We start from the raw sequence: 72,089 nt of genomic DNA, 5'->3' as shown, positions 1-72,089 counted from the left end.
GAATTACTCAACACACCTTTTTCTCCCATAAATTGCTAATTTCTCAAAACAAAAATTGTTGCTAGGAAAGCATTCCTTTCAAAAAATTCCTGAGCTTGAAAATGTTTGGAAAAGTTTCAAAATTATCAAAATAAACTGTTCAAAATGCAAAATCCAGTCTTTTTCACTAGTGTGCAAGATACAAGATAGTTATAGTGGCAGTTTTAATAGATTGTTGAAGTATGCCAAAGAAATGCTTTAACTGACCTGAACCAAATTCTCCCCCAACTGAACAGCAGGGCTTCCAGACAGAATTGCTTCACTGTATTTCCCAGTTACCCATTTAGAAAGATGCCCCTGATACCCTGAGATAAGCAGCTCCTTCTGGCCTTCTTAAAAGGACTGAGAACTGGACCTATGAATTGTCCATAGCAAGAGATTGAATATTTCTCTCCTGCTTTGTGTAGGCCAGGATTGGCCCAAGGTTTTCTTGATCTGGACCATCTGCTATCCTTTTGTCATTTTTTTTCCTCACAGGGAAATATAACCACAGCAAGAAGATTAATGCATAGGAAAAAAATCCATTTGTGTCATTGGAGCATGCATTTGTTTTCCTGGGTTTTGAATTATTTAATATCTTTATACTTTCTTCTCTGATTTTTATTTCCAATTCATCATCCCAGTCCTAATAATTTAATGCTCTTACTCATTCTTCAACCTTTCTGTAACTCCAACCACTTTGTTTCTTCCACTCACCTCTTTCTTTCTCCATTCTCACTCCCCGCTTATTTTCTCTCCCTTAATTTCTTTTATCTCCTTCTGTTTCTCCCTCTCACTATTCTCTCTTTCTTGACTCCCCACCTGTCTCTTCTCTTTGTATTTCTTTTCCTGTCCTCCAGTTCTAACTTTACTCCTTCCCTTATGGTCCAGCTCACATGGGTTTCCCTTCTCCCTGCATCCTCCCATATTCTTCTCTCTTGGTAAGATATATAGCTGAATGGCAGTCATCCCTTTTGTTGCCATTTTCTTTTTTCTGACCCCCTGCCCCGATTATCAGTGTATCACAAAAGAAGCAAAATTAAACTGTCCAAGTGACAAATATCTATATGTTTCACACGCTTTTCATACTGTTTTTTCTGTTTCCTACTTTTCTAAATATTTGAGACTGTCTGATAGCTGGCAACTTAACCCAGAGCTTGCAGAAGACTTGCAAATACCTATTGAATGTGGCCAGTGCAGTGAGGTCGACCTGTACTAGCAGATAATGTGAAACAGACACTATGTGTGCTACTGCATTTCAGAGGTCTGATGCCTGAAGGAAAAATATTTGTATCAATCTTATTAACTTTCTTTTTACCGATAATTCTGAAAGACATTCAGCTGACATGGTTTTTTCTACAGTCAAAAGCACCATGGATATTACACACAGTAGTTTTCTGATCCTTGCCTAAATGAGAGCAGGTCGCTTAGGTTCCTTGGCAAACAATTAAAAGTAAAAGCAGAAATGGCAAAAGCAAACTACAGTAACAAGACTGAATTGGCCTAAGGGAATTATATCTACAGCTCACATTAGAGGAAAGAGGGACAAGTGTTTCTTCTTAAAGCAAGACAAAAGCCACCAACCCATGAACTGCACTGCCAACAAGGGTAGTGACACGCACTCAGCCTCTCAGGATTGCAAAGTGTGGCAAGCCACTTGAAAGTCACTCTTGTGGTTACCATGTCATCAACTCCTCAATATGCTTTTGCACTGCTACAGCTCCCAGTAATGATTTTTCTCTTTCAATAAAATATAATTAATTCCTGAAAAGTTACATTTAAAAAACCTAAGAGAGAGGGCCTCTTGCTTAAGCTGTGAAAGCTTCGTTCTTCAGATCTTGATGTTATTCTCTGAGTTTCTCCAGGGAAAAAGAAGAAAAACAAAGTTTTTATTCATTAATTTAGATGTAGATCAATTAACAGAATATTTTAGTTGCTTAGTCCTGTGTAAAAGCATATTTACTGCTGGTGTTTTAAATCCCATTTCAGAGTGACTTTGGAAAGACTGTGTCAAACACTTAAGCCTCTACTGTACCTGCTACATGTAAACCTGTTCCTTCCAGTTTTCCCTGACAGTGACATCTCAAGAACCCACGTACATTATGCTTTTTCTGTTCATGTGTTTGCAGAGTTATAAAATGACAGGTAACTTAATCAATGTTTTACATATACAGATCTATTACTTCATCATCTTACAATGACACATCGCACCTCAGATACCATCTAGCCCAAAAGCTCGCCGAAATCCATGTGACTTCTTCTGACTCTGCTTGACTTTGAAACAGGCCGTATGTTGCTGTGACTCTCTGACAGGACAGTAGAGTAGAAAACCTCCTAATGCTCAGCATGGTCCAGTCCCCCTTTTATTGGCAGATATTGGTTACATGGACATTTAATCATATATTTATAGGTAGTCCCTGTTCAAAGGTTTAAGACTAGAAAAACAGGAGGAGGAGGAAATTCAGCAGTGAGCTGAGGGAAGCCCAGAACCAAGGAATGAGTGAGGCTGGATGGCCCTAACATGCTTAATTGTCCAAAAGGCTGAACTGTCAAATGGGTTTGTGAGAAGGGACTAGACAATAGAAGGCAGTGTAGCTGATGGGCTCAGAAAAGTGATTTTAAAAGCAGGAACCATACAAACAGCACACAGCTGAGTCAGTAGGACATGAGCGGAACAGGGGGAACAACAGCTTGAAACCAGGGAAGGGGGGCAAGCAGGCAACAGGTAAAAAAAGAGGAAGTTTGAGAAAATGGCAGGAGTTTCTAAAGTAGACAAATTTCCCATCATTCTCAGAGAGTGAAGAGGATGGAGATGAGTTTTCAATCAGCCAGAAATGATGAAGTAACAATAGAGCAAGCACACCCCTGCAAAAGTCTAGACAAAAAGTTCGAATGACTATTTAGTTGTCACATTGAAGCTGAGGGTTTTCTAGTGATGGATGTTTTCAGTAATAGGCCTCTTTGGGTTCAAGAATGATTACTGCAGGAAACCTACTTGATGAAAAGTGAGTGCACTTGATATTCTGTCATCTTCTTTCAAATGCTGTGTTTGTCAATTCTCTGATGCTTTGAAAACCTCAGCTTGGAAGATTGACAATAAAATAACAGGAAGCATAGGTGAGATCACTCCAACAGAGTGGTTGGCCTATGGATACAAACCAGTCTCAAGCTTTTCTGGGGTGTTCTTCATCACAGTAGGCAAACTCTAGCTGCATGAAGATATGTTGTGGCAAACGAACCTGTGAAGTAAAAGAGTTGGTAGAGAAAAAATGAATTCCACCTCTGAAAAACATTCCCAGTCATCTCTCTCTCTGGTTTTCATGTAAAAAATGATGTTTTGGAAACCAGATGACACTAGAGCTGGGGAAAACATCAGACAACAAAATTAAACATATATATCTATGAGAGATTCACAGTGAGAGATGGAGCAGTCAAGTTTTCAACACTGATGCAAATTATTATACATTTTCTGGACATGCCTGTTGTTCGAACATTGTCCGAAAGCTAATTTTAAAATGCAAACTTTGCTTCCTTTCGCCTCATGAAAAAATATAGCTTTAAAAAAATGGAATTTGTCAATTAACAACAGTGAACCTATTATATGCCAGATGTGTGACTTCTGTGTATTTCTTAATGTTAGGAAGTCCAAACACAGAACACCAACAAAAACGAGAATCGCAGTCTCAGCCCATACAGAAAAACAGAGTGTGTTCTCAAAAGCCTGTTTCAGAAAATAATATTCACACAGAAATTGTACAAGCACCAGCTGAAAGTTTTAATTTCCCACTGTTTTTCATTTTTTATTTCAGCTCCACTTTCCAGGTTTTCTTAAGTGTTCTCATCTTCTACTTTTGGGCTGGTGAGAAATTTTAGATACTTCTGCGTACACCCAGAGATACTGAAAATCCTCTTTGGGGTATGACAGTATTCAGCTTGTGGGTGGTGTTTAGGGCCTTGTTTTGCAAAGACAGCTTTGAATTTTGGTGCTCTGCATGTAGACAAAGCCCTCACTCCCTCTTGCCTGATGCCGTATGTCCTGTGGCTGCCTCACCTACACCCTCTCCCTCCTTGCTGCACCCCTCTCCCCCCTTCCTATCCCCCAAAGGGAAAGCAGCTGCCTGGGAGGCAGCAACACACTCTGGCCTCTGAAAAGAGGGACATGGAGACATAGGGAAGCACAGTGGAGAGAATAGAAGAGATAGAAAATTATCGGAGGAAGAACAGAGCAGGGAAGAGTGGAGTCCCCATCTCCTGGGCACTGGGGAGAGGAGTGAGCCCACTGACACACGCCATGGGGAGCCACAGTAACCTCCTTGGCAAGCTCCTTCACAGAAGGATCAGAGCAGAGGGGAAAGGCAGAAAAGAGGTTTGAAAATCTCAAAAAGATGCCACAGACTCAGAGAAGCATCTGCCAGAAACGCAAGCACTCAGGTAAGAGAAGGCATCCATCGTGCCTGGAGATGCATGTTCTTCCACACCTGTCCATCCTCTTGCTCCTTAGCGGAGGACTGCAACTCGTATGTTTTCACAACATATGCCACAATGTATGTCAGTATGTCACTAATGCCATATGAATCATTCCTATGTCACAGTGCAAACAGCGTGGGGAGGATTTTTCAGATCTTTGTTGTAAATGACTAGAAACAGCTTAAAAGCATACATAAGAGGTGTTAGTAGATAGGATCCTGCAATCTGGAGGTTTCATACTTTTTTTTCAGATGTAGCAGTCATCTCTAGAGAGTATCCCATAATTATAAATTCTGTAACATAGGGAAGCTCTCCATTCTGTTCAGAAATCCTGTGAATTGCTGCTTTGACCTTGCCTAGAGCTGAAATCCAGAGGAGTAGGCAGTACTCTTTTGGAGATCCTCCATTACTGATGGTTGAGAGGCAGAAAACAGTCACATGAACCTTTCACCCTAGGGAATGTTCCTCATTCAATCCTACATGCCCCATGCTGTCCTTGCTGGTTTGTTTGTTGTTCTTTAAAATTATTTCTTTCCTGACATACTTTTGTGGAAGAATCATAGGATTCCAATGCACTGGTAAATTGAAGCAACTTTTAAGGCATTTTTAAGCAGAATAATGCTGGTGAGGAAGGTACATTTGAAAAAGACCTCGACTGACTGCAGAGCCCACCACAGCTCACAAGCCTAAACACTGTGGAGAGTCTGTTCTGAAGAGCTTACCTAGTGGACATAGCGGGTACATCTTCAGCTTTGAGGGGGCTCAGATCCCACTTCAGCATCAAAAAAGAAGAAAATTCTTAAGATGCACAAGACTCTGGATTCTGACTTCTCTGGCCATTTTGGCCACATGTGCCAGGATGCACAGAGCTTGATGCTGAACACATGAAATCTGTCTGTAAGTGTGGTATGCTTGAAAAGCTCCCCAAAACCCAGCTCATCTGACACATTCACAGCAGTGTGGCAGGTCCAGGCTCAGTCATTTCTATAGTTGGTACACCCAGTCCTTGTGAGAGTGGAACCACAGAGCAGCCCTGGTGCCAACACTGCTGAGCCCTATAGAAATAGGTACGGGAGTGGAAACAAAGCCTGCTTCTGCAGATGTCCTTTTCCTTCTTCAGACATTCCTGAGCAGATTTTAGCTACTTAAGAACACATTGTAACTGAAGTAGCTGAAATGAAAAATAATGAACCTTATCCTTAAGTGATCTTATAGTTCATATGACAAGAATGAGAAAAATAACATCGATCATGATTACACTAACTAGAAGACTAAGTCTGGTTCAGGTAGCTCATTTTTTGTTAAATAATAGTTAAATAGGGTTATTCTGTATTTCTAAATAGACAGGGGGTTAGCGTAAGTTGATAGGCCAATTATATTTCCATTAGTGTCATTTGTGGTGTTCATGACTCTTTTTCAATAGATAGCACTTGTAATTTGTTTACTGTTTTCTTTTTTGTGTCCAGCCTGCTGGGTCATCCAGATCAATTTCATAGCCTGAATCTTTTCCATAGGCTGCACATTGACAGCCTGTGGAAATATTTCCATATACATAATATGGGGACTTCATGTACAGTCATTGTAAAGCACAGTTATAGGACAAGACTTATCTTTTGTACTTTAACAAGGTAGGGAACCATGCCCAAGTTATGTTTAAGCAGTAAAGCAGTTTTTCACTTGCTATAAAGGAAAGGCAGATGCAAGCAAGGATTTTCTGCAACAAAGAGGTGTACAAATTTTCATTTTTAGCCCGTACTGCTCCTTTAGAATTCTGGGGTTTGACGTTGTGCTGACTTTGCCTCCAGAAGAGATTACAGCTGCAGCTCTAAGTTTGCTCTCCAACCCTTCAAGAACTGCTCCAGCATGGGTCATTTTCATGGGGTACAGCCCTTCAGGGACAGACTGCTCCTGTGTGGGCTCTCCATGGGCTGCAGCTCCCCTCAGGGCATGTCCACCTGTTGTAGCGTGGCTGCAGGTTGTATAGCTGCTCCAGTGTTGTCCTCCATGGGCTGCAGGGGGACAACCAGCTCCACCACGGTCTTCTCCACAGGCTTCAGGGGAATCTCTTGTTCTGGTGCCTGGAGCACCTCCTCCCCTTCTTCTTCACCAGTCTTGGTGTCTGCAGGGCTGTTTCTCTCATATCTTTCTCACTCCTCTCTCTCACAATAGATGCGCCGTGTTTTTTACCCTTTCTTAAATACGTTAGCACTGAGGTGCCACCAGCACTGCTGATGGGCTCATCTGTGCCCTGTGGTGGGTCTGTTTTGGAACTGGCTGGAACCAGCTGTGTCTGATGGAGGCAGCCCTTGTCTCTTCTCACAGAGGCCAATGCTGCAGCCCCCTACTACCAAAACCTTGCCACATAAACCCAATACACCACTTCACCATAACAGAATCAGTCCTGTGGGCTTGTGTGCAGGAGTGGTCCAGCAACGGCAGATCCATAACTTCTGCCACTGATCGCAGAAGAGCTCTAATGGTGTCACCTACATTGGTTTACGGTGGAGATCTAGCACAGAGCCATCACCCGCCTAGCAGAGCCACCTAGACCTCACGGCCAGTGCTTAGACTCAATGTAAAGGAGAGAGCTTAATAAGATCTTGCAAAACTGATGTATGCTTTTACTTTTGAACATTATCAAGCTGACTATTTATAAACTAAGCAAACAAACCGCCCAAAGCTATTGTCTCCTGCCCCCTCCTTTTACAAACACCTTTGTGAAAAGTCTGTCCTTGTTGCCCCTTTTCAGATCCACAGGTACTACCAGCAGCAGCACCAGACACATAAATTTTCAGTCCTGGTCTATCTAGACTTGTGATAAAGAGGCTGGTGCTAACACTGGTTAAAACACCCCCCCCCCCAATATTGCCGATGCTAGAGCAATACATGGATCTCTTCAGAAGATACGTGTATATAAAACTCAAGTACCAACCCACTGAGAAGCAGTTGTTTGTCTGTGGTGGAAACAAAGCCCCACAGCCCCATCTGTGATAACAAATGAGAACTTTGGCTCTTATCCATGGCCAGGGATGGAGCCAACCAACATAGACCTAGCCATGGACCATTAAACATGGGGCACAGCGGTGAAAGGGATTATCTTATTGCAGTGTACTGTTTTATCAGCAGTTGAGGACTACGCTGTACAAATAGAATACAAGTGTAACACATTTATACTCTTGCTTAAGAAAAGAGGCCTGGTTATATTTGTATTGTGCTTTATATTGTATCATTAATGGCTGCTTAATTTGTACTGCCTTAAATTTATCTCTGATAGTGCTACTATGATTACTATTCTATGCATTTGTCTCAGTTGTTGCCTTGATGTCTACACATGCTCTTTCTGTTTATTCTGTAAAAATTGCATCAAAAGCTCACTGATGCTTGGTCTATTTGTTTGTACAATAAAGAGTAAAATGGAGATTAGTGCCTGCTCATCGTCCCTGTGAAAGTAATACACTTAGAATTATACTTACTGTGTTTTAGAATATGCTTTGCAAGAAACAGTGCCATCAAACAAGACAGCCATCATCAACATAGTCTTTTTTTGTCACAATCGGAAAAAAGACATCTAGCAGCAGTTTATTCTGGGGCATATAAGAGGCTCTTCCAAGAATCTTAAATGAGATAATTTTTAGAGAAAGGACAGTAATAATTCACAACGCCAATGGGTCATTTGTACCAAGACCTCAGGATTCAGCCTTGTCTCTCAGAAATGTCTATATCAGCAAAGATAATTTGTGAATGGAAGATGTTTTGTCTTTTGAAAACTGGTTTCCACAATGTTCCCTCTCAAAATAAACCAGGGGAAGAATTACCATTCTCCTCTGCTTTGGCCAGCACTACCAGGTCTGACTCAACTGGAACTTTCTTTGGTAGATTCAAGCTTGTCAGATAAGATCTTTTTCTTGACTGCTAGTGCTGCAAAGACAAATAGTTCTCAGGAATCAGGCTACTTCTGTCTTTGATAACTAATGAGTAATTACCTGACTGGATTTGCACAGAAGTAACTATAACAGCTGTATCTGAGAAAGCATAACACATGAAAGGAATCCAGTTCACTCTCTCCCACCACCTCATATAGTTTTAGTGGGAGTCAAATACACTGAAAAATATTTTTTGCCACATAAGTAAGCGCGTGTAAGTGACCATATATCTAGTGCAGAAGCCATTTTTGCCTGATATCTGTGTTGTAGAATTTTGGGATATGGTTGCATAGACCAAAGGCCTTATCTCAGAGAAGAAATAAATCTAGATGCGGCTGAAAGCACCTTCTTATTGCTCTTTCAGGGATTGTTTAAAGAGTAAGAAGGGGGCGAGGATAACTTCTAATGCAGGAACAAGTTCTGTACAATTTTAGCATCCTACTGTATCCTCAAAGAACTGTCCTCAAAGGACAAGGTCTCTGTAGATCAGAATAGCAATGATTAGATAAAGAATTACATTTTTCTAGTTATTGCAGTATACTCAGACGTGGAGAAGAAAGTCCTTCCAGTTGGCACTAATATTTTGAAGGAACTTTAAGCACTAAGCTTCAAGGAATGGAAAGTTATCATTATTTAAAGTCTTGCATTTCTCTGGAAATAAAAAGAATATAGAGAAAACACTATGGTGGATTAGACCAACACTTTAATCTTTTCCTTTTGGCCATTATTTGGCAAATTCTTCATTGAAAACAGTCAAGTTAAAGTCTGCAGGACAGAAATGTACCTTTTGGAACTAGCTGAAAGTGTCTTTGGAGAATATGCTCCCTTTCATGTCCAAGTGAAAATGCTTTTATGTGCAATGTTCCAGAAAAGGCAGCCTTTTCAAAGCTGGGCATTGCTGGTAAAAGCAACACCACCACCCCCACCTCCCTACCACCCACAAGGGCTTTAGTTAATTCCAACGATATGCGTACACAACAGCCTTTACAGAATGACATTAGGAAATATGAAGAAAAGCTGATGTAACAAAGCCAAATCTATCTGAGCCTGTGTCAACAGCACACTGCTTCTGGCTTTGAGCCCTTTGGGTTTTTCGAGAGTGTTCTGTGGATAGTTCCAGTTCAGGTTTCTGAAGGATGGGTGCTCACATCCACTTGCCTTTGTGTATGCCTTTCCTGAATGTTCCCATTAACACAGTCACAAATCTGAGAGATGAAGGACAGCCCAAAGAAGGTAGCAAGTGCTCTGCTGTTCTCATATTATTTAATAAAACTTGTCTCAATTGGAGTGAAAGTAATGGAGAGACCCTCCTTATGTGAGTTTCGAGAAGACTATACCCATCCCGTCTCTTTTAAAGAGCCTTTTAAATTCTGTTTGCAACTCACTGTGGACAGGTTACTGTTCTGCGAAGTGTATTACTTTGCCATGTTTATTAGTAAGTATTTAAGCTCTTGAGTAGTGGTTCTAGTATCTCTGGAAGGCAAGGGAGGCTCTTCGTGCTTCCCTCTTCCCTGTAAATAAAGAGTTTGCCAGACATTGCAACAATTGATACTTCAGAAACAGGCCGTTTCCTTGAGCTACATCTCATAAGCATGTCTTGTCATTGCTTTCTTCACAATACATCATTTCCCTCTCCTTTCCAAGGGTGTCATTTTCTAGGGCTGCTACTCATGGTATATGTCACCCTTAACATGTTTTTTCTTAACCCTCTTTACCACAGTAAGCTGATTTCCCCTGTTCCCCCTTACCTCTACAAGACAACTGAGGAAAATTATACCAGCATGTGAAAAGCCTTATTGTGTTCAGCAAGCCCCAAGGTAGAGGACATGCTGAGAGCTGGGCCGGTGGTGATTACAGTAAAATAGACTCTGCTATTGTTATTGGTTTTGCTATTCTGGGCCATGCATGAGTTTTAGAAACCTTTAGCCCCATATTACTTGCAGCTATGTAGAATGGGGATACTGTAGCAGGGTGCGCAACTACTCTCCCCACACTACCATGTGTTGCAAGTTTTTGCAGTTATCTAGGCCTTTATTTATTACATAATTCACTCTACTACTTTCACTAAGGTTACTGCAGACAGGCATTAACACCCTTCACCACAATCTACAAAGGTAATGAGAAATCTGGGGCATCAGCAAGCAGCATTTTAGGAAAAGATGATTTTCAGGGATAGCTGTGTGGCACTCTGAAAAGTGGAGCTGTTCAAAGTGCCCACAGTGGCCCCTTAAAAGCAAACCACCTTGGCCAAAGCATATCATATTTTTATATTACCTGAAAATGGGGGATAGTTAATAAAAGTATTTAACCTGAAATTTTGAGCAACAAAACCCCCAAGTTGGCCACATATATACAAATAAGAAGTCTAGATACTTCTATCCCTACGTGTTTTTTGGGGAAGAGCTTTTACTGATTGTGTTCTGCCACCTAGTGGTCCGAGAAAGGAAAAATTCCAGCACCCCTGTGGTGATGTGTGGAAACCAAAAGAGGTGATCAAAAGTAAAAGCAGCACATACAGAGAGCAAGATGTGACCGGTGCTACTGTAAAGCCATGGAAGGGTCAGAAGAAGAAAGGATGGAAGGAGGGAAGCAGGAGGCTTGGGAATAAAACAGTTACCCGGTAAATTAAGCCTGACCTGAAATCTCAGTCTGGGCTTTGCCGCGTTTTTATTATGGCAGTCAAGATAGGAAAAGGAAAGAACTGATAGCTCTGAGGGAGTTCTGCAAGTTTTCCTAGGTGGTTTCAGGTCAAGCCAGATACTGCAATCACTTATGCAAGGTAAATGTATAGTATAGAGAGTACCTCAGTTGACTTCTGCTGAGCTGTTTGCAAGAATAGCGTGTAACTCCAAGGACAAATTCCTTTTTTGAAATGCCTGGGCATGATTATTCAAAAAAACTGTGGGCGGTTGGATATCTTTTACATGGTATTTGTGAGCTGAAAATAGAGAAAGCCTTTTTTCAGTGGCTTCTTGAGGAAGTACCTGTAACACAGAAATGATTCAAAATAAACAGATAAGAGACTTTGGAGTCTTTCCCTGTGTAATAATTGGTGTAATATGGCCAAACAGCCAACTATAGTCAAATGAGAGTTTTGTAGGACAAGTTCAGTCAGCACTTAAGGATACTTGGAATATTTGGGGTCATAGAGATAATAAAGAAGCTGTGGAAGGTAGCTGGGATGGTGCTATGTAACAGGAGTTGTTTGGTACGGGCTCCAATTTTTTTTTTTGTGTCCCCACTGTTACTTGAGCTCAAATGCTACAGCAGTGCAATTGTATTTCTTTAGAGAGGGGAAATAACATTGGTATGAACTACCCACAGTCTTCTTCTTTCATTTGAACCAGAGCTGTTAGTTTAGGAAAAGTGCCAGATATTGGTGGAGTTATATCTGTTTTGATCCATCTTTAAGAGCCTCTGACAGAAACTAGGCATGTAATGCATAGTTTCTCAATACTTTTCAGTGCAGAATCAGGCTGGAGACAGCTCCCGGATATATAATCCCACAACTGCAAAAGCTCTGCTCTCCCATTTCTGCTGTCTAACAATTTTTGCTGTACTGCAACTGCTAACAACACCCCCCCAAGCTACTGCTTCATTTTACAGATCAGGAACAGAGACATCACAGAGCTGAGAAACTTTCCCAAGTACACATGGGGGGCCTGTGGCAAAACTCACAACTGGACACAAATCCAGGTTTATTATCCTACGCATGGGGCCATTGTCCCCAACATTGGAACTCCAAATGTTGCAAAGCAATTGCTGCTCTGGTAGGAACATTTCCCTAGCATGTGGAAAACAAGTAAGCAACAAGACCCAAGTATAATATTTCTTACATATATTTAATCCTGGTAACATGCAACATTTTGCATGTAAAAACTCAAGATTTTCTCACTTCATCTAGACAAACATGGTTGTGAACTACCATCTATACTTGCCACCAGCAAAAACATGCATTCTCATGTAGTGTGCTCCCACGTTCCTGACATTTCTAGTCACCTGACACCAAAGGCACCAGTCAATATAGCAAAAAGAAAATGTCTATTTTTCGCTATGGCAACCATGGCAACCCATGCATTCAGCTCTATGCCTTTTGAGGTAGTGCACTGATTGCTATAATGAATCCCTATGCTGCAGAATGCCATAGCAACAAGAAAATGCTTTGATTTTTTTTTTTTTTTTGCCTCTGTAAAACCATCATGAAGTAGTTCACAGAGCTTCCCTTGCCCTGCACCAGTGCCCTAGACACAGATTTGTCTTCTACCACTGCTGGTGGGGCTGAAGTTCGGAGCCACCATCCCAGCTATATGCCACTACTGAGCAACATGCTAAAGTGACTTTAAAGCTACCTGTATCTAGTTGAAATTTGGAGGTCTGTCAGTGATCCACAGACTCACAAAATTTGGGAACCATAGATGTATGGTGCTGCATAGTGGGAAGCAGTCTGACCACTGTGTAGCAAAACCTGTTCCAGTCTGCAGAAGGAAAGAATTGGTATTCATATTCTGTATCTTTAGCATCTTGCCTCTCTCTACTCATGTCTTTCGTGAGAAAGAGGTGACACCTGGTTTGGAGAACACTTACTTGGCTCCATAACTTGCTGAATATGAGCTGCCTCTTTGACATAGTCAATTATGTTCACAAAGGTATATAGGTTGCAAGTGCTGCTGTGGTATGTAGAATTGAAAAAAGTTTGTTTCTGAAAGTGTGCTTGTTTTTTCCAACTGCCTCTCAGCCAATTTAAATAGAAATATTCCTGTTACTTACCATATTTTACATTTTCATTTGCCTTGCCTTGCCTCGCCTCATTTACATAGTTTAGTGCTTTTCTAGATTGGGGCCAGAGAGAACTTGTCTTACATTAAGGACAGTTTTCTTTGATTTTATATGCTCTGAGCATGATAAAGGCTACACAGTATGTTTCCTGGAACTGTTGTACACTGAACTGTGTAAAACATTTCCCGGAATTATTACCAGTGATTTCTAGTGACTAACTAACACCCTGTGACTGCTACAGTACAAAGCTCCACAAGGCTATTAGATATGTGCTGACATCCAGAGAGTAGCTTCTGAGGGTGACAGATTGAGTCACGCCACCTATGCTTCATTAACTTGTAATCTGCATTAGTTACAACCTATTGTACACTGCCATGCCAGTAACAGCAAAGCAGCTTAAGCTCTCCCTTTTTTGCAAGACCTTTGAAACAGGGATACCTCCACATAGGTTTCATCCGTTATTTAATCCATTACTTCCAAAATACTTATGTAGATCTTTGAATCTATACAAGTATAGAGTGTGTATTGGGTTTGCATGGCAAGGGTTTGGTAGCAGTGGGGGCTACAGGGGCGGCTTCTGGAAGAAGATGCTGGAAGCTTCCGCTATGTCCCATGGAGCCAATGCCAGCCGGCTGCAAGACGGACCTGCCACTGGCCAAGGCTGAGCCCATCAGTGATAGTGGTAGTGCCTCTGGGAGAACAGATTTAAGATGGGGGGAAAAAAGGCACAATGGCAACTGCAGCCGAAGACAGGAGTGAGAATATGTGAAAGCAACAACCCTGCAGACACCAAGGTCAGTGAAGAAGGAGGGGGAGGAGATGCTCCAGGCACCGGAGCAGAGATTCCCCTGCAGCCCGTGGTGAAGACCATGGTGAGGCAGGCTGTCCCCCTGCAGTCCATGGAGGTCCACGGTGGAGCAGATATCCACCTGCAGCCCGTGGAGGACCCCACGCCGGAGCAGGTGGGTTCCCGAAGGAGGCTGTGACCCCGTGGGAACCCCGAGCTGGAGCAGGCTCCTGGCAGGACCTGGGACCCCATGGAGAGAGGACCCCACGCTGGAGCAGGTTTTCTGGCAGGACTTGTGACCCCGTGGGGGACCCACACTGGAGCACTGTGCCTGAAGAACTGCACCCTGTGGAAAGGACATGTGGAAAGAACATACACTGGAGCAGTTCATGAAGAACTGCAGCCTGTGGGAAGGACTTACATTGGAGAAGTTCATGGAGGACTGTCTCCCGTGGGAGGGACCCCGTGCTGGAGCAGGGGAAGAGTGATGAGTCCTCCTCCTGAGGAGGAAGGAGCAGCAGAGACAATGTGTGACGAACTGACCCCAACCCCCATTCCCTGTCCCCCTGTGCTGCTGTGGCAGGGAGGAGGTAAAGTTAAACCTGGGAAGAAGGGAGGGGTGGGGGGAAGGTGTTTTAAGATTTGGGTTTTATTTCTCATTATCCTACTCTGGTTGATTGGCGATAAATTAAATTAATTTCCCCTACGTCAAATCTGTTTTGCCCGTGATGGTAATTGCTGAGTGATCTCCCTGTCCTTATCTCAACCCATGAGGCTTTTGTTATATTTTCTCTCCCCGTCCAGCTGAGGGGAGTCATAGAGTGGCTTTGGTGGGCACCTGGTGTCCAGCTGGGGTCAATGCACTGCAAGTGCTAACAAGCATTTGAATAAATCAAAAGTTTCTTCTCAGGTCTGTGTTGCAGGTTCATTGTCACTGGCAATCATGTTGTTGGAAATGTGTTCCTGGGCACTGATAGTTCAGGGTCCAAGCTTCCAGCTTAACCCCGAGAAGGTGAAATGCACGGTTCCCTTTTTGTGTCGAGAGACACAAGGACCTCTACACATGTGAAGTCCTAGCACCATCACAAGGACAGAGGGAAAATAGCCACTTGAAAGCACGATGGTACTTTTTAGCAATCCCCTTCTGCTTTTGCTGCTTGCTTTTTTTGCATTTAGAATGCAACCTTCCCTATATATCACCTTTTGATTAAGTCATCAGCAAACGAGGTGGGCAATCTCTTTGACCAGGTATAGGTAGAGCAATGTCACATATCCTCTGCTAAAATTGCCTTCCATGTAATCCTGCTATAGAGAAGTCCCAAAAAAGAAAAGAAACACACCACATCTCTTCTGTGGGAGGAAGGCTGCTGTCTCAAGCTATATGAGAGGCTTTTTTAGAAGTTCATGCATGGTTGTCCTTACTAGCCGGAGTAGCCCTTTTAACCAGCTTACAATTGCAGCAATGGGAAAAGCAGCCATTTCAAAAGACCAATATTAAATAGAGCATGCTAGGGAGCAGCAAGGAGGGAGAGTGCCAGTGATGACTTATAAGCAGGGGGTGTGGGAGGTGTTCTGCTTGACAGTGAGAGTTAATGTTTCTGATTAATTTCCCTTGAAAGAATATATTTCTCTATTTCAGACTCTAAACTTACTTGAAAGCTAAACCCTGCTATAACCAGGATGCTGGCTAAAAATTGTGGACCAAACCCATGCAGTTTTTTTAGGACAGGTTTGCATAAAATATTTGAGCCTATATCTGCCATAATTAGGATTAACAACATTCTTTAAAAGCACCAAAAACTGAGGTTGACATGCAGTCTCCTAAGCCTAGGTGGATGAGGCCAAAGAGAAGCACCTAACAATATGAAACCCATTATAAAAATCACAAATAGTAGTAATACTAGTATTTATATTTTTTCAGAAGATTAAGTTAATAAACTGAGTTTTACAGGAAACTAGCATCTTTTACAATAAGTCCAAATAAATGCCCCCTGAAAATAGCTGTACTGGCAGCTGTTTTAAGTTCATGAATCTGGATTTCCCAGAACAGATTCTGCAATAATTAATGGAAGACTGAAAAGTTAGTTATTGTTTTATCAGAATAGACTGGTTAATTTCTATCTGCACAAGTTTTATTTGGGAGGTATGTCAGGACTTTTGTTCCTGTACTTCAGTTCTTAGCTTTTTTTCCAAGTCTTTGGCATTAACAATGTCATAGGATAGGAATATATATATTGCAATCTTTTGCAGAACAATCTGCAAACAACTTTTTAGTTTTGGAGTCATGAAAGGTCTGAAGCTTAAAAACATAACAGACTTTCGTCTTCAAGAGGATCTTCTAGAGGTGTTCAAGATCTATTAATGTTGCTTTCACAGGGAGTAGTTAAGATTGTGACCTGATTTTACCCACATTTGGTTTGCAGCATGGCTCTGTTGTTTCTGGTAGGAATACTGCTCTGAGCTCCTGGTTGGTGACTCCAGGCTCAATTTTCACAATTATTAATAACAAAGATTGAGAAGAATTGATACAGGAAACTTTCTTTGGATTTTGGACACTTCCATTTATATGAGTTATCTCCAAACAGGAGCCAACCTCCTGGATCAAGATGTGGCCTGGATACCTCTGGGGGCAGAAAGACAGGGACTAGGGCACACAGTGGCTAGTCCCTGATTTGGGTGCTTCAGTGACCAAGCTGGTGAGGTGCACCCATGTTAGCAGCTCAGTTACCAGAAGAAATGTGCAGAGATTTCTGAGAACAGAGTCATTTATCTTCGTGCAGTAAAACCACTTCTTTGGTATCAAAAAGAGCAGAAATAGTATTAGGAATGGATGGCAATTCTAACTATTATTTCTAGTTCACAGCTTTCTGTAAATGACACTCAAAATCCTCTGAATCTGATTTTGTTCTTGCCTACAGCAGTTTAATTCTACAGATTCATCAGTTTCAGGGTAGAAATGAAATCATGAGTATCAGGCTCAGAAATGTTCTCCTCTTCTGATCTGTAATGGGAGAAGACATCTGCAGCAAGAGGTGTCTTGCATTTATCCTAGTTTAATTTATGAGTAATTCCAAGCAAGTCAGAGGAACTGGGCTGGTAAGAGATGGACAATAAAGGGCGGGGGTGGGGGTGTTCACAATTGTTGTGGAAAAGGAAATTTCTACCAAAGAACACAGCTCTTATTTATGATCTATCCCCACCCCCCAAATAAGACTTAATCCAAGTGCAATGAAAAGCAGGTTGATGCAGTATTTGGCAACATCCTTTCCAGGAACTCAGGCTGTAGTTTCCTCCAGGGAAGATCTCCTGCGAATGGTTTACACTGGAGAAGGAGATAAAAGCAGAAATCAGATATACTCCTTTTCTCTTATGGGAATCTCTCTCTCTCTCCCCTCCCCTCCCTGTATATGTAGTACATGTATATATACACACACATATGCACATACACATGCACATGCGCACACACACACATACTTTCTCCAAAGCAACTTTAAATGTGTTCAAATTTTCATGAGAAATGAAACAGAGAGAAGACTTTCCAAACACCAGCCATGTGCCATGACCAGATGTTCTCCCTTTTTATCAGGGTGATGCCTGGTTTTCTGTATAAAGTCCTTGTGCCCCAAGTATATCTTCTTAGATAACTGAAATGATTGAGGATTTCACTTCACTATTCAATGTTTTTGCATCTTCAAAGCATTTGCTCAACATTGATTCTGGTGAAAACAGAGCAAGTTCTTGTCTTTGTAGCAACCTGGTAGAGTTAAAATTAGTGTGATGAGGAAAAGTTGGAGTGATGAAGAAATATAAGTGAAGGAATGTACCCAATATCACAGATGGTTTTTACTGTGCAAAAAAGTTTTTGACACTGGTTCAATGTTATGATAAACTCATTTGGAACATCAGGTTGCAAGAACAGAAATTCCTTGCAGTGGTATGCAAGCACTGATGTTCAGGCAGAAGCTGGTGATCTTGATATCAACAATAATTTTCTTAAATTACCTTTCTGTGAAATCTAAAAATGTTACCATAAAAATAAGGCCACCTTACATATTGTACATGCCCATATTCACAGCTACATTTTATGTCAAGACACGGAAGGAAGAAATGTGTGTCAAAAGAATAATAGAGAGAGAAAAAAATCACCTGAAGTTAGAACTGGAATTTTGATTCCTAACATGAGGAGTTAACCACCACAAGAAATCTCAAGTTGCCACAAGTCTTGACACTAAGAAGATGTAACAAGATACCTCTCTACTACACACACAAACCCCCTCTTTTAGTTAAGCAAGGGGGTGTGAAGGCAGATCCAGTGAAATAAAAAAAATTCTGAAAAATTTCACCATTTGGAGATTTTTGTTGGGACAATTCTTGCAGGTTAGATTACAGCAACTTCACGGTTACATTTACATTGTATGTTTTTGTTGTAGACAAATGCTCAATCTCAGAGCATTGTCTTTGCTAAAAGAAACGTGAAAAGAAGGATGAAATTCTTCTATTTTCAATAGCATGGAAAAAAGCTGAATTAGAGTACTTATTTCTAAAGCAATTAGTTGTGCAAATGTAAAAAAAAGCAACACATTAGGACAAATTTAAAAGGTTCTTGCCATAATCTAAATACATAGAACTTTGGTTCTTTGTGAAGCAGTGTTAAGTAAGTCTGAATATACTCCTTATTTAATATCATTATTTCTTTCCTCTCTATCTTGGATAGAGAATTATCAAATACAATTTACCTCAGAATATTTTTCTACCTCGAATGTGTGTAAAGTTTTCTATGTAAACAGGCACAATTACTATTATCGTCAGCCAGATTAATAAACAGCAGAAGGAAAAGATCTTGGTTTTTTTCAGCTAGTTATCCTCAGATACTATGTTAACATTATGTTAGTTCAAATATTTGATTTATTTTTTGTTAATATTTGAGATGAGCCTGAGCTAGACCGCTGAATCTTTTAGCCTTCTGGGAAGCTCAGGTTTGGACAAAGATTTTTTGAGTTCTCTGTTGGTTCTGTTTGTGTTTGGCGTGTAACAGAGAAATGCCCAAGAGAAGGAAAGCAATTCAGCAGCATTAAAATATTCATTTCTTTAAAAGATGCAAGTTCATGGATAGCAGGTGCCTAAGAAAAAAGCCAAATTAAAAAAAAAAAATTGGGCTTTTAGAGAATATGTGAGGTCCCTAAATTATGCTGACAGAAGGATAAAGAGTTCCTCAATACCTGGTAAAGAGCTGCTGGCAGCATTCAACTACCTCTGTGCCGTTGGCAGGGAAATCTGTGGAGTTGAAGGTGTTTCCTAATAAGATGTGGCAAGGAATTTCCAGACCAGGGACAGTCAGCATTCCTGTGAAGTAATTAACAATTTTCTTAATGGCTAATGAAGAGGAAGATAAGACTTGGGGTTGTCAGTCACTGGGGCATGGTAAGATGAAACATTCTGGCCGCTGTTGAGTCCCACCTTAGGACAGTTTAATTAACTGCTCTGTAGGAATACTATCAGCCCAAAATATCAATTTAACATTAAGGTAAAAAGTTGTTCAGCTTCCCCCTTGCTCCTTCTCTGTTACACTTCTCTGTTTCTGCTCCATAATTTCTTCTGTATTTCTGTAGCCAGTGGTGTGGAGGAAGGATTTTAACTCAGCTATAACTTGCTTTGTTCATGAGTCATGTGTTACACACAGACTAACAAAAAAAGAGGTAAGACATAATGGAAGAAATAAAATAAATCTTTTCATATCCCAGTTTTCAGGAACCTTTCATATTCCGCATATTGACTTTTAATTCTGCCAAACCCGAAAATACTAGCGTTTGAGTGACCGGAGTCGCCCAGCTGTGTCTATTGTACCGAGGCACTGCCACCCGGTGGTCACTGACTGTAAGAGACACCAAACTTGAGTACGGTACCTGCAACACAGGCTGTCATGAAACAGGCAACAGTTCCTGCAATCATTGCTCTGAAAGCACCACCAGCTATTTCCTTTTTTTTTGAGGGAGCAATGCTTGCTAGGAAGAAAAAAAGTGTGTGTCAAACATAAATACATATAGACACAAAGAAGATGAACCTGCCAGCTCTCCCACCACAAGAAATTCCCACCCTGCAGTTTGAACTAGGAGAAAAAAGGAGGGAAAATGAGACATTGGCCATTTGAAGGCCTAGTGCCAATGTTGGCTTTCTGTTAAGAAGGTGGCTTGTGTATAAAATGGAGACTTCTGTTTGGTTTGGCAGTTCGCACATCTGTGCTGGCTGATGGCAGCTTTCAGAAGCAAACCCTGGGCACAGCACCGGGGTCTGGCCCCATGGCTGGGTCCTGCTCCTCCATGCTGCCCTGCTGCTGGTACCACGGAGCCCACCTGGGCTCCAGGGTAAAGGCGGCTGCCAGCAATTCTGACCGCCTGGTGAGGAACCCAGATGGTTTTTCAATTTTTCTTTTTCCCTCGAGATCTGAAAAGCCTTCCCCCACCCCCGTGAGCCTACTGCACATATGCGGTATTTTTAAAGGAAACAGCCAACTTGTCTTTCAGACCAGCAGGCTACAGAGAAGGTTTGCTCCTCCTGAAGCCCAAGGGCTGTACTAGCTCAGGTTCATGGTGTAAGGGCTGGACAGGGAGGCCTATTGGCAGGGCTTGGTCCCCCTCCTTCCCCTCAGCCCCTCTCCCAGTACCTCCACACCAAAGCCTGCGCCCCTCTGGGAGACCTCCCATGCACAGTTGGGTGCTAGGTCTCAGCAGAGCAGCTGCTCAGCCCCTAAGGCTGCTAAGCTTCACCCACAGCCTGTTCATTTGGGTGTTTTCTTCAGGATTTGCTTGCCAAATAAATTGTCTGTGAGAAGTGTTCTTACACAGGCCTCCTATTACCAGTCCCAGGGAGCCGAAATTGGCAAATCCACAAAGACCATAGGTGGCAATGACTTCAGAGCGAACCTGGAAAACAAACACACATCCTGTTGAGTGGTTTGAGACAGCTTGTGCTGATTTAGAGGTCTGAAAACATGGTATTACAGCTCAGGGCTCCAAGTACTGAAATCACTCCATTTTGCTTGGTTGCTGCCCCAGTGTGCGGCTTTCCGCAAGGTAGGCTTATTGTCTTGCTGAAAGGTGCAGGCTTTCATACCCACTGCCCATGTGAGGACTCATAAACCATGTGATGGTTTTATTTTTCGTGTACATTGCTGTGCCTTGTTGAATTGAGTACTAGTAATTAAAGACAAAATATAATTCTTATCTTACTAGTGGCAATTTAGTTGCTGTTTTCTGAAGGAATGAGTCAGAGAGCTGTAACTCAGCTTGTTGTTCATAGCTGGACTGCCTCTATAGGCTTGGGGAAGAATGGCTGGAAAGCTGCCCGGCAGAAAAAGACCTGGGGTTGCTGGTTGACAGCCAGCTGAATATAAGCTAGCAGTGTGCCCAGGTGGCCAAGAAGGCCAACGGCATCCTGGCCTTTATCAGAAACAGTGTGGCCAGGAGGACTAGGGAAGCGATCATCCCCCTGTACTCGGCACTGATGAGGCCGCACCTCGAATACCGTGTTCAGTTTTGGGCCCCTCACTGCAAGAAAGACATTCAGGTGCTGGAGTGTGTCCAGAGAAGGGCAACCAAGCTGGTGAGGGGTCTGGAGCACAAGTCTTATGAGGAACGGCTGAGGAAACTGGGGTTGTTTAGTCCGGAGAAAAGGGGGCTGAGGGGAGACCTTACCGCTCTCTACAACTACCTGAAAGGAGGTTGTAGCGAGGTGGTTGCTGGTCTCTTCTGTCAGGTGGCTGGTGATAGGATGAGAGGAAATGGCCTCAAGTTGTGCCAGGGGAGGTTTAATTTAGATATTAGGAAAAATTTCTTCACTGAAAGGGTTGTCAGGCATTGGAACAGGCTGCCCAGGGAAGTGGTTGAGTCACCATCCCTGGAGGTATTCAGAAAGCACGTAGACAAGGCACTTCAGGACATGGTTTAGTGGGCATCACTGACGGTTGGACTCGATGATCTTAAAGGTCTTTTCCAACCTGAATGATTCTATGATTCTATAACACTCTGTTGAAACCTCAAGTTTTGGTATATATCCCTGACTTCTTTGTCCCTGAACAAGCAGCGGGATTCATGTGCAAAGCTGCTCTGTGCATGCTCCACCCTGTGCACAGAAGAAAAGGGAAGTGGGTCTCCTAGACAGTGGGTGCTTTGATATGCTAACAGGCAAAGGGACATTATCATTTTGGAATCCCCATTAGAGACTTATTTCCTTCCTACCTTCAGGCACCTACCTCCCCTTGGGCAACAGCATCTCAGTCTGGACCTCACAGCAGAGACAAGTTTGGGTTGACCTTTGCCCCCATGGAGGGACGCCTCATGGGACACGAAATTACTTTGTGTGAAATCAGGCTACAAACCTTGCAAACCTTCAGACAAATGTAGTTCAAACATTTTGGGGAAGGAGGCAACATACCTCACATATCTCAGCACATGGATTTTTGTTCCCCTGGCAGCTTTGAACTCCTATTTACTGTGTTTTAGGCCCAAGCTGAAGATGCCTGAGTGAGTGTTCTAGTACGTTTCCTGTTTATTAGAAGTTTCTCTGTTTCCATTACTGTTTTATGAAAAGCAATTTGTAGAAATTTTCAATCCCTCTGCACATATGCAGGAAAAAGCTTTTCAAGCACCCACTCTACCTGCTTTTCCTAGAAAAGGCTTTGTGTACTGTGATTTCCCTGCTTTTATTTGCACTTTCCTCGCTCTGAAAACAGGAAGCCTTGTTATTACTGAGTTCAGAAGACAGCTTGTTTGCTCGCTTTGATTGAATATCTGTGCCTGGATGTATTAGAGGGTTCTGAAACTGAAGAGAAATTAAAAGTGGAAGTCAAGCGCACTCTTACCTGAAGTGTTGTGCCATAATTAAAATGGTTACTGCCCAATTTTTACTTCTGTTATGAATCAAAATTATTTTTATATCTTAGAGTTTTTTACTATGGAAGTTAATATAGCTCTTTATAGGTATTAGAAGTGAACATGGAGGTTCTATATGACAACTTACTAGGAAAAAAAAAAGAAAAAAAGGTGGAATATGGTTGATGGGGTCTGCATTTTAAGGCTGACTCCTGGATTAAAAAAACCCCTATTCACTCATTCAGAAGTTCAGAGCCATATTCCCCTTCTAGAACATAGCATGATTATAGTAGGGCAGATCAAAGGTCCATCTAGCCCAGGATCCTATTTCCAGGAATTCCAGGAACATTGGTAACGGATGCTCAGGCAAACGTGAGTATTTGATCAGACCACCTGGCTTTCTACCTCCACTTGTGAAATATGTTCTTGTAAGAAGGAACACAAACGGTCAGGAACATGTTTGCAGTTTTGTATGTAAGGCAGGTATCCACAGCATCACACCAGATTAAATGAAGAATAAAAGCTGTACAAAAGGATGCTTCCTAATTAAGGGTACTCTACAGTGACAATTTGTTTTTATTTGAGGAAGAAAGGCCAGTGCAGGTGTAAAGCCAGATATCATGGTTTTCTTTGCCTGTGCTTAGAATGAGGACAAATTCAGCACAGGCTGTGCATGTGGATGCCACATGGGGGAGCAGTCATGGCTGCAAAGGTCAGCCTTCATCACTGCATGCTCTTTGCCCGTGTGCACACACCTAGGACGCCCTTTGTATTGCCACCTATAGGTTTCTTCCTCAGTGCATTGTATCCTCCACTGAATCCTCCAGTTCTTGCCCAGGATTTTCTTGGGATAGTATCTCATAGGGAAGTGCTAGCTAAGAATGAGGTAAGAAGAAACTCACCTTCAAGGCAGCCTTCATCTTAAGTGCAGTGTCCTGTGGGACATTGCATGTTCCCCAAAACTATGCCTTCCTTTTGCTATGCTTGTTTGAGATAGCTAGTGTGATGATAGTCATGGCAGCCTCACAAAGCAATGCTGAATTTTCATAATTGAACTCTGTCACTGAAAGACACGCTTTAAGGTAATATGCAACCATTATCTCTTTATGCCCTTATTAAAAAATAAGTTGAGTTTCAGCAGAAAAGTATTAGATCCAATAAATCTGTAGAATAGAAAATGTTACTTACAGTCATATACTGTTTCACACCATCAATGTACATGCTCCCACCCTTTTTTCTGTTGTGAATCAGTTTTGAGAGGCGCTCATAAGCCACAAATTCATTGAAGAAAGTTTTATAACCTAGTAGTCCACCGACAATAAAACTGTCTTCCCAGTCTACCCCCATCATGAAAGAGAATGGCATGAAGACATAAGCACAAATGTTCTGCAAAATATGTAAGACAAAGCAGGTCAAAAGATATGGTTGGTCAAAGAACAATGGCATGTGGTAAGTTCTCTAAATTTAAAATAAGGATGGTTTTATTTCAGCAGAGGAAAATTGGTCTTGAATTCTTACTGCCAACGTGTCTGGGAGACAGCAGTTTTAACAGTGAAGTATGCCTGAATAATTTTTAAAAGACTAACCCAAAATCTAGATAAAACAAAGTAATTAGTTATGTCCCTGATTTTACACCTAAGGTAAAACAGGCTTCTGTGCCTTTTTTCCCCCCACAATGGCTTCAGATTGGGCACTGTGTTTGAAGCAAAGACTGAGGGTTGAGTTAAAAGAGCTGATAAAAGAATTGAGAAGCCTAGTTCTTCTGCTGATTAGATCAAGTGTGTTAATGAACATGCTTAATTACCAGGTTATTGGACTTCAACGGGTGTAAACAAACGACTTGTCTCTGCATAAAAGTTGTGTATCTGACATAATTAAAGCTGTACCTTTTTGCCTAGCTTTACAAGTTCTATGCAAATTTTAAAAAAATTCCATATCACAGTATCGCTGATTTTTATATAAGAGAGAAAATAGCTCCAGCTGTGAAAGGGCTTTGTCAGGTTGTCCTTAATGAATGTAACTGAGGTGTTTAAGCAGTTACTATTCCTGGTTGGTTTCTCTGCCTGCAAAAGGCTGGAAGTTAGTGCCTCTCAAAAGGGATGGATGGCTGAATGCAACATATCTGTGGGTCTCCACTCCTTGTGGGTTATCTATCTGTCCAAATCTTACTCCATCTAGCAGTTATTAAAATACCAGCCTTTGTACATGAATGTGGCTGAGGTATGCATACTTGTGCCTTTCCTCTGCTGTGGGTGTCTGTGCAGTGGGATAATGTATGGAAACTGCGCAGGGTAACATCTTAATACTGCTGAAGCCACATCTGCTATGACTGACTGCCTATTCACTTCTGCAGCACTTTATTGCAATGTTACATCCTTGTTTCACATGGGACTTTTATCAGGAGCTTGCAAAACAAAGAGTTCAAAACCATTGAACCAAGGTGGTTGCACTGGGTCAAAAAATGATGTATTGACCTAGGTTAAAAAAGAAATCCTGTTTAAAACCTGTTTCCTCAGCTGAATGATTTGGGTGCAGTTTTACAACGTAATTGTGTTGAGAACTAATGAGTATTGAGTAGGTGTGGGTTCAGACTTGCCCCAGTGTCCTTGTCTAAGTGAAGATAGTGAGCAATTAAGGGCTTGATGGGGCTCTGAAGCTAAAGCCACTTTAATGTTTAACTGGAGAAGATGTTAATGGCCTGGCAAGTGTGTAACCAACAGATCTGCTGCACTGCCATGTCAGAGGCGGCAGGTATTAGCATACAATGCTCTGTAAACGTACTCTGCTAGTTAGCAAGAACACCACAGAGGGAAGGTACACATAGACTAATGGATACAGAAATATTTACATGGCAACAATTTTCCTTTGGCTGTAAAGACTTTTTCAAGAACATGCATGTAAAAATACACATTTCTAGATCATATTAAAAAAAATCACCCCACCCCCCCCAACAAAACCACACAGACACTTAATTTGAGAAAGACAAATTATGCATGTATATAAGCTGCATGAAGGACATGGAGACCATACCTCAAAGTTCAGCTGTGGATAGTCAAACAGATTGCCCACCCAAGAGAGGGCTGAGTCAAGGAAAGCCAGCAGGGCAAGGAAGGAGATCAGATTCACGACAATGTTTGCTACCAGCAGGATGGAGGTAGAGGCACCTTGACTGGCTGCTTCCAGCAGGTTCTTTGATTCACTTTATCAATGAAAAGAAAACCAGAATGTTAACATTTTTAAATTCAAGAACAAATCACAGAACTAAAAGTTACATGGACTTGATTAGAAAACTACTACTGATGCTGTTTTTTCACTCATAAGGAAAATAATGATGAGGTGGAGTAGGTTTTTGCTCTTGATCCTCATGGGAGCCAGTGGGAGGGTATGCTTTTGTTGCCTTGAGGATGAATTCTGGCACATTCGGGGTTAGGCACGATCTGGATCAGGTCTCCGTACTGTGACTGCCTGTGGCTCCACTGGGACGGGGGAGTGGGCATTGCTCTTCTTTCAGGCACCCCTTGCCTCATCTATTAATGAACAGCTCCTTACAAACCTTTTTCCTTTGCCTGTTGTTCTCAAGGCAAGTGAGTCTCCCTGCAGATGGGCAACAAGTTCACTGCTGTCATTGTTGAAATGATTGCTCCACCTTTGCTTTTGTATGTTTGCATTTACAGATTTATTACAAAGCAAAGAGCAACAGAGCAAATGGAAAAACCTCTTGGTGGCTCACCTCAGGTAGGCATTTCCCTCTTTCTCTGGAGAGTTTACTGTCTGGCCCAGGTCCTTGTTGTCTCTGTGCCTATCCCAATGGGTAGTGATACCACCATACGTTGTAATAGGCCATGCTGCACCTGAATGCACAAACTACTCATTTGGGGTATATTGGTGTGTAATTAATTTATTGATTACACATCTACCAAGTATTACCCCTAAAGCTTATGTGTGAGGAGTTATTTTTCCAAACCCCATTTTTGCATGAGTGTTACTATTCACTGGAGCCTAGATCAGCTTACCCTTTTGCCATTTGTAGGCCACCCCTCAGAGTTACTGTTGGCTTTTCAGTTTCGGGCCAGAATAGTTTGGAGGTGGCTAATGATGCTGGTGCTGACATGACAGAAGCAGTCAGTAGGTGGGAGGCGGAAACCTAGAATTCCGTGTGACAGAAAATATGCTGTGATAACTACATCATGCACAAACATAGAGAAAAGCAATTAAAATTGTTAGATGCTTGGATGATTTTTCTACAGGGGATCATTAAAAAGTTCATATTGCTCATAAGGAAGAGAATGAGCAATACAGGAGAAAAGCCAACTGGAGACAGGAAAAGTCTAAGTAGTGGAAAGTATGCAGTAATCTTTCCAAGAGGCAAACTGCTTCACTCCTCTCCAGTGGCAAGGCAGAAGGCAAAAGAAACAACAAAAAGCCAGGTCCATCAAGTGCAGCTGGGCGTAGCAATAGCAGAGTAGGTGATTGAGAGCCAGCCAGCCTTCCTTTACGCCCCCTGCGTGCCCTGTAGTGGCAGAAAAGTGTTTTTGTCCCTTGAAGTTGTGTTTTTAAAAAAAAAATTTTACATGGCCTAACAGAAAGTCTTCGATTCCTCTTTCAACCCTTCTTCCACAAATTTCTACACAAAACAACTTCTTTGCTAACTGCTACAGTATTTCCATCTGTCCTTTTCTTCTCTTACTCTCTTGGACTTTTTGGCCAATAATCCCTTCTTACCTCTGCCTCTCCATTTTATTTTATTCATATATGGAACTAATATATTTATCAACCATCCCACAGTGACTCTGTTCATAAATCACACCTTCAGCCCTGTTGCCAGCCCCTTAGCAGATAAGATGTTTACCACCCATGTTTGTACAGCATCATTAGAACCTCAGTCACAAGTCAGGTCTTTAGGGTCATACGGCTAGCAACACTTCCTGAAGCACTTTATCTATATCACTGCCACAGAAGTGGGAGGGTTGATCAGTTAATTAGTATATTCCACATGTCAGTTCATCTGGACTGTAGGAAGGTATTCAAATCAGTCATTTCCATGCAGCTATGGCAGGAAGTCTCTCTGCATTACTTAGGTAGGTGTTTGTGCTACTTAACAGTATCTTGAAGGTCAGATCTTGGTATCTTTTTTACTGTCAGAATACAGGGGATTTTTGTGGTTAATTCTTTCAGAAAAAAAAAAAAAAAAGATGGGAATGACTCAGGTATAATTCCAAAGCATTTTACCTGGGCTTCTATACTTACTCGATTTCAGGTCAACAGTGTATTTTCCAGTTCTCTTTCCCCATCTTACCCCAAAAGAAATATATGCTCCTAAGACACTTCCAGCAATAGTTGAGAATCCTGCTGTCATGACTGCATGGAGTTCAGATCTGGTGATGTATGGTAAGTAGGGCCCTACCAGGAGAGGAGACTCTGTCTGTAAGTGAAAAACAACTACCAAATTAAGAACTTCCTAATAAACTCTCAGAGGTTTATTTTATTAACAGGGCAGAAAAACAAGTGGCTGCATCACACCTTCTTAGATATCTTTGACTAGTTAATCTTAGTGCTAATGAGTGCTCTGAATATTAATAGGCTGGGGGTTTTTTTACCCTAAGAAGGAAAATTGTACCAACATCCATCTTGTCTGAAGACAATGTTTGCTGGTTTGATGTCTGCCCCAAAGGTCCAATGAAATTGCCAAGAAATCCTAATCCAATCCTGAGTGAGTTAGGGACAGCACAGGTAAGGCTGTGTGTCAAGGGAAATGTGTACTAGCCACTACGGGCAGCTTAAAGCTCTCAGCCCCTCTGGCATATGTGCAAGCACATGCTGGAGGCAGTGTCATGAAGAGGTACTAGTTTAAATCTTGAAGCACTGGGATATAGTGATGCACCACTGCTAAACAACTGATATGCTAATGTCGCTTTTGGGCTTGGATGCTACTTGGTCATCTTTCCACATTGCTCTGAAGCCTGGGACAGACACTGCTGTAGTGCAGGTTTAATGGATTTCCCATTAAAGTGGGCTGGTAGACTGTCCCATGCTTTTGTGGCTAAGGCCTTGCACAGCCAGCCCTGGATCTCAGTTTTCTGCATTGTCTGTCTCTCTTGCCCTTGCCTGACTCATATGCCCTCTTTTCACCCCATTTGCCTTTTCAATTGAAAAAAACCTGAAATTGTTATTTCTTCATAGCCTTGGAGTAGTCTGGCAGTCTTTTTAAGAGAGATCTATGACCTACATTTATGCTTGACTTTCTGTTGGGAAAACATATGGTTTCCAAAACCCACCCCATTGTGCATCACTGCTGACATATGAATGTATTGGAATTCTGGAAATCAACCACCTGTCCTGCTGTACTGGAGTCCTAGCTTTGTATGAAATGATGATTTTTTTATACACAGATGCTCGCTGAGCAGCAGTATTTCACAATACTCAGTAATCCTGTGCTAGCATGTTTTTCTATGCTCCAACTCACCTGTCCCACAAATATGTTACCCGCAGCTACCAGAGACTCAACAGGAGTTGTCCCCATGAAAACCTGCATTATCCAACCAACCTAAAACGATTTAAAAAAAAAACCAACAAAACACATTGGCCTGGCTATTCCATGCACTTGTTGAATTAATCATGTCAATGTAAAAGTTCTGAGACACCTTACAATATTTCCTGAGTTAATGATTTCAGCTTCAAGATATGTTGAAATAAGCCAGAGGAGGAATAATTTAACAGAATGGAGAGTACCCCAAGCTCCTCCTGGGCACTAAATTGTTAAACTAAATTAATCAAAGCAGGTATTTTGATGTGTCCTTATCACTTATGTATCTGTCCAAAGGACTTGGATCATAGGAAGGTAAAAAAGGTGAAATTTAGATTAAGGCTAAAAATGCCTCATAGAAATTTTAGCACAGTATTTCAGCTAGGTGAAATTTGTGGTGTTTATGTAACAATTCTGTGAATGAGAAGGACAAAGGACTTTTTAAGACTATGTTCAAATAAGGTTTAACTACCACCATGCAGGAAGATCTTTTCCCTCATATGTTAAGTACACTGGGTGGACAGGGCAGGAAATGGACTTTTGTGGACTTGCTCTTATCTTAGTTGTCACTGGCACTGGACATAGGACCTGACAGAAATGAACACTTAGAGCATGAAGTGAGGAACCAGCCTCTGATCTTATTCTGGGGATCTGTGATAGGAAGGTATACGCAATTGCTACTGCAATGCTTAGTAGAAAGCAGAAATCCACTGTCTGGGATGTAAGCTCCATCCTGCACTTTGGGGGCTGGGAAAGGGCCAGGCAGAAAGGAAGATTTATGCAAGTATGGCATCTAAACACAGGAACACTAAAACTAGCCAGGCAAATCTAACCATTACTATGATGTTAGCAATAAAACCAGGTTGGGGGGAGGAAAGTGTGCTATGTGATGCCAGTTAGGATTTTACAGTGGTAACATTTGGAACTATTTCCAGGTTAAAAATAAAAAACTACTTTTCATATGCCTACCCCTAACTAACTTGGTCTGGGCCAATGCTACAGTTTGGCTGCATGTGTGCAAGAAGTGTCCCACACTAGGCAAATGAATATCTACTGGCAAAAATTCATACCTTTCCAATGAGCCACTGCATGAATCCAATATGGTAAAGCATAGACATTACTGTGCTGAAGAAAACCACAATTGGCAGGACCTGATTTGGAGACACAAAATCATTAACACTTCTAGAGTGCGTTTCCTTTCCTTGATTCTGTAGGCCATTTAATTTTTGAAAAAGAGGCTCATGTTTTTGGAGATATACTTAAAGGTATTGAAAAGTCATCATTAAGTTTACTCTTACGTTGCAAAATTTTTAACCTTCTAGACTCGTTGTTTATGTTTGTGGTGGAATTAACTATTTTTCATGTAGCTATATAGTTTTCTAACAGGACTGCAACAGTTTTGAAACTGTCTGGTTTAACATGATATGCATTAGTTTATAGCCATGTTTAAGTCAGCTCAAACATTTACTGGGCAATGGCATCTACAAAGACTTGGATATGTGCATCTGTAGACTTTGAAAACAATGAACAGAAATATATACAATGGGACTGTGGTGTAGAATTCAGAGCTCAACTTCTCTGTGTCTGTGTTTAAAAACCACAGTTTAGACTGCTATATGAGCAGAAGTTGAAGAGATTTTGATTGCGGTTGTAGCTGCCTTTTAATAGTAACCTATAGAAAAACCTCTTTTATTCTGCTTTATTTGTAGCATAGATTATGCCAACGTGGAGTATTCAAGAGCTCTGTAACTGTACACAGAGACAGAATCTGTTTAAAAACAAATTCATAGGTGTATATTTATTAAATATAAGAAGTGAATATAAGTACATTTCAGTGGATACAGAAGGAAAAATGTTTTCCTTAAACATATAATTTAAAAGAATTGTATGAATGCCTAACCCACTGTCTGATGGGTTATTAAATGTGTTGTTTTTTCATCCTAAATAAAACTAATATCACTTGATTCTCAAGTATGTTAAATACACAGGATCTCAGCATTTCTATGCTAGTGTACAACAGGAAGAAAAATTCCCCCCCAAAGGTTCAAAATTAGGCAGGCAGATTAGTTACAGTTAAAACAGTACCACTAACACTAAGAATCTTTTATGTGTGTTCAACTGAGGGCATAATGCATTATAAATAAAAGCAAGGAACAAAACAAAAAAGAACAAAACACTGTGTTAGTTCAGGCCTTTTCAGTAAATAGAAGCTGTGGCTTTCTAGAGGAGAGTTAGTACTGTCAGCAATTTTGATAAAGGTTTGGAAACTCAATTTAGATGATCAGAACCTTTCACTGAAAAGAGAGAGTGCAATTCACAGATATCGTTGTGCTCTTCAACAAAGTTAACATGAGGCTGCTTTCTCAAGTTTGATTCTCTGATCCTTTTAGCAGTCCTTTAGGGGTGGTTTGCCATGCAGTGATAGCAGAAAATTTAGTTCAGTAAAAGTAACACCTTTCTCCCCTGCCTTTTTTTCTCCTGCCATTTCCCCTCCCTATTCCTAAGCATGTGCTAGCCAGAAAGGCATCTGGCTTCCACCCAACTCCATACTCTGGCACAAGTAGGGACCGCTGCGATGCCTGTAGGGAAATGGGTCTGGAGAGGCTGTGGGCAGACATGCAAAGGTCAACTGTCTGTACTGGATGGTAAAAACCATAAGCAAGTGTCCTCTCATCTTTTACTCCAAATGGATGAGAAAAACTCTCCAGTTTGAGAGCTGTGGTTTGGTTTTAGCTGAAGGAGTGAGAAGACAATGTTGTGCATATGCTGGTTGGCAGCTGGCACCCTTTGACAAGTTTCTTGTGCACATTCCTCTGAAAATACCTTAAATAACTTTAAAACATGTTTTTCCATTTTTGCGGTTGCAGGCATTTCTTGGATGAAGCATTTGTCTTTACAACACAGGGAGTTTGTCTTCCAGTTGTGATCATTTGTGCCTTGACTGCATAAAGAAGTTGAGGACTATTTTATAACTAAACCCTCCTGCCTAAATCCCCAGTGACTTAATGTGGTATCTGTTATGTTATGTCTTCATCAGAAAAGCGTAGCAACCATTTAACTACAAGTAATTGTAATGATTTGTCATGTCCAGACTAGCTTTTATCTAAGGCATAACAATATCATGTGGAAAGCACTGGCAAATTATTACTCTAAAATAAGCAGAATGTTAATAAGCTACTTGCAACACATAGCATTGCGGTGGGGTTTCAATTGTGTTGTCTGCAGAGATAAATGCAATGAAAAGCACTTGAAACATGAAACAACTAGTTCAACTGAAAAAAACCAGAACTCTTTTACAGAAAGGCTCCCCACGGTGTTAATACACTGAAGTGTTAAGTCAGTGGTTTTGAAAGTTGGGGGAGAGAACAGCCTCAGGAAAACTCCTTCTGTCCCATGTCTATATGGAGCAACCATGTCCCCTCCACCAGCCCTGAGAGGAGCTTTGCCTTTGTGCTGGGCCCACGTGGGTTGCACATTGCAGGTGGGACAAGAGTGGGAAAACTGATGCAGGAGTGTCTTCTTCCGCTTCCCATCCTCTCCTTGCCCCTCTTTGTGGTGCCAAAACCAGGGGAGTAGGTGACACAGGGTCAATAACATCAGAGGGCTCCTTCCGTGGGTCTTAGGGCTTGGGTAGCAGGGTGTGCATGTCCAGGCAGTACCTCGATGGCAAAGAGCTGTGCAGGGGCATGGGAGAGGGAGGGGAAAGCTCTGGTGGTGCTCCAGGGTCAGGCACCTGGCGAAGCACTCAGAGGGCAAAGGGAGCCCCGGCTAGGAGCAGGTCTGGGGAGGGTGGAAGGAGCCCAGCCTTGCTGGAGCTGCGGGTACAAGATCTGGGGAGATGAGGAGGGGAATAGACTATGCAAACCTTTGCATCTGAGGAGGGGTCTGGAGGGCTAGGGGATCGGGGCACAGTCATACGTATGCGGAAGCAGGACTGTTAGGAAAAAAGGGGGCATGGGGATGATCCAAGGAGTCTGAGAACAGCTTTCCTCTGTAACTATGGGGCTGTCGCACACCCTATGTGTGTAAGAATATCTGCACAGCGGGGGAAGGTCATAGTGGAACACCAGCCTTAACTGACAGTGTTTCCTTTGTTGGTTAAATGTGAAATGTATTTGGAAATAAAAGGTCAAGAGTCCCCTTTGTTTTTTTCAAAAAACATGCACTGATTGCATGAAATTGCTTTTAAGGAAAGACAAGCTCTTAAAACTCATTCTTCTGTCTCATGGACTTCCAGTTCCCTCTTTCTGCTGCAGTGCCTTTACCCTCTGAGCGCCAGAGTCTGCTTCAAAGATGTGGGTACTCTGAACAAGAGGTGACAAAGAGATTGTCTCCAACTTGCTTCTGCCATTAAAAAATTCACCAGTTTGATTTGGATATACACACACCATTACAGCCTGTAGGTAGAGACAGTTGTCAACTCTGAGAAGAGTGGGGGGAGAGCCGCAAAAGTAAATATGACAGGGAAGTCATATGGACCTCATCTGCAGCAGAAGCCTACTCTGCAAAAAGGGCTAGCCTGTTTCCATATGGGAGGAGTGGATGGGTCCTGCAGTGTAATTATACCTGCACGGTTAAACTATTAGAATTATATTTCTATCTGTGGACAAACTTGTGTGGAAATTTAGTCTCCAGTATGCATAGTTCCTTATACCTACTACATACCTTTAAACAGTCAAGTTTTAACTGATGAATAAATTTAACAAGAACTCTGAAAAATCCGACAATAGTTCAATGGAGAATTTGTACCAAAGAGCTCTTTAGAATTACATTTATGTGGCCTACAAATGTTGCAGTTAATTCTTCCCATAATACAACCTCTAAGAAAATAAATTCTTTAATTTGTATTTTTTATAAACTGGGTAATTTCATATTTATTATAAATTCTGGAATATGGTTTGACCTTACTAAAGAGCTACTTTCAGGATCATCGTTATTGCCTATGCTACGTGCAGTGCAGGGAGTTGAAACTGTTGGCTGCTCACAACGCCTCTCCCATTTGTGGATTGATGTTCAGGTTTTTCCTTACGTTTCTTTAAAGGAGAAGTTGCTATTGATGTTTAAGGAACATCCTGGTTTCAGACACTCCTAAAGCCTGACCTTCAAAGTAAAGCCTTTCTCAGAGAGCCATAATCCTCCTGGCATAAAAAGGAAGCTACTGATATAACAGAAGTCTAATTTCGCACTTTCTCGAAGCAAACTTTGCCCTTCATAGTCAACAGGATAGATGACTTAGTACTAAGAGGTATTTTTCTAACTCCTTAAGTATTTGGGTGTGCTTGTTTATGTGGGCAAGTGTTTTTTTCAGAACTCTGAAACTCTGCATCTGCATACATAAATATGCATTTAAAATAACCCAGTTTATGCATGCAATTGCATGTATTTATGACTAATTAGTGCTTCCAAAACTGTGTGCTCAAAGGCTGTAGTGGGACTGGTCAGAATGTCCAGTGGGTGCACACAAGGGATGTGTCTGATCTGGTAACTGTGTCCAAGTTAGCAGAAAACTGAGGTGTCCCTGCATACTACTAAGGATGCAGTATGGATACAATTGGGCTCTGACAGTTTTCTGCAAAGACATACCCTATCACTTCTCTACTCTCTCTGAAGAGTGAAGGCAAGATTGAGCTGTTTCTCTTTTGGAGGGCACTTTGAAATATCTAGGGGCAAGATTTGGACAGCTCAGCACTACATGCAAACCTCATAAAATATCTGAAAGACACAAAAAAGCACTTTTGACCACCTTAATCTCTAAATAAATGACAAGCATTTCAAGGGAGAATAGGCTGGCTGTCACTGATGTTGGCAAAGAGAAATCACTTTCTACAGAAGGACCAGATGGAGCATGTTTTGGTGTTGCTGTACACTTGTCTGCCACTCTGTTTCCCATATATACTCCTATACCAAGACATATGCAGCTCTGAAAATCAACTCATGAGTTTTGCTTTCTTGTTTTTCAGTGTGAAAATAACCTACTGGTCCCTGTTATCCTCTTCTAGAAACTCCACCTGTCTTCTGCTGTCTTATCCCATAGAATAAGACTGACGGATGTGTGCATACACAGAAGCAAACTTTTGACTGTCTGATCCCTGGTTATGGCTTTAGTCAGCAAAGTATTTTGCATCAGCACTGAGGCATTAAAAAGCACCTTGAAAAAAAAAATATTCACAAGGCATTGTGGAAAAACACAGGAAAAATAGCATTGGGGGTGGGCATTAAAACCATTTCATCTCCAAAATTTGTAATTGTGAATGCAAATTGTCATATAAGTGCTCAATAGAGTAAAGGTCAGAGGACACTGGAAAGTGAAACAAAAGGTACAAAAATACTGCATTTAAAATATAGCTTATATTTCTTCATAAAATGCTTCATTTTTTTTCCCCTCTAAGATGTTCTGACTATTCTTATTAGCAGCATATTTTACATGTAGCATCTTCTTTCTTAAATAGTGAAAGAGCTAAGTGTGAAGAATATCCAGCTTGGAATATCACCTCCAGAAGAAAAAAAGATAAAAGGTGTGTAAGCCCATGGTCAGGTGTCTGAAATACCAGACAGAAGAATGATCTCTGAGAACGTCCTGATACATTTCTCATGGTTGGGGTTTTGGGGTTTTTTTTTTGCTTTATATGTTCTTGATTCCAGCCTAAACATGTATCATGGCATGGGCTATGTGTGTGAGCAAAATCAGACAGGATACTGGTGCATGTTAGAGAGCACAGAGCACATAAGCTGTATTCCAGCAGTTTCCCAACAAGGTCTCCTAAACGAGAGCTGTGAAATCTCCCTGGGATCTTATTAATGTAATAATAATGTCATGTAATTCTTCCTGCTTATGCATGGGCAGCTTCTACCCCTTCTACCTGGTTTAAGTGTATATCTAGGCTTTCCACTTCTACAGGGGCGATGTCTGTGAGGCAGTGGTCTGCACAGCAGTTTAGGATAGAACAGCATAGCACAGCATAGCACCTTTACTTGTGGAGAGGTTGGGAAGACAGGCTGGAGGTAATATTTCTTTCGGTGACCAGGTAGGAGCCTTTTAACCTATTCCTTGTAGAACCATATCCCAATGTCCTATCTACTTGTATTATATGTTGTTATACTTAGACTAAGTAAGTGTAACCTAACCCAGTGTACAGCAGTAAATGAAGGGCTTTATGTGGGGTTCCCAAATTTTCTGTTTGGAGTGTCACACAGTAAGGAATAGTGTACTTCTTAGCTGATTTCTCTGGTCACTGCACTGATATCACAAGACATACAATGAATTTATTTCCCAGCCATACTGTTCCTTTTTCTGTTGTCTATCTGCCACGTACAGCATATATAAAACCTGACTTACCTTAAAAGCAAAGAAATGATTCATGTATTTCTCACCGAACACAAACTTAGCACCTGTGTCAGAGTACTCCAGAAAAGTCTAGGGACAGAAAGCAAAGAAAGTTAGCCATAAGCTTCGGGTCCTTGCCAAAAACTAAGCAAATATTGCTAGCTGTGTTGCAGAGATCTGGTGAGGTCCAAGGAGCTTCTGCTCTGCTCTGTATGGGTCCAGGCTTCACTGACTGTGTCTGGCTGAACTGAGGGTCTCTGCTCTGCTCTGCCAAGAATGCAGGCTGCTTCAGAGTATGTAGATAAACAGCAAGGACATAGGGCACATTTTCCTGCAGTATCCAACACAATAAAGGCCATAAGCTATACTAAAAGAAGAATTTCTTTTTTAATCCTGATACAGTGGTGCATTTCTACACTCCCTTTCATGCAAATAAGTGCAGTAAACGATACAGTTTAAAATGGAGATTTAATGGCTGAAGTAATGAGTTTTGAAAGGAGTAACCAAAAGCTAGCCTAAAAAAATTAATTTTTTAATTCTGATACAGTGGTGCATATTTACACTCATGATGCCAACATATGCAATTAATGATACAGTTTAAAATGGAGATGTAAGTTACAATTTCAGGCCAAGGATGGTAAAGCCATTAAGAAACAGGGTCACTTTGGCCATTACTCATCAGCCTGTCCCACATGGTCTTGTGGGACTAGACAAAAAAGAAATTAATTCAGGTAGTCAAATACCTTTCTAAGAACTCGTTTTTTCTCAAGACAGGAAAACATCCAGGGGCAAACGGACCCTTGAACTGTCTAGCTGTTATGTAAGAGTCTCAAGACAGAAATTTATACAAAAAATAAATTTTTTGCCCAGTAGCTTACCTGTATCTGAATGCCTAGCCAGTTAAATACAGCAAACCCCACTTTGGTCCTCAGAATAAGAAGCCCAAGAATAAACTGCATTCCTATTCCTGAAAATACTGGTCTCCAAGCAACCTAGATGGACAGAAAAATAAAAATAAAGAAACCACTTGTTATTTAAATAAATAATAATTTACTTTAGATGTTTGTTAAAATAATGTAAGGGTACTGTCTGACTCTATGGTAGGATAGGAGCAGCTGCCAAAACAGGTTGTGCAGGACTTGGAGCTTGAATCACCTCTTCTAATTTGAGAGCTCTGCAACGTGGATATCTCCATCTGAGCTAGCTGCTGAAAGTCTGGCTAGGTAAGTGTGGACATGCCCATTTCACCATCACAGACTGCAAGTAACCAAGTAGTAGGAAAAGGAGAGATAATTCTCCCTGTTCTACAGGTTATAGATAAAATAGACATAGATGAGCAGACATTCTTCTTCTTTTTTTTTTTGTTTTTAAACTGGAATGGAAACATTAAAAAAAAAGTAATTGAGCATGCAGATTCTTCACGTATCTGGACTGGGAATAAGGAGGTTTTGCTACAGGGTTTTTTTGTGTGCTTTGGTAATTTCAATTTTGTTTCGGTTCCCCAGCTTTAAAGAGCTTTGATACTTGAGAACTACTCATAGTTAGATACTGCAATTCATATGACATAAAGGCAGTGTTAGGAAAAACTGTGGCTGGCTGTGACCGGTCCCTCTTCACTACACTGCAGATTTCTCTTCTGCTGCCTCAGAAAACATCTTTGTTTTGTGAAAATTGAATCTGATTATTTACAAGGCAAAGAGCTGAGATGGCACTCTCTAATTTATTCAGATGATATTTGAATAACACAAGCCAATTAGGTGTAATGAGGACCCATGGGAGAGCACAGGAGCACATGAGTTTTCACCTCAGTTGGAGACAACAGCAGTTGTAAAGGATGGGGAATGGCAGGTCCATTAGTCCCTGCTGGGGGGATTTTTTCTGTTAAGAAGGTCTCAGCACTGATGCAGGAGTGTTGAAAAAATGTTGGTGAAACTTGGTGACCTGGACAATGGATTAATACATGACTGATGAAAGCATGCACTGTGCACTAGCTATTGCACTCAGGGGTAAAAGCTGAGGTGGGAGTTGTGGCAGCTGAAGTAACCCCTTTGTAATATCACAGCAGTACAGAGTGGACATCTTATTAAATTAAAATAAATGGCATTGACAAGTCTATGGGAGTGGGTTAGTGAAAAGCAAGGACCTCGGCTTGGACTTAGCTACTGCATGTGCAGTGGGAATCAAACTTGTGAGGGATTAAGAGCTACACGAGGGAAGCACATCTTCAGTTCCATGCAATTTGTGTTGATGTGATGACAGTGTCCTCAAATAAGTGCCAGTGATGTCCTGACAACTGCAGAGAGCTTCCTGTGGGTGGGAAGCATGGAGCAGGCCTGCCTCAGCTTGCACCGATGCTCCAGGAGCAAAAGTATGCCAATCTGCATCAGGGCTGGAGCAAAGGATGGGCAGTGGCCTTCCAAAATACTAAGAGATTCTGGTACAGCCTGACACATGCTCCCCAAGATGTCAGAGAAAAATTACTTTCATCGGAAATTAAGTACATCACTGGGTTTTGGCAAGCTTAAATTTTGATGTTCGTGTGTTTTCTGTTACTCTTACTGAACTTGGTGCTAGGGTAGGGTAATAGCTTTTGAGACATTGAACAAAAAAACCCCAAAAGGTCCAACATGGACTAAATACTCACTCTGCTTGGATATTTGGAAAAGATAAACATCAAGAGAACATACAGCACAAGCCCACCAAAGGAGATCAGCTGGCGGGATCCCTGTTTTGCTGTGTCAAAGACAAGCCAGCAGATGATAGCTATAATAAAAGCTGCACACAACACCCTAGGAAAAAAAAAAGTGTCAGGCATGACATCCTGAAGAAGACCAGATATTCCTTCCCCTTCCCCTTCCCACAACATCTACATCTCTCTCTGTGAATAAACTCTCTGAGCAATGTATTAAGCTGAAACCTGTAGCTCTATACAAGCAGGAACCTGCCTTTGCTGACACAACTCTGACAATAACATCCCTTGGTGGCATCCAGAAGAAATGTCTTCCAACCATGTCCCCAAAGTCAGAATTTGGGGAAACCCAGTAAAGCATGAGTGACTCCTGTCTGGGTGTTATTTCTATTAAATGAAGCGTGAGAAGATACCCTCCTTTCTCACTCCACCCTCCTTTTCCTTTCCTGTCTTCTTCATTGAATCTTTTCTTAGCTCTGGGCAAGACAGGCTGTGTTTTTTATGAATTGCACTGTGCTGTTTAAGTGGTGGGCCTATGAAACACATACTATTGAGGAGCACGTAACAAACTATTTACTTCTTTGTAACCTGCTATAGTCTGCTTAGAAAAAGAACTTTTAATCACAACAATTTTAGCTATCTCAGAAACAATTAAAAAAGCCATGTGTACATCTGTGTTCAGTGTTTCTATGGTGCCCAGTGTCACAGAACCATGTTCAGCTTGCATATTGAAGGTAACTATCACAACAACAGCCTGAGAGGCAAGGAAATACATCATCGTGTTTACAGTAGGGAAAACTAAACATAGGCACAGTTCTTTAATGTTACTTGTGTCTAAAAGTTGTTTAGCTTCCACTGATTTTACTGGTACATAGATACCTAAATTCCATTTTTAGACCTGGATTAAATATATTGCAGGCCAAGTCCACAAAATGGCTTGGCCATTGCAATGTTGAATAACACCTTCTACACTTGAGAGATTTTCTGTCTCTTGGAGGAACCCGTGACCTACAGTGAAGCACTTAATCTGTGATATGTACAATTTAAGGATTGCAGCCCAGGTAATACAGCACTTATTGTCCCTGTCTTGTTCCATCTGCTCATCAGGGCTGTCCTGTTCTGTTTGCTCCTTTCCCTAAAGAGGCTGCCAGATCATCTAATGGAGGTGCCTGTGTGTGACTGCTTTCTAATGTGGCTCCTGAGCAGAAGGATCACAATCTTTATAGCATCTTTCTTAGAAATTCCTGGTCCCGTGGCAAAATAATTTCAAAATCTTAAGAATAAGTTGGGACATCTTCCAGAACCCAGAATGACTCCTCCTTAGAGTTCTTTCTCTCTCATATAGAAGGTGGCCTAGCTGAGATAGAAGGCATGTCCCAATTTTCTTTTCCTTTTTAATGAGATTTCATTTGGTCTTTTCTTTGGTCTGTGAGCCTCCTTTGGCTCACCATTTTCCCAGGAATAACTGAAATATTCCTGATAACTGCTCAGGAATACTTGAAATAAGTATCTACGAGGCCTAAGTATCTACCATTTATCTACCAGATGAATGTCTGCCATCCCAAATAAGGTTGTATGATCTTATTATGACACTAAATGTGGCTGGCATGTTTTGATTCCTGAAGGTCAAGTAAGAATTGCTATGGGATATGTGAAAAAGTGGTGTCTAGATAACACACTTCAGTCTTTAGCAGTTTGCATATGTTAGAGTTAAGGTTTTTACAAATCTCACAGCTCTCTGAACAAGTGACAGTGAGGCACTTTCTGGCTTGCAGAATGAATGCAGAATGCTACAACACATCTGAACTTCTGTGAACATGTTCTCTTGCAGCCACAAACTTGCCCTATCTCAATTTGAGGAATTTTTTTATACTTTCTGTCAAGATTTTTGATGCCTGCCTATTGTATTGCAATCTTAAAGGTGTGCCTGACACCTAGAAACTGGAAAATGTTGAATTATTCTGTATGTATTCTTTGATATTATTGCAATTTGTACGATCCATCTCCCTGTGCTTATGGGGGTGTCAGCTGAAATAAAACTATAGGGGTAAATTGACTAATGCTTTGTTCTTCTGCATAAATAGGAAGTAATTCATATTTACCATTTCAGCCAAAACCACTGTTTCTCCAGATATCTTTCTCCAGGGGAAAAGAATGCAGCAATTCTGTCTTCATACTTAGCTATTAAAAAATCCCAGCAGATGAAGAATATGGCTAGGACAGTGACGATAAAGAGTGGCAAGGCTCTCTGAAAATTCAAGCTGCACGCTGCAATAACTACTGCCAAGTATGCTGTCACAGAAACAAGAATATACATGTCCATTAGGTTGGTCTTTTTAAAAACAATCAAATTTTAAATTTAAAGGATGTGGTTAAAGTCAGGCCTGTGTTTATCTTTTAAGTGCTTTTCTGACTCTTGGCCTAAATACTGAAAAAATTTGCTTTCATAAGATTGTGTTGTTACTTACGATATGCGCACTGATATGAAAGGTGGCTTTCATCTTGTCAAAGCAGGTTATATGCTTTGGCCAAGCCAAGTTCATATCAAACATGTTAATCACTTGGGAAAATTAAACTACAGAACTGCTTCACTAAAAACTGTGAATTAAGAACAATGGCTCTTGTTCCTTCTTTCACAGGAGGATGAGTTTATCCAACAAAACTAGAAGAAACACTTAGAAACATTTGTCAATTGCCTGATTTGATGGCCCTCTCAAGTAATTGGGAAGCTTAGAAGTATTTTATTTCATAAACTAGCTGTGGAATGATTTGCCATTTGGCAGGTTCATTGCTAATACGTGCTGGCCATTGAAATACTCAGTTCTTTTAAATAATATTCTGATTTTGTCTCTGGCAAATACGGAAGAAGATCTACTGATTTTTGTAAGGCAAGTTTTTTTATAGAATTAATGTCTGAAACCCTGACATATCCTTAGAATTCACTTGCTTTCTTGAGCCAGGATATGTCTGTACTATGACAAAGCAAGACAAGCTGATGCTAGGTGGGCAGGATATTCAGCATGCAAGTGGCCTTTTTTATGACGACTTTATGGTATGCTGATGGCTATCACACAGACATATTTTAGGTCTACATGTTCTCAGTGTTCAAGTAGGAGGATCTCAAAATGAAACTTGGTGAACTGGAATGAAACAAACCAATCTACTGGCTAATTAGGAAAGGGACAAAGCAGAATATCTGAATGACTTTGCAGTGCATCCTGACATAAAACACATTTCCTCTAGTAAACATTTGCTATGGATATCGAGTGATATGGGTCAGAACAGAAAACTTCCATTTCTAGCCTGCTGACTTAAGAGCAGTCCAAGTTGGTGCCTGAGTCTTTAATGTGATTTCATGGGTTTGGGCAAATTCCTAAAACTCTAATTTAACGGGCCTGTTGGAGGGGGCTGGTAATGGAGTAGACACAAAGACTGAAACACCTTTCTATCCCAAATATAACTGCTAGTCAGAGTTGAAACATGCTAGAGGAGCAGTGTAGCAATATCTGTGGATTTGTTAAGTTTGGGAATGAGTGGAGGTTTTGCAATCTGGAGCTTTCTCTGGGACTTAATTCATTTTTACCTTTTACCTCCTTTCAAATGCATTCTTTAAGGCAGTCAAGAGTTTTTGTGTCAAATAGAAGACAGGCACAGTCTATAATCTCATATAGGTAAATAAATAAGGCTTCAGCAACCCTGGTTGTAATATACTGTACCTGTTATTAAAATTCCATAGATCACATAGTGAATTCTGGTTTTATGTTTCTTGCAGAATTCACAGGCTTTATCATATTCCTTTTCTAAATGCCTAGGGAAAAAAAAAAAAACAACAAAACAAAACCCAGAACAGAAACTTAAGATGTAGATAAAAAAGAAGAGCAATTTGCACAGGGAGATCAGGTTAAATTTATCAAAATTTCTCCACAGGAGTATGCTGCACTTGGTAAGGGTTAAATTTGGATCCCAAAATGCCAGAGAAAATTGTGCTGACATCTGCAGAGCTTTGGGGGGGGACACTTCTTTGGTTTGATGTTGGACAAGTAAAAAAGAAAATCTGGCAGATATCTAATAGGCCAATCCGTCAACTATCTAACAGGCTGAAGTTAGCGGGCTAGTTCTGCTAGCCTCTGAAGTACAGCTCTTCTGTGAGGAGGTCTGTTAACGGGGTTAGTGCAAACTGGGTAGGTAGTTAAAGACTCAGTGCCCATTACTAGACCCACAAAGATTGTTAATACAGGCAGCCCAGCATTTCTATGTGGAGCAGTACTTGTGAAGGACTAAGGCTGCATTTGTGTGTGCAAAATAACCAATATCCATCTAAAACGTTATTACAGTGTGCATAGATATTTCGGGATATTTGAAAATTTGGTTGTTAGTTACATTAACTTTTCATCTAAGACTCATCAGTTAATGGAAGCTAAAATTATTTGTTATATTGGAATGTCCTGTTCTAGTATCTGTTCTTCCAGTTATTACATACTTCACTTTCGTTCTTTTCTCATCTCACTAAGTGTAACACAGAGTGATTTCATGAGGGAGGCTGAAATTTAGGGAAACAGCAGTTAAGGGATTTAATTCAACACAGATTTCCCATGTTAAGTATGCTGGTGACGAGGACGTATTTCAGTTACAAAAGCTGTAGCTAAATAAACACCCTCGTATTGTGCAAGCTAAAAAGAAATCATAGCTATAGCTCTGTCTCTCTAAAGCAGTGCCTCACACCCTACAGTCTATAAAGGCAACATTATATTTAGAGATGCTAATTATCCAGACTGTGCTTATTTGGAAACTGGATGCAGCTGGAGTCTGATGCACACCAAAACTCAGCATGAATACCCTTCATTTCTGTGCTAAATAAAAAATCGATTAATTTAAAAGAAATTGGAGAGAAACAAGGAATATTAACTTAATTCATATCAGCACTCAGAACAGCAGAGCCAGAATGTACTCCTTCACCAGTACAAAGAGTAACAGGGTCTCTGAGAAATCTTGATTGCTTTTGATATTTCAGTTTTAGTTCTGGGAATTTCTGTTGCCTCATAAATCATAGCTCTTTTGTAAGAACATTAGGTTATCTACACAATCTTAGCAGAGGGATTATATACAACAGGAAAAGGAAGAAAAGGAGAAATGAGAGACAGACGCATGAATAAGCCAGAGTTACTTTATAAAATTTACAGTTTGTCCATCAACCAAAAAAAAGGAAAAAATGTTATCTACTACTTGTTACTGCTACTTATGAGTCCTTTGGGATTTAAAATTGTTATTTTAAGATTACAATTCCTTGTAATCTCTTCTTTGCTCTAACATCTCTCTCTCCCTTGTTATTTTATTAATTTAGGTGATTATCACTTTGGTACGAGGATATCTTAAATGTTTAGGCATATATGTCATGCATGCAGCTCTGTTCTGAAAGGTGGCAGAAAAAACGTCTTTACGAAATCTGGTTAATTTACTAAGGAAACAGTATTTTCTACAAGCTGATCCTGTAGGCTTTAAGTGCAGCACGTTGCTGATGGATTTTACTTAACCAAAGATATTGAAAAAACAGGTATCACTTAAGCACATTTAAAGGAGAACTTTAACGTGAAATACTTGTATATGCCAAAACTATTCTTGCTTGCATTTTGCAACTCAGAAATCCTTTTTCTGGTCTGCATGTACTCTATAAATGAGTGTTAACATCTTGCACGTGTAGTGAATCCTTGCTAATCAACCGACTGATCTTTCAAAGGGGTTGTGTCTCAAACCACAGGCTATTCAGTGCTATCTGTTGAAAGAAATCGGTGACACATTCAAAATGGAGGCAGGCTTTGTGAATGTCCCTTTTGAGCAGATACAAGGAAGACAATAGATCACATTAGTGCCTGCTTTTAGGAGCTAATTTACAAAAAAAAACCCCAAAACAAAACTTGGTAGCGATATCATTGCCCTTGTCAGGTGCTCAACATAAAAATAAACCTAGACAAAGTGCAAGACCGGAGAGCACAGAACATGCCGTAGCCTGAATGCAATCGGAATAGAACAAAAAGTGCTCTTCAGCTTCCCGCCTACAAGGAGCTTTCGCTGCCCGAGACAATGGTACCTGCTGCTGCTGAAAGAACAAGGGGACCTCGGGAATAGTAAACCCTGTGAATTAAATCTTATTTATCCCTCGGCTCTCCATGGGAGTACAATTAAACAAGAATGAATAAAAAACGTACAGGCTTCATCTCTGCCCCAACTCAACCCATCTCTGTGCAGAGATGCCTCTTGTTGAGGGAGTCCTGTGGGCCCAGGTTTGAAGGGGAGAGACGCCACTAACCTTGTACAGCCATTTGTGTACCAACACTTGCCTGTGCAATTAGCTTACTTCTGGGGAGACACTGGATACCTGCCACTGGAGAGGCTTATCAAACTTGGCTGTTAGATCTATCAAATCTCACCTTTTGTTTTTGCTAATCGTTTTAAACAAGAAAGTGTTTCATGTTATGTACTGCTAAAGGAATGACAAATCTCCAAAGAACAGAGAGGAGAAACGAATGAATATTCAAGTGACTTCTAAACACTTTTGCTAGATCTTTGAAGTAGTATTTTAATGTGATGGCATCAGTAAACCTGATCATATTAAGAGTCTTTGAGTTCTGTATGTACAATCAAAAGCATAATTAACATCTTCACAATTACTTCTGTATATAAATGTATCATTTGTACAGGCATGAGATCTTTTCCAATTTGAGTAAGACAAACTCCTATTTGAGATATCCAGTAAGTAAGTTGCTAGAATCTGCTGATAGAAAGACAGGTTCAAAGCTGAAATGGTGTGCTGTATAACAGAATGCAGTCATAGAAATCAGGGGAAAAGTACGGTATGATTTCTATGAAGGTGTATATAAAGATTCAATATGACAGAAAAACACTAAGACATTAAAATATAATTTTAAGTATTGTGTTGTAATTTTTTTAATGTCTTATACAGGGTTTGTAGTTTTCACCAAAAAGCTAATCCTCAAGTAAAATGTAGATGTGTGCTTTCACTGTGTGTTCACTTGGCACCAGTGCTAACGAAGTGTAAAAATTCTGCTCCATCAAAATGGCTTTTTTCATAGCTATTCTATCCTTCTTTTGCACTGGGGTAAACAGCTATGCAAACTGAAAGGCAATAGTGAATCTTTTAATTCCTGAAAGAGATCACTGTTTAAGACCTCTCTTTAAAAAAGGCTCCTATGAAAATATTGGAAAAGTAGTTAATGTACAAAAAGAAAAAATATTGCTCCTTTAATTTGCAAGGCTTTAGAAGGATAGTTCCATGATCACATGTGCTAGCTGAAAGGTATAATAATTTTAAATACAATGTGTTTCTGTATTACACAAATTGCTAGGCAATACAAAGGTCTGTGTAGCATAGGGGTATGGCAGTGAAATCTAGAGCAGTTGCTCCAGAAGCAGAAACACTGGCAGCTTATTGCTTAGGTCAGGATGGAGTGGAAAAACTTACTCATCCAAAAGACATTACCCTTTCAAGGGTGGTTGCTCATCATCTACTGAGTCACGTTTTTTTTCATGCAGATCACTCTCAATACTGATGTATTCATCCTCCTGGAAAACAGAGCGATGCCGAGGCTGTGAAAGGGGTGCATGCTTGTTAAGTAAGGTGTGAAAAAAGAGATCCCCACTGGCAGATGGCTAAAGCAGTCTCAAGACTTTCCCATGTGCGCTGAGTGCATGGCTCCGGCTCGCCTGTCTGCTATCAATGCTGTGATCAGTATCCGGCAAACCCTGTGGTTAGACAGTGGCTGTGAACATTTCCAAGCCATTCACATCATTTTGAAAGGGGAAATAAAGGGGGAAAAAAATACCAGTGTTGCTCAGAGCTGAAGAGGGCCCCGTACATAGTACCACTGCATATATGCCGAAAAGTGAGAGCTGCAGGTAGGGATGGTATAGCTTCTAACTAGCCAGCTTGCCCGCTTGCCCAGCACCTCCTGTTGACGACCCCCTGTTTTGTGGCTTCCCTCTTTGCACAGCTTTAATATGGTGGAAATTTTATGTATGGGGAATGGTTAAATTGAGGGGGGCAGGGAAGCTTATTGTTTTAAAAATGTAACTAAGCCAATAAATTTTTTCTTAAGAAAAGCTGCTGAGAAAAGGTAACAGGTAATAGTTCTTTAAAGTGAGCTAGCATCCATGCGCTTTGTAGCAAAAACTTGAAATTTGGCCAGATCATAGAGTCATGGAATCGTTTAAGTTGGAAAAGACCTTTAAGATCATCAGATCCAACCATTAACCTAACAGTGCCAAGTCCACCACTAAACCATGTCCCTAAGCACCACATCTACATGTCTTTTAAATACCTCCAGGGAGGGTGACTCAACCACTTCCCTGGGCAGCCTGTTCCAATGCCTGACAACCCTTTCAGTGAAGACATTTTTCCTAATATCCAGATTAAACCTCTCCTGGCACAACTTGAGGCCATTTCCTCTTGTCATATCACTTGGTACTTGGGAGAAAAGACCAGTACCCATCTCACTACAACCCCCTTTCAGGTAGTTGTAGAGAGCGGTAAGGTCTCCCCTCAGCCCCCTTTTCTCCAGGCTAAACAACCTCAGTTCCCTCAGCCACTCCTCGTAAGACTTGTGCTCCAGGCCCCTCACCAACTTGGTTGCCCTTCTCTGGACATGCTCCAGCACCTCAATGTCTTTCCTGTAGTGAGGGGCCCAAAACTGAACACAGTACTCGAGGTGCAGCCTCACCAGTGCCGAGTACAGGGGAACAACCCCCTCCCTGTTCCTGCTGGCCACACTATTTCTGATAAAGGCCAGGATGCCGTTGGCCTTCTTGGCCACCTGGGCACACTGCTGGCTTGTATTCAGCCAGTTGCCAACCAGCACCCCCAGGTCTTTCTCTGCCGGGCAGCTTTCCAGCCACTCCTCCCCAAGCCTGTAGCGCTGCATGGGGTTGCTGTGACCCAAGTGCAGGACCCGGCACTTGGCCTTGTTGAACCTCATACAATTGGCCTCAGCCCATCGATCCAGCCTGTCCAGATCCCTCAAGCAGATCAACGCTCCCACCCAACTTGGTGTTGCCTGCAAACTTACTGAGGGTGCAATTGATCCCCTTGTCCAGGTCATTGATAAAGATATTAAACAGAACTGACCCCAGTACTGAGCCCTGGGGAACACCACTTGTGACCGGTACCAACTGGATTTAACTCCATTCACCACTGCTCTTTGGGCCCAGACATCCAGCCAGTTTTTTACCCAGATAACACATTTTCATCAGGAACACATCTTTTTGCTACCTGAATCCACATAAGCCTGGCTGCCTTAAAGGTTTTGAACAACCACAGTCTGACCTCCACCATGTTCAAGGACTGTCCTTGAGGCAGCTGGGAGCAGCACAGCCCCCCCGAAGCTGCTTGGCACACCCCCGGGGGCTGCCGTGCCCACCCCACGTTACTTCCCCTGGCCTGGTCCGGAGGGGCAGAGAGAAAGCTCCTGTCCCACAGGTACATACCTCCATGCTCATGGCGGGGCCCACGGAGGGGACGGCGGCCCAGGGCAGGCGCCTGTTGCGTTCAAAGGCAGCAGTGTAACTGCACATGGCCCTTGTGCCGCGCTCATGCCTCCTCATTTTAATGCTGTGCCAGGGCAGCGTGACCAGTTGCCTGCCCTTGGGTGTCCAGCCAGGGCTACAGTGAAGGCAGACAGTGTTTTCCCGAGCTGGTGGTCATGTCCTACCTTCTTGAGAAGAGCTGGCCTGCTGTGCCCCGCCACTTGGAGACGTGGCATTCTGCAGGTGAATTTACCTTTTCTTTTTGTGTCACTATTATTTATGCTAACCCCATTCCCCAAACTGCTGTGTGAAGCAAGGCCCAGCGCAGACCTCGCCCTGGCCCCTGACTTCTGTCTGGCTTTCCTGCTGCAGACACGACCAAAAGTCCCGGCAAGCCCTTGCTTGGTTCCTTCTGAGAGAATTGAACCAGCTCAAAGGCAAAATTAACACATGGCCAGTAATTAAAAGAGTGCAGAAGAGTATGTATGTAGAAGCCACTATTCATTCCTCTAGGAGAAAGCTCAGCGTGACATGAACAGGAATGTCTCAGTCCTCTTGATTGCAGTTTTTGGAAGGGGGGATAGGGGGTGGGAGTCATGTGGCTCTGTGGAGCTGCAATGTAACTTAAGGCCGCATTTTTGCAAAACTCAATTTTGTTCTCTCTTTGGTCTTGACTGTTGTCGTGGTTTAACCCCAGCCAGCAACTAAACACCACGCAGCCCCTCACTCACTCCCCCCCACCCAGTGGGATGGGGGAGAAAATCGGGAAAAGAAGCAAAACCCGTGGGTTGAGATAAGAACGGCTTAATAGAACAGAAAAGAAGAAACTAATAATGATAATGATAACACTAATAAAATGACAACAGTAATAATGAAAGGATTGGAATGTACAAATGATGCGCAGTGCAATTGCTCACCACCCGCAGACCGACACCCAGCCAGTCCCCCGAGCGGCGATTCCCTGCCCCCACTCCCCCCAGTTCCTATACTAGATGGGACGTCACATGGTATGGAATACACTGTTGGCCAGTTTGGGTCAGGTGCCCTGGCTGTGTCCTGTGCCAACTTCTTGTGCCCCTCCAGCTTTCTCGCTGGCTGGGCATGAGAAGCTGAAAAATCTTTGACTTTAGTCTAAACACTACTGAGCAACAACTGAAAACATCAGTGTTATCAATATTCTTCACATACTGAACTGAAAACACAGCACCATACCAGCTACTAGGAAGACAGTTAACTCTACCCCAGCTGAAACCAGGACAACTGTGAAATAAAGCAAACCTGAAAAATGCAGATGCTGCCGCCTACTAAGTTGCTATTACTTATGGTAACTGAGAGCACTCTTCTCAGCGGCTGTAGAACGTGGGCTTCTCACCTGAGGGACACTGAGTGCTGATAGTATTGAAATATCATTTATTCATGGGCTTAAATTGGGGGTATACTGCATGCCAGTGCTTCTCACAGATTTTTGAACCTACATTATAAATCAGAAGAGTCCAGCCCTCTGGGTTGAAAAACCATACTTTCACATTTGCAGGCATCTGCGCTCCCTGTGGCACCATGCCCTCTCTCCTGGTCACAGCTTGAAGCCCATGTCCCACACCTCCTACCTCTAACTCCCCCACCATCCCCAGTGCACCCACTTCACATGCTTCTCAGGACAGACCGCGCTTCCCCGTTGCTTTCCCCCATGCCACAGCATCCTCTCTGGGCCAGGAGCTTGCCTGGATCACCCACAGCCTGGTCTCTGGCTCTTTGAATTTGTGAAATATACTGTTTGTCTTGAGAATAACCTATTTTTTTCTTTTGAATAGTTCAAAATAAAAAGCTTCAATCTCACATCACAGTGTGAGTCTACAATGTATTTACATATGCTCAGAATATTATTATGTCACTATTTTATTGTCACAAATGCTTTCCTACATCTACATTAAAAGGTGTTAAGAAAGTCTGAAATCAAAGATCACTTTGTGTCTAACTGTGCAGATACACAAGGAAAAGGGAGAATGGATCCAAACCCCTTTTATTCTTTTTTCATGGCCAAACACAATACCAGGTCTGGCTCCTGGAGGGCGTTGGCCCTTGCTGAGGCTAACCCAAGGGCTGCGTGGAGCGTGTGGACTTCTGCCAGCAGGGGCACAGCAAAGTCCATACTCTGCAAAGCCTCAGAACAGACTCTTCTGCCTCAGTCACAGTGTGCCTGAGAAAGTGTTGGTGTGGGTATACGAATCTCTACTACACTTGCATAAAGTAGTGGCTGAACGCTTTCAGCTGAACCTTTTCAGTGGGAAACTGGTTTCTTTGATTAAAATCAAGCTTTCATTGACTGCCACTACTTCTCTCCCTTTTCAACAGTTTCAATCAGTTCTGAAAGTCCTTTTATTCTTTTTTGTGTTGATGCTTTCCTTTTTGCTGGCTTTTTTTGAAGATGAAGGTATGGGCACTGACTACAACCTTCCTTTCCTAGGATCGCAGATCCCAGCCCAGTTCCCAGGAGTGTATATCAGAACAGTCCCAGCAATCCTGTAAATCACTGTAAATCTAGAATCACTTCAACTCTGAGAGCAGAGGCATTTCTTTGGCAACATGCCTTTACTGCCTCTGATCATATGCAAAAACCATTGGAAGACCGAAAAGAATATCCACAGCATCAGGAAGTCTCTATTTCTTATGTGCTGCTTCAAGTACCATCAACGAACTTGGCAAGCAGATATGATAACAACATGGGAAAGTACTAGTTTTTAATGGAACTTGTAGAGTAGCAGATTATTTATTTCTGGGGTGTGGATGTGAAAATATTAACACATGACACTAGTAAAATACCTCTGTTGTTTTTTAACCTCACTCTCATGTCTTCATAGTGAGCTACTCACTATGTGGGCTTAAACAAATGTACAGTCAAAAGAAATCAAAATGGATGTGTTTATTATGAAGTCATCTGTATTGCATTCTCCTTTTTCTGGTCAGATGTATGTCAGAGCTGTTGCCTCCAGTCTGTGTTTGTCTGAAATTTCCCTTATTCTGGATGAGTAGGTATTTAATAACATGTATGCCCTGTCTGACTGAAAGATTATATCACTAAACCAAATGTTTCCAGTTTCTCTTCTTCCTTCTATATTAACTCCTAGTCTGTAGTATTCCTTCTGATCACCATTCCTGATGCCTCTTTTGTATCTTGTATGAAGCCATTATGACATTAGAAATCATTTTTCTGAATCCTACACGTCCTGTTTTCTGTGTTTTTTTCTTAATGTATTTCTTAGAACAGAACTCACTTCCCTGTCAGTTTATGAATTTTAAAAAAAATTCAGGTTTTGTTAAAATATCTGTCTTGGATGTAATATCACAGCCAATTACTGACATTGAATTTGAGGTTTATGAATTTACATAAGGTTATTTGAAAGAAAAAAAAAGGAAAAAAACATACCTCATCAGTATGTACAGTTTTCTTATCTGGTGAATTCTTGATTCTCTGTGAATTCTCTCTGAGACCTTTTGGTCTTAAAACATGCACACCTTCACTGTCGTTCTGGGGCATGACAAGACCAGAAATTGTGTTGGTCCAAATGAAAAGCCAAAAGCTTTCTACTGTGCAGTAAGAACTGATTTATACTCTGATGCCTGTTCTTCCGTGTTTTACTTTACCAGTACAGGGAGCCTGAAACTCAGTGTACAGAGCTCAGGTGTTCAAGTCCCTGCACTATTACACAAAGCTGCGTCAGTCATGGATGGTGCTTGAATAATGTGATTCTGCTGTTTTCTTGACCCAAACTCACATGTGTTCCTGGTGCTGCCCTTTGCCTCAGGACTGGTTCAACAAGTTTACAAAGATAGAGCCTTTCTCCCCACCAAGGGCAACGGCCTATTTGGGCCTTTCCCAGGTTGTTAGTATCTTTGCTGCAGTGCATATGCTCCTTATGCATATGCAGTAAATACATATTTTTTTAAAATACATACTTCTGTTGCTCTTGGAATGAAACACTCAGAGTATCTTTAAAGAGAGCAGTTAACTTTACTACATTAATTCTCTGCGGTGTACCTTTTATCAGAGTGCACTGAGAGTTGAAGACAGCCATAACCAGGTCCACTACTTCTACTTTTTTTTTGTCATTCTGAAGCTGAGTTTTGTTTCTTAATGTTTTGAAGGGTACTTTACTTCTTTTTAATGATCCTTGAAGGGCTGGTTCTTATTTTGGTTTCGTAAGAAAGCCGCTTAAACAAAATGTCAGATAACATATCCGCAATTGATATAAATGTTTTATACTTCAGCGGTTTCTTATGGCAGCAGTTACGGTATGGTCATTTCACTGTGTTATATTGCATGAAGTATCTCATTATTTACATGGTAATAAAACCAGTAAATTAGTATCTACATTTAGCCCTGTAAGAAAACGATCATTTCCAAATGAACAATACAAAATAAGCTTAATCATAGTAAATTATGATAAAGGCAGGAATAAGCAGTATTACCAGACATAAATTAAATTTTGCTTTTTAGCAGAAACATGACCCCAGAAGCAACCAGAACACTTTTACTTTCAGTAACATATTTGCCGTGAAGATACTCTGCTTCCAAACATGATAAAACATCCATTTCAGTAAAAGCATTTCTGTAACATTGTGTGTCTGGGGAAAGAGGAGGAAGTCGCAAGAAGCTGTTGATTCACCTGCTGTGGTCCTGATAAACCAGATGCCGCTATATCAGTTCCCTTCCTTCTAAGAGAAGAGTATTTTTGCATTCCCTTAAGAGGGAGGTATTTATTTTTCAAAAAGCATCCCTGTTACTTGTTTGCTTTCTAACCATGCTGTCTTGCCATAGCTGCCCTGCAGTCGACAATGAAAGCCTCTACTGAACACTCCATACAGTGCAAAAAAAGAATTATCACAAGAAGCAGTGCTTAACTGTAGCACTGAGATATAATATGTTAAAAATACTATACAGGACAGCATAGTGAAGTCAAAGTGGTACAGTTCTGTAATTGACACACACACATCCCTGGGGATAGTCTCTCTGAAGATTTCTATACTAGTTGCTGAGCAAGAAAAAGCAAAGATTTCTTAGCACTTTCATCAGAAAACGTGAAAAACAGCAAGCATGTGAGTTGCTATTTAGAAGCAACAGAAGTACAGAATAATTTGCATTAGAAGAAACCTCTAGAAGTCACTTTGTCCAACCCACTGCTCAACTGCAATAATTACATAAGAGTTTCATTTATAGAGTAATTAAAATATATGAATGTATGAGTAATGTAACAGAAAACTAGTAAGAGCATCACATGATTGCTGGAACTCTAAATAGCCTGCACTGCAGAATGATAGATTTGTGTTATTTTCCGCAAGCACAAAAAGCACTCATTTCAAATGATCATACCACATTTCTGGCATATTCCAAATTCAGTAGAAACTGGTTAATTACTATTGATAACAAGTTTACTTCAGTTAGAGACTACTTCTGTTGACTAAACCAGTCTTTGAATGAGTGTCATGAAGCTGAGCAATTTTCTTATATTTCACAGCTCATTCTTCAAGTACAATCTCTTCATCCATCCCCTTATACAATTGTTTTATTTTGTTTGGTGAAAATGCATTTATGTTATTTAACCCCACCCCTTGAAAAAAAAGAATTCTTTTAAATTTCTCATAAGAATAGCAATATTCAATTGACAAATAAAACTGTCTTTTTGCTGTTTGCTTAGAGTCTTTCTGAGTTTGCTGAAGGAACTCTTCACGAAAATGTTAATCTGTCTGTGCTTGTCAGCTGCTGTTGCAGATTGCTACCTAAGCACCCAGCACGGACTGAAAAGCTTCTGCCTCATTTGCTCAGTATCATTTTCCACCTGCCTGGAAATGCCTGCAGAACAAAACATTGCAACAGAAAATGGGAGTTCAAGCCTTAGGGACTATAGCTAGCACAACCCTGTTGTGAGCACAGGCCAGATCCTGCAATACGCCAAGTCACTTCTGAACCTACTCAATCTGTAGTGACATAAGGAAGCAGGAAGTTAAAACCAAATTAGAGAAACTTGGATGGGAAAATTCTCTTCCCTTTTGGCCACACTTACAGAATTGATCCATTTGGTTCGAATGTTGACAATATGAAAAGCGTTACACAGTTGCACTTCTGCTTTCACAGTCTGATATACTTTTACTGATTGGAATTTCCTGCTTGTAAAACATCAAATTAAACGTCACAGGCATAGAGCTATCGCATACTTGTAAGTGAAGTGCTCTTTAAATGTTTCTTTAGTTCCCTCTAGATGAGCAGCTCATTTGTCCTGTCTTTTTGCATAACGACATTCTTTGACCTTCCCTTCTATCTCCTCCCTGCCTTTCGAGGGAGGGTTGGCTTTGCAAAGAGCTCATAACTTCTATTGGTCGTGCTTTTAATAATAGCACACACGTTAGAGTAGATGATTTTCTGCCCCTGCCAGTTAATGCGGAAAACAGATTGGCTACAAGAGAGAGCATCCAGGCAGCTGCTTAAACTCTTTATGGTTTAAGAGTGGGTAGTTACATTAGCTTTGGAGATTAGAATCAGAGTACTTAAGGAACTCAGTGGAAAACAGATGCTTCAAAAGCAAGTATTTTAAGTTACCATGTTGGATTTCATTGGATTTCGGATTGCATTCAGTCAGCTGAAATGAAGCCATCTGATTTACAGTTCAAAACTTTGTTATTCTTTTAATATTCAGTGTAACTGAAGACCATTCATCGAAGTTTTCCCCCATGCACTACCTTTTGCTAGCCAGAGTGTCATGATTCTGAAGGAGTTAAAATGCATTTTAAATATTGAGGAAATTTTTTTCGATCAATAATCACAGCATTCATAAATTCCTGTCAAATGATAAAATTCAGTGTACAGGGCAGGAGGGATGAATGTTCATTATCCATGTGTTAAATTATAGTAAATGAGCTGTAGAGACAGCAGATAAGAAACATGTAATGCCAGATTTAAATTCAGCTTGCTAAATCTTCATGAGGTGTTTTGAAATGGGTTGCAAATTAGGCTCACCCACCTCTGAGTACATTACTGTTTTCTTTAAAAGCTTAAGCTGTCAGTATTGAGTAGGATAGTTGGATAGTATCCTGAAATGCAGGATAAACAAGTTAAAATGATGCACTGGCACAAGCTGGCCATACTAAAAGAAACAGGAAATCAGTTTGCTCTCAAAGCAAGTAAAATGTATGAGAGGCAGAAAGCAAAATCCAGAAAAACTGAAACAGGAAAAAAAGATCTGCACATTCCTGAGAAGATAACAAGGTGCACATGACCCCTGCAATGATGGCATGAGACAAGGGGAGTCAAAAGAATCTCAGTAGACATAATAAGGGGGGATGAAGGATGATGTTTAGCGCTTACATTGTTGAAATTAGCTGAGGCAAAGACAGTCTTTGATAAGAAGAGCTAGTCCCAAGGACCAGCCAATGAGGTAAAGACAGCTCCTGATGAGAAGCAGGAGCAGGCCCCAAGAGCCAGCTAAGACTGGTCTTGCGGCTTGGGTGAATACCAAGAAATCACTGAGCCTGCGCAAGAAAAAAGGTTACTAGTGGTGACGAAGAGGAGTCATCTATCTTCATCTCTGCGACCACCAGACGACCACCATAAAGAGGCACTGCGCAAGCGCAGTTGAGAGGAGACTATGGAAATGACCTCTCGGAGCTAATTTTAATATGAAGCGGGGACAGGTCATGCATATGTATAGACGTATTGTGAATATGTAACACTTGACTGTATAATCTTGAGACAAACTGCCGAGTCGGGCGCGCACGACTTTGGTGGGACTACCCCCTGTGCAGCCCAGCGCTGAATGAACATACCTACTTTACAATCTCACTGATTGTGGAGTCTGTTTTCTGCACATCAGTTTGGCGAGCCAGGCAGGAGACTCTCTGCTCGGCTGCGGGACCGACTGTGGAGCGGACGCCCCTCGGCGCGCCCCGAGCACTTTCCTCGGAGGAGCCTCCGCTGCCAGCCGCTCACCGCGGGAGCAGACAACAACCTCCTGAAGCCACGGACCAAACGGTACGTGTCACAGAGGGAGCCTGTAAAAAGTACGGGCTGGGGCAGCTGGTAAATTGCGCAAAGACGTCTGGCGTGCAGTGTAGTCCCCGTATGGGAGGAGGGTACCCTGTATGGTAAGGGGGGATTTGCTGACCGATAGAGCGGCCGCTAGCGATCTTGGGGGTAGATTGAGCAAATCCAGGGTGACTGCTGTATCCCGGTATCGGGAGCCAGGACGGACCTGTCAATGACTGGTATATAAGAGGCAGGAGAAGGGTAGGCGCACCCCCTCGCAGTTGCGCTTGGTTTATGGGGTAAGAGGACCCCCTCGCAATTGCGCTTGGTTTATTTTTGCAGCTGCTGGAAGGTTGTCAACTGGAGCGATGATTGTATGATGTGAATGTTTGGAAATTTATGTTAAAGATTTTGTGGGGGTGTGTGGAAATGATATGTTGAAATTTATAGGTGTATGTATGTTTGTTAATGTGTGAATGTCTTTACGTATTAATAGGGGTGATTCCCTGCTTTGTATGTGGGCTTGTAACTGGACTATATAGTAATTAGCATACGGCTTGGGTTTTGATGAAGTGTAAAGCTTGAGGGAGAAGGTGGTACTGTACATCTAGCAGACGGAAACCAGACTGCCTTGAGTGTTTTCCCCAAATTCCACACTTTTATGATTGGGAAAGAGTTCACTAAGAATCCGAAATAGTGAGACTGGTGTGTAAAGGAAAATTTAATTCCAGAAATTTGGGACGTGTGGGAGGGAAACTGGGGGAAGACTATAAAGAAGTGTAAGGAACGATTTGCATACAAGCTTATTAAAAGGAGAAGCCAAAATCAAACTTAAGAATCAAGGAAGAGTATTAAAATGGGAAACAATCAAGGAGGAGTATTGAGGAAGAGTCCTCTGGGTTGTGTAATTGCCCACTGGAAAGATATTGTTGGGACCGGAGGTATGGAAAGTAAAAAGAACCTTATTAAATATTGCAATCAGTGGTGGCCGTTGTGTAAGTTAGAAGGTGATGCTAAGTGGCCACTTAATGGGTCAATAGATTATAATACTTTATTACAACTAATGCTGTTTTTAAGGAGAGAAGGAAAACGGGATGAGGTTTCATATGCAGACATGTTTTTCACCCTCTGAAATCATCCGGAGTGGCAAAGGGACTGTGGAATGGTACCCCCACAGGACCCCATGGTGCTTGCACTTGAGCGAGAGAACAACAAGGAGTTTAGAGGTAAACTGAGGCGGTGTTGTTCGGCATGTAGTATTGGACAAAGATGTACAAAGACAAATAAAATCCATCAGGCACCAGAACAAGTTCTAACTGATTTGTTTAAGCCTCCCCCTCGACCACAGGAACAGGATGCAGACTCGGATAGAACTCCAACCCCCCCGAGCAGCCCTGTATCTTCCCGTACTAGGAAGAAAACTACCTCAACAGCTTTACAAGCACCTCTCCGAGAGGCGGTGGGGCCGGATGGTGGGAAGATGTTAATCAAAGTACCCTTTTCTACTGCTGACCTAGGGGAATGGAAAAAGGTTGCAAAAGATTATAGGAGAGATCCGATAGGTGTAACTAAGCATTTCCAATTTATTGTAAAACAGCATAACCCTGATTGGAAGGATATACAGCTATTATTGGAATATATGACTGAGACAGAGAAAGAGCTGATTTTAAAAACAGCAGGGAACCTTGCTGAAGATCATTATAAGATTACAGAAGGGGACATTAAGGAATATTTCCCTCTCCAAGACCCAAAGTGGGATGTTAATAGATCTGCACATATGGAAAGATTGCAGGGGTATCAGGAGTGGATTACAAAAGGAATAGAGAGAGCAATCCCCCAAAACTATAAATTGGTCAGCTTTATATGCAGTTAAACAGAGTCCTTCCGAGTCTCCATCTGAATTCCTGGATCGATTGAGGGATGTAATGCGCCGCAGCACACCGCTGGATCCTGGGTCAGAGGTAGGAATACAAAAATTAGTCTCCCTGTTTTTGGGGCAATCTACAAGGGATATAAGGCGCAAACTTCAGAAATTACGGCCTACAGAGAGTAGGAATTTAGAAATATTGTTGGATGAAGCATGGAGAGTATTTAGTAACAGAGAGGAAGGATATAGGCAGGGGCAAAGGAAATTAATGGCTGTTATCCAGGAAGAAAGAGGAAGAGGGCCTAGACGAGACTTGCCCCGACTGGGCAAGGATCAATGCGCTTTGTGTAAGAAATTCGGTCACTGGAAAAAGGAATGCCCAAGGAACAAGGAGGATCAGAGGGCTCAAACAGGAGGAACGGTAGCCCATGTGAAGGGAGATTGACGGGAACCTGGGGAATCTACCCTAGTGGATCCACTGGTTATAATTAAGCTAGGGAAAACACAACAAGAGGTAGAATTTTTGGTAGATACAGGAGCAACATACTCGGTTCTGAATCAAGCTTTGATGCCCCTGGGAGATGATTATGTCATGGTGAAAGGAGCGACTGGCCAAAGTGAAAAGGCATATTTTTGTAAACCTTTAGAATATAAATTAGGAAAACAGTGGGGCATTCATAAATTTTTATATATGACCAACTCCCCAAAGGCACTTTTGGGAAGGGACTTGTTGGAACAATTGGGAGCAAAAATTGTATTCAAAAAGGGAGAAATTACTCTGGAGGTAAAAGATCAGCAATATATTCAAATATTGAGCCTAACTTTAACCAGTCTCCCCCTAGAAGGAAGCATTAACGAGGACATCTTAAACCAAGTGTACGCGGGGGTATGGGCTACCGATGCACCTGGAAGAGCAAAAAGCGCTCCACCTGTTGAAGTTAGGATCAAGGAAGGCCAAAAGCCGGGAAGAATTAAACAATATCCCCTAACGAAGGAAGACAGAGAAGGAATCCGGCCGGTGATAGAAAAATTTTTGCAGTTGGGATTATTAAAAGAGTGTGAGTCTGATTTCAATACCCCTATATTACCTGTTCGGAAGCCCGATGGGTCATATCGGGTGGTCCAAGACTTACAGGCGGTGAATAAGATAACTGAAGATCTTTACCCAGTAGTGGCGAACCCATATACCCTGTTGACCGTATTAACACCTGAATTGACTTGGTTTACTGTTTTAGATTTGAAGGATGCTTTCTTTTGCCTCCCTCTCCATGAAGCCAGCCAAAAATTATTTGCATTTGAATGGGAAAACCCCAAGAGTGGTCGAAAGACCCAGCTCACTTGGACGGTGTTGCCACAAGGATTTAAGAATAGTCCTACCATTTTTGGCAATCAGCTTGCGAAAGACTTAGAAATCTGGGAAGCCCCGTCTGAGGAGGGGAAGCTGTTGCAGTATGTGGATGATATCCTGATTGCCACCAAAACAGAGAAAGATTGTATGACATGGACAGTGAGTCTGTTGAATTTCCTGGGACTCCAGGGGTACCGGGTATCCAAGAAAAAGGCACAGGTAATGCAACGCAAAGTGAATTATTTGGGCTATGAAATTAGTGCGGGACAAAGAACTTTGGGACAGGCCCGTAAGGAGGCAATATGCCAAACTCGGAGACCTCAGACAGTAAAAGAGTTACGGACTTTTCTGGGAATGACGGGGTGGTGCTGATTGTGGATCTATAATTAAGGATTGCTTGTTAAACCACTGTATGCATTGACAGCCACTGAGCAGAAACACCTTGAGTGGAACAAGGAGACCGAACGAGCCTTTGAGCTACTGAAAGAGGCTTTGATGTCGGCCCCGGCCTTAGGACTCCCAGATGTGAGTAAGCCGTTTCTTCTTTACTCCCACGAGAAGCAGGGCATTGCCCTGGGAATATTAGCACAAAACCTGGGTCCATATCGACGGGCAGTTGCCTACCTTTCTAAGCAGTTAGACACGACTGCAAAAGGTTGGCCTGGATGCCTGCGGGCAGTTGCGGCTGTGATATTGAATAGACAGGAAGCCCGAAAGTTTACTCTGGGCCAGAAAATGACTGTTTTGGTGTCTCACACAGTATCAGCAGTACTGGAAGCGAAAGGTGGACATTGGCTTTCTCCGCAAAGATTCCTGAGATATCAAGCTATATTGGTAGAGCAGGATGATGTGGAGATTGTAGTCACTAACATTGTCAACCCAGCTTCTTTTCTCAGCGGGAACACAGGAGAACCGGTACATCATGACTGTTTGGAAACCATCGAAGCAACATACGCCAGTCGCCCAGACCTGAAAGACAGCCCCATGGAAAACGGGGAAACTTGGTTCACAGACGGAAGCAGTTATGTCCTAGATGGTAATCGACATGCGGGATATGCCGTCACCACCAGCCAAGAGGTAATAGAATCAGGGGCTTTGCCTATGAACACCTCCGCACAGAAGGCAGAAATAATTGCTCTAACGCACGCCCTGGAATTGGCCCAGGGCAAAGTTGTGAACATTTATACAGACTCAAAATATGCCTTTGGAGTTGTACATGCACATGGAGCAATTTGGAAGGAGAGAGGACTATTGAGTTCTCAAGGGAAAAATATCAAACACGCAGAAGAAATTCTGAAGTTACTGGAAGCTGTCCAGCTCCCTAAGAAAGTAGCAGTTATGCATATTAAGGCACACCAGAAAGTGAGCTCAGATTTGGAAAGAGGGAATGAGCTGGTGGACAGAGAGGCAAAGCAAGTGGCCAAAACAAAGGTAAAAACAGAAGGGGCCTTAATACCTGATAGGCAGATCTCCCTAGAAGGTAAGCCAGAATACACCAAGGAAGATCAGAAGCTCATTATAGATTTAGAAGGGTCATATAATGAAGAGGGGTGGGCTCATACCCCACAAGGAAAGCTAATTGTTCCCTCTTGCTTATTATGGCATTTGATACAGGAGGAACATAGGAAAAGACATTGGGGAACAGAGGCTCTGTATAATCATTTGATAAGTGAAATTGTGGCTAGAAATTTATACACCACGGTGAGACAGGTGACTCAACAGTGTGATCTTTGCCTCCAGACTAATCCTAAGAATACCCCCAAGCCGGAAATGGGCCAGATTGGAAAAGGCAATGGGCCTGGACAACAATGGCAAATTGATTTTACAGAACTTCCAAGAAAAGGGGGGTATCGATATTTATTGGTATTAACTGATAACTTTTCAGGTTGGCCAGAAGCATTCCCAACAAGAACGGCTAAAGCTCAGGAGGTAACTAAAATATTGGTGCAAGAGATAATACCACGTTTTGGGGTTCCAGCAACTATATCCTCTGACAGAGGACCACATTTTGTCTCAAAAATAGTACAACAAATTAGCCGCCATTTGGGTATAGATTGGCAGCTTCATACTCCATATCACCCCCAGTGGAGTGGTCAAGTGGAAAAAATGAACCACTTAATCAAACAGCAAATTGTGAAATTAGGACAAGAAGCAAATTTGGCATGGCCTCAGTCTCTCCCTTTAGCCCTTCTGCGTATACGAACAAGACCAAGGGCAAAAGAAGGACTGAGCCCCTTTGAAATTCTGTATGGACAATCCTATGGGATACAGAGAGGGGTGTCTGTACAAGCGGGGGATGAAATTATGACTTCTTACATGGTAGCATTAGATAAACAACTTAATAAAATCAGGAAGCATGTGGTAGGGACTCGAGGGAGAGGTTTGGATGGGCCTGTACATAATATACAACCAGGAGATTATGTGTATATAAAGTCTCTTACAGAAAAAACTCTGGAGCCGCAGTGGGAAGGACCATTTCAAGTATTACTTACCTCCTTCACCGCGATTAGGATCAAGGAACAGAACGCTTGGATCCATCGCACTAGGGTGAAGAAGGCACCCAAAGGACAATGGACTTCACAAGAAAAGGGATCTTTGAAGCTCAAATTTGTAAGACATTGATTGTCATGCTCCTGAGTTGGACCTTGCCTAAGGGGCAGGCTTGGGATCGAAATACTTATTTAAATACGACAGAGAGTATCTCGAAAGTACTCAATTTATCAGATTGTTGGGTATGTAATCCCCTTCCACAGGGGAACATGGAACTCCCCTTTTTAGGAGTCCCAACCACAAATTGGACATCTCTTATTAAAGACAGGCCAGACAGGAATGGATTATGCCTTTATGGAAAGGGAAATACCCAGCGGGGACCCAGCTTTGATCTGGAGGTACCTGACCCTAAAGAGGTCTTAATTACTGGCCATTGCTTAAATATTACTGGTAATATTTGGGGAGACTCTTACAGTGAATGGAAAAAGAATCAATTACGACGAAAACTCGAGACCAACAAATACTTTGAGAGGATGCTAGATAGGGAAACAATGTATTAGAAGTACTAGGATTAGATATAGTAAAAGAATTTACTATTTTCTAGAAAAGGGGGGACTGAGACAAGGGGAGTCAAAAGAATCTCAGTAGACATAATAAGGGGGGATGAAGGATGATGTTTAGCGCTTACATTGTTGAAATTAGCTGAGGCAAAGACAGTCTTTGATAAGAAGAGCTAGTCCCAAGGACCAGCCAATGAGGTAAAGACAGCTCCTGATGAGAAGCAGGAGCAGGCCCCAAGAGCCAGCTAAGACTGGTCTTGCGGCTTGGGTGAATACCAAGAAATCACTGAGCCTGCGCAAGAAAAAAGGTTACTAGTGGTGACGAAGAGGAGTCATCTATCTTCATCTCTGCGACCACCAGACGACCACCATAAAGAGGCACTGCGCAAGCGCAGTTGAGAGGAGACTATGGAAATGACCTCTCGGAGCTAATTTTAATATGAAGCGGGGATAGGTCATGCATATGTATAGACGTATTGTGAATATGTAACACTTGACTGTATAATCTTGAGACAAACTGCCGAGTCGGGCGCGCACGACTTTGGTGGGACTACCCCCTGTGCAGCCCAGCGCTGAATGAACATACCTACTTTACAATCTCACTGATTGTGGAGTCTGTTTTCCGCACGTCAGGCATTCAAAACATCTGTTGATGGCAAGCAGGAACACAATGAGAATAACAAGGACAAGAATCCTAAAAATGGTTTTCACAAGGAATATTTACTTAGCGCGAGAAGCAAAGACCCTAAAGGTTTAACTAACTTTCACTGTTTCCTGTAAGAGACCGGGTAGTATGTCACAGTTAAATTTTTTTTTTTTTAAAAAGCATGGCTTTGGAAAGCAAGTTTTGAGGATTTGGAAAAGGACTGCATAATTTCCTGCCTGGATCTGATGGAGTTATGCAGTGCAATATCTTCATAATTTAAAGGGAAATTACAACAACGATGCCCATAAAATGTAAATTCTTAATAGTGCCTATAGTCTTAATTAACCAACCAGACAAGAGTATCTAGGAAGTGTGGAGAATGGTGATAAACACAGAAATAAATGGCATTTTTTAGGATATGTTTTAAGCTTGTTTGAATGAAATGGAGTACAAAAGCTGCATATGTTATGGCAGTACCAATATCCTTATGCAGCATGAGTAAAAGGCAGAATTTTAAAGGGGATCCTTCCTCAAGTCAGCCTCTTAAGAGTACGGTGTGTTCTGCTACAGAAGCAGGTACCGACTGCTTAATGCATCATAACGCTGACAATAGGAGGCCAGTGAACAATAAATATTTATCAGCTGTTATCTTCCCTTTGCATTGCATTTATTTTATGTTTACCTCTGAGTTCCTTTTAAAAGTCAGGGAGTTTTTTCATCCCACATACCATCCCTTTTTATGAGCCAACTCTTATAATTCCTTGAGGAATAAGTGTGACTTGTTGTTTAATGTCATCATTAGCAGAGATCTGAATCATCAGAACTGATTAGGTAAAACCTTTGCCTCTTAAATAAGGAAGAAACACAAGCCAGGTAAATCCAACCTCAGTTTTAGGGTTACTGTTAGTGTTGCAGTGTTTCTGAGCAGAAAATTCTGTGGGCAGCTATAGTGATGCGCAAGCTGGTGCCATCAGAAAGAAGTTAACTGAACCACATTGAATGCAAGAGACACAGTAGTATTTCTGTACATTATGTATGACATTACTGTAGATATAGATACAGAATGTATTACATTAGCATGTAGACACTTAACATGAACAATCTTCCCAATCGCGATGAGACTATGAGGATAATGATTTAGGTTCCTTAAATTGCATGATATATTTAAGGGGAAAAAAAAAGTTAAAAACCTGAATGTCTGGGTATAAACAGTGTGGCAGTCTGTTGATTCTAGCTATGAGGTAGCATCCAAAGCAGGTAAATTTAGCATGTAGGTCTTAGCAATTGCATTGGGGTTTTACTAACGTTATGTTGCACTGGAGAGTAGGAGCATGCCTGGGAAGACTGGCAGTGTGGCTAGAGCTATGCATACTCTTAAAACCAGTACAGGAAGCTTACTCATTGTAATACACCCAAATGGCTGTTAGTAACTGAGATGTCCCTAACATCAAAGAGAGAGTTGTCTGTTTTCTTTTGAGACTGTTTTGAGCAGTGACATTAATGACTTTTAATGACATTAAAAGTTGCTTCTGAGTCTCCCAGGTACTGGCATTATCAGAAGGCAATAACACAGGACCTGCAGTTTTTGATGCTATGCCTATAAACAGTTCTAGTGGAATCTGCGTAGTGTACAGAAGGAGTAGTTGATATTTTGCAGGATCATGCATTTTTTGAAATGTAATTGATGGTGTTAATAGAAGCCTACGCTACATGGATGCATGCCCTCTCTGAAAGTTAACATTGGTTAACTGGTTTCTGAGGGTCTGCTACAGTACAGTTGAAAAAGTTTTATGCTTCTGTGATGCAGTGAAAATCCTATCATAGTACAGAAGGATGTTTGTGTTTAAATATCAATAGCCAACGTGAAATTGAGAAGAGCTTAAACAGTTATCCCCTTTGACCATTTGTACGACTAGTTGAAAGGCAGATTACTCTGTATTACAACCCTTTGGTCCTGTTAAGATTATCTCCACAACAGAAGGCACAATGCCTCTCATTCTTGACATAATGAAGCTCTGATATGATCCTTCATCCATCATTTGTTAGCCTTGAGCTGCTTTGTATTACGTTAAGAGCTGTTCTCTTAACTTATTTGCTTTATAAAACAAACTACCTGACCTGAGTTTACTTTATCCGTGTCTTATTTTTTCTATCCCTTTGTGCATTAATCATTAAATGGCTCAGGTACATCTGAAGGTACCTATGGAGTGCAATCCCACAGACACTTAAAATGCCTTAAATGAATCCCTTTCCAGAACCTTTCATATTTTGTGGTTTAGAGAAGATACTCATTGCTTAGTACTAGAAGACACGGTATGTTGGAGGTAGAAAAGCGTTCATTCTTTGTGCAAGAAAAACTCAAATACAAGAAAGTAAGAAAAAATGATGAGATTGTTTTCTTCTCAGTGGCTTCTACTGTGAAGTGATTTATTTTTCTATATGCAGAAGTTTACCTATTTCCTTCTGTGCCTTATTTTCTCCAGGGAGCGACTTATATGTTGAGTCAGAGATAGACAGTGTAAATGTAAATTTGAACACCTTCTGGTGTTCCAGGACAGAAAAGTAACCAGATAACCTGACTCAGGCCCCAGGTTTCATTGTTGAATAGTCTCCATGATTTTGGCATTTGAATTATTTAAATTCAAATAGAGGCTCTTGCAAACCTCTGCAGTGGACAGGAAAGGAAGCACCTGGGTTCCCTGCACATTGCCCAGGTGAACTAGCTGCATAAGGCAGAGGATTAACCTGAGTCACAGTACTGTGCTCCACAGAGACTGCTGAGATTTTCAGTTTAGGTCATTCAAGAGCATTCGGCACTGAGCTTCTGCAGCTAAGGAGGGACTTCTTCCTTCACAGACTTTGGAAGTCTGTAGGCACAGACTTTGGAAGCTGACTGCACTATCTTAGGCACACATTTTGTGTGAAAATGCAGCCAAGATGAAGCCCTCTTTTATCTCATTCACTTGAACTGAAGGAGACCCAAGTTCAAATTGCTTGTCTATCTGCTCTGAAGCACAGATGTGTTGGGGATGCTCTGATTACCCAGGAGAATGCCCTAACCACTGGGCTATCGTGTTTTAAGAGTTATCTCTGTCTCCTCTTGAAACTGTCCCACTTAGTGTGAATTATTAACTAATGACTGGAGTAGGGACTTGACCCTAACTCCCTTACATTCCACAAATATTCCCTGACCAGCAGATTATCAAATCAATCTATTCCTTGTCTGTCTCTATAGCCCAATGAATAAATATACAGAGTGGTTGGATGTCACTGGCATTACATAATATTCCACATGCTTAGCATCTACAAAGACCTTTCTGTGTTATTTGAATAGTGTTGGCTGATATTCACGCCCACTCACGTGCTACCCTTCCTGCTAGCTGAGCTCAGGGGCAGTGTAAGGATCAGAGGCCGTGGAGGAAAGCAAGAGATACTTTGCTAACACACCACTCCTTACAGCCACCGTTTCTCCCCGACCTGTTCTATCTTCAGTAACAAGTACAGTGAAACAGCCTGGCCTGGCTGTGGGTTTGCAAATTGCTGTTTGTCCCTGCTCTAATTCAAATGAAAGCACAGGGATGCTGGGCACTGAGAACCAATAACTACCTGGTTAACAGTTTTTCTGGTGCTTCTGCTTTTGAAACCTGCATTTTTAAAATGGCTGTTAACATTACTTTATGCACATAATACACAGAATCTTGTGGGTTGGCTACTTACCTCCTCTCTGTGCTCTTCTTGGGAGCAGAACAAGACAATTGCACTTATGTTATGCTTGGAAGAAAGAAGATATATCCCAATGTGATTACATTATTATTTTTCTCATTAATATACATTGCTTTGATAAGGTATTTGTCTGCTGCATAATGATGACCTCCTCTTCAACAGAACTGTGAATTACCTGTCCTCAGGAAAAAGCATCAACCGATACAGCAAATAGGAGAGGTGGATGAGCTAGTTGTGAGATCCATCAGCCTATGAAATATTACTGAGTCAGGAGACTTTCGAAGATAGCAGTATACCAGGCAGCAGATGAAGGCAATAAGCAGAGCCTACTCCTGAATGTGTCGATTGTGCTCCAGCTTTTTATACAAAAGCCATGTACTTTGGCAGGATATCAGTGCAAACCATGTGGGGTGTTGTAAAACATCTGCAGGCAGAGAGCAGAAATTGCTTTCTCTTTGTACAGGGACTGAAGAATTTACAGTTGGACTCGATGATCTTAAAGCTCTTTTCCAACCTAAACGATTCTATGATTCTAAGTAAGCACGGTTTATCGTTTTTAAGTGCTTCCTCTTCCCCACAAAGCAAAGGAAACCACACTTACCTGGAAGGCCAAATTGTGCACTCCTGAGTGATCACGGGTGGTCTCCTTCAGCTCCATGGGCTAGCATGGGCAGGAGAGTTTTGGGTGGATGTTGAAAGCTACTTGCAGCACAGGGCAACAGCAGCAAGCACCTGGTTAATCCATCCACAGGGTCGGTGAGTATCACTTCAAATCTAGTTTGTTGTAGGCACTCTCAAGTTGCTCTTGCTCACTCATAGCTCCACCTTCTCGCTCCCCTGGCACAGCCCCTTTTGGCCAGCGTGGGAAACTGCATTAAATGTTTCTTGAGACAAGAAAGGAGGATTCCTGCAAGCCCCAAGAGGCAGTCGTATCTCTGGGCCATCCCAACGGCAAATGTGTGTACTTACATGACTTCTGGCTTTCCTCACTTGCTTGCGGGAAAATCTTCCCCACCCAGATCTTTGAGAGGTCAACACAGTTTTTGTCTTTTTTACAGCTATTCCACGTCACTGTTTCTGCGATGTTATTGTGGCTCTTAATTTCATAGTGGTTAAGGACTTCATCTTGCAAGAGAAAACAAAGGGAAAGGAACAAATCCCAAACCTCCAGCAAATATCGGTTATGCATTTTCAGTGGGCATGCCAAATCTTAGGGCGTGGTGTCATTTGGTTATCTGTCCTCAGATTACTCACCTTTAAGTGAAGAGTTTTCTAATGCAGGATTTCAGGCTTGCTATTTGCAGTAGGGCAAAGTTATACTCTTAGAACTCTCAGCTGAGTCTCTTCCCCATGTTTTTGGTTGCCTATGGACTTTGTATTTACAGCTTGTTCTGTGTAAATTCACTGAAATTAGCAGCAGAATTACAGACACTAATGTCAAAGAAGATTTGAATGAATATAATTTTTGTCTTCAAGGACAACAAAAATGAGGGAGTGTTCTGTTTCTTGGAAATACAGCAACATATATTTATGTACACATTAGGTGCTTAAATTCCTAGCTTTCTACATGGGGATTGAAAATGTCATGAGTTTTGCCTCATCCTGTGAAAGAGCAAAAAACGATGTTCTGTTTTAGGAATAAAGACAGAATGGACTAGCGTGAGTGAATATATTCTTGGAAATAAAGAACAGTTACATGAAAAATAAGATGGTGCATCTTTCTGAGGAATCTTCCAACTATGTTTATATTATAAATCATACAGTTGCAATATATGCTTTCTGAATCTCATAACTATTGCTTAAAAAGGAGGACTAGTTGTTTTTTCTTTTTTTCAGTAACAAGCGCATGACTTTTAATGATGTATTCTGGTTTTCAGTGTTCAGAATCTTTTTTGATGTCCCAGGTTTTGAAATCAGCATGTTCTGTTTGTATTTGCCCTGTGAGTAGAGCAATTTCAGTGACTAATTGCTTCTCTCTGCACACTACTCACCGGCAAAAATAGCTGCAAATATCTTTAACAAGTTTGATGTAAGTGCCTGCTAATTGCTGCATGCCTCAGCTGTTTCTCTCTTCCTTTCTTCCTTCTCCTGCCAGTTTTGGACATGCTTTTACTATCAGAGGGAAGATGGCAGAGAAAACAAGGCAGTGAATAATTTTCAAATCCAGCCCCTGCAATCCTAAAATCTGTAGTCCGCACTTGCATGGTTGGAAGAAAGTTCTACCCTCTAACTATGCCAAGACACAAGTACTTATTGCTATTGTTCCTCTTCTTCTGGCAACACATTAGATTATTTTTAAAACTGGTTTTCTCATTGAAAAATGCCAGAATAACACTGACTTGATCATTTTAGTGCAAAATTTCCTCCTCTGAAATATATTTTATGTTAGTAAACTCACAAGGTACTGAAAACACCCCCCCCACAACATCCAAGACAAATCCTGAACCCACTATAGAAAACACAAACTATGCCATTCCCCTGTAGATGAGGGACCTTTTGTTAAACAAAAGGTGGGAACTCACTGATATATTTTGTCAGGATCAGCCAGTAGTCTACTTAATGTTTGATTTATAGCAAACCCCTTCCCATTTCTGGTTAGTTTAAATACTTACACGAAGACACGGACTTTTAAGAAATGTTATGTGTTTGAAGGATATTACATCCTGCCATTTCAATTGATAACAAGCCTGGACATCTGTTATCCACTTCTGTGATTCCTCCAGCTACAAGAAGGCATTAAAGACTCACACTCTTAATTTCTAGGGTGTTCTTATGATATTAGACTAACAGTGCTAGGCTCAAGAAAATATGTGTTGCCAAAACTCTACTGACTAATAACAGAGAGAAAAATTTACAGTAACTGAAAAGCTGCTTCCTAAGAATAGCACTAAGAAACTGTATGTTCCATCCGAGTATTTCTACATGAACTCTAGACTCTCTTTCTTTTATTTATAGGAAGACCAATCAAAAAGCCTAATTCTTTCACTGAGTTTCACATATAAATGAGTTTTACATTTTTTCCTAGTGTGACTAATACATGAAGGAAGTTAATTCTCATTTGAAGACATAAACATAATTTTCCTGGGTGCTTGTCACTTCCTTTTTTAATGGTAGAAGTTTATGAATTTATTGAAAGAATGCTGCTGTTTTGGGTAGCAGGCCTGAGAAACTATGAAAGGAACCATTTTATTGTATTAAAACAGAAATCTGGAAAAGGAGCTCAATAGCACAATAAGTATGCAAAACTAGTTTTTTGGTACAGACTAAGGAAAATTTCTTTTCATTGTATTGTGTATCTTTACAACTTTGCAGGCAGCTGGCACAATGAACCACTGTTATTTCATCACACACATGACTGAAATCAAGAAAATAAATAAACTTGAGAAATGAAGATTTTTTAAAAGTTTCATATATAATAATTATTTTCTTCAATCCTTTCCTCAAAACACTAGAGGTGTTTTCACTCATTCCCCAGAAATTTATTAAGGAAGCAGAAAGCTTGAACATCACCGCCTCAAAGTGTTTTCCTTGGATTCTAATGCAGGTAAAGGAAACCAGAGGTCTTGCTAGCAGGAGATGCTTTCAGCTGAGCTTTATGCTTTCTGATACAGAAAAATGTTCCTATCTGTAGCATAAAGTAATACGGGTCATTTTAAATGGGTATCTTACAGGCAGTGGTAGTTTTGTGCTGACACCAGACATCAGTATTTCCCATGGAATATACACAGAAGTGTGAGCAGTAAAAAAAATGGAGTGTTATGGCAAATAAATAAAACTTTTCATTACCAAAAGAAAGCCTTCCCACACCAGTGCTAAGTAACTTTGCCATGAAATCCTAGTCACAAGGAATAGCATTCAGAGCCTTTTTGTGCTTCAAGTAACAACACAGCAATGCTCAATCTGCTCTGAAATTGTCATGAAGCCTGCCTAGGCCAGAAAGGGCTTTTTGGGTTCTATAAAAATATTAATCAACAGCACTGCTTACTATATACACAGAAGGCAAATACATAGCAATATGATTCTTAATAATTTGCTAGGTACATAGAGAAGATAAGCAGGAGTAACAAGTAAGGTATCCAAAAAGGGTAAGGTATCCAAAAAGAGTAAGGTCTTTTTTCATTGTAATGTTTTTTTCATTGCTGAACTTCAGGAAACATCTTCATAGTTAAGACTTGTACAGTTGTTCAAAAATTAAAATTTTTTACATACCTAATTGGTCATATTCAGTATTTATAGTTGTGCTAATTTTACTCAACTGTGGTGTCTAGAACATTTTGGTAAAAATTTCAAAAGCTTTGAGACAATAAAATCTTGAACAATCTCTCTTACAGGCCCTGGGTAAATGGTGACTTCAAACAAAAAAAGGGCTAGGGCATGAGATGGGCAAAGCAGCTTCAATCCTGACCTAATGACAAAAGGCAGGTAGATTTTCCAGAGATGCTGTCATTCTGGTCAATCATTGACCATGTTTTTCTATGCAAATTTTTGCGAAAGCTGCTGAGATCTTCATACTGAAAGCCAGAAAAGAAAACA

At 41.4% G+C, this 72,089-nt stretch overlaps 1 protein-coding gene across 1 annotated transcript; it reads right to left on the bottom strand.

Annotated features, from left to right (window-relative positions):
• Window positions 1–15,917: 15,917 nt before the first annotated feature.
• SLC28A3 (solute carrier family 28 member 3) lies at window positions 15,918–68,370 on the bottom strand. Its single transcript, XM_052778850.1, has 17 exons — window positions 68,158–68,370; window positions 46,870–46,952; window positions 43,091–43,182; window positions 41,477–41,666; window positions 39,330–39,474; window positions 37,564–37,677; window positions 36,698–36,775; window positions 30,432–30,512; window positions 29,302–29,382; window positions 28,135–28,260; window positions 26,852–26,982; window positions 25,869–26,037; window positions 24,027–24,224; window positions 20,810–20,891; window positions 19,875–19,973; window positions 19,191–19,314; window positions 15,918–17,293 (listed from the first exon to the last, which is right to left on the bottom strand). Exons 1-17 carry the CDS (start codon window positions 68,212–68,214, stop codon window positions 17,155–17,157), a joined length of 1,989 nt encoding a protein of 662 aa, XP_052634810.1. The 5' UTR covers window positions 68,215–68,370; the 3' UTR covers window positions 15,918–17,154.
• Window positions 68,371–72,089: the final 3,719 nt, after the last annotated feature.

This window comes from Harpia harpyja, chromosome Z (genome assembly GCF_026419915.1).
Source record: "Harpia harpyja isolate bHarHar1 chromosome Z, bHarHar1 primary haplotype, whole genome shotgun sequence".
NCBI lineage: Eukaryota > Metazoa > Chordata > Aves > Accipitriformes > Accipitridae > Harpia > Harpia harpyja.
The sequence above is the reverse complement of the archived record's forward strand: the minus strand, read 5'-3'. Positions and strand labels throughout refer to the sequence as shown.

Bases quoted from the DNA above. Each gene is read 5' to 3' on its own strand.
- SLC28A3 (XM_052778850.1), bottom strand. From the start codon at position 68,214: ATGGAGCTGAAGGAGACCACCCGTGATCACTCAGGAGTGCACAATTTG. The intron at 46,953-68,157 runs GTAAGTGTGGTT...TCTGTTTTCCAG, and splicing joins TGCACAATTTGGCCTTCCAG to GAGGATGAATACATCAGTAT. The intron at 19,974-20,809 runs GTAAGAACACTT...TTTTCTTCCTAG, and splicing joins ACTGGTAATAGGAGGCCTGT to CAAGCATTGCTCCCTCAAAA.